The sequence below is a fragment of the Rhincodon typus genome, chromosome 10, assembly GCF_021869965.1.
Source record: "Rhincodon typus isolate 14 chromosome 10, sRhiTyp1.1, whole genome shotgun sequence".
Lineage (NCBI taxonomy): Eukaryota > Metazoa > Chordata > Chondrichthyes > Orectolobiformes > Rhincodontidae > Rhincodon > Rhincodon typus.
In genome coordinates, this window is record NC_063341.1 from 12,940,686 (window position 1) to 13,001,776 (window position 61,091).

The window sequence follows — 61,091 nt, forward strand, 5'->3', positions numbered from 1 at the left end:
TGGCTAATTGATACTCAGATCAGTCACAGACAATAAAATTTATTGTATTATTATTAAGTACCACTAAATAGATAAACTGGGTTTGAAGAAAGTTCAACCAGACTAAAAACAACAATAACTTCTAGAAAACTGAAGACAAAACAGAATGCTAGAACACTCAACTAGTCAGTCAATCAGCAAATATGGAGAAAAGTCATTGATGTTTCACGTAAATAGTGTAGTCTATTCCATGGTATCCATTAATGCAATCTGACCTGCATTTTCAGTTCATTACAAACAGCTGGCTATAGAACGAAAACAACAAAAAAAGGACAGCTTCTGCCTAGAGGCAGGCTACAGGATGAATGTGCATCAGTGAAGAAGCATTGAACTAAAAATTCAAATGTTTCTTGGCTTCCTGTTCTTACAATCTGTCTGAAAAGCCAACTTGGAACAATATTTTGACCAAGAATTGGGGAAACAGTTTAAAGCCTCAAACTAAAAATTTAAAGTCAGTCACGAGGGAGCCAATGGATGCCATTTAAGTGATGGAAGAGAATTCAACATTATCCTAACAGTATAATTATATATGAAGGATAATTCCACAAGTTAAAATAATTTACATAGGTTATGGTACCTATGTTAAGGCTACTTGTTTCATAATCAATAGGTTATGTCCTACTGACCTACCTGCCATGCCAGAGTAATGATCATGTTTTCCCAAAATTCCTTTTATCTGCTTGTGACATAGCTTAAAACAAGGAAAAGGTATGCTCATGCCCTAGGATTCTGACAGCTTGAAGACTAATTTACCAACTACTTTACATACTTCTACACCCATATAAACTGGAGAACGGGGATATCACTTGCCAAAAAAAAAGTCAAGGTGGTTCAAAATTCGTTAAATAAATTAATGACAATGGTATATCACAAATTTCTTTCCCAGCTTCATTCTACACTTGGAGTAATATTGATCATCCCAGTGAGTTGTTTTGGACATTTACTGAAGGCCTAAAATTTCTCTAGATTATCTGTCGATGGAACATGTCACACATTCTTTTACTTTACTTATGCCCTTGAAATATTCTCAAGATATTAAAAAGCACTTAACACTTCACATCTGAAGTAACAGAAAAGCTGCAGCTTTTCCCCAATGTGACTCTTTCCTCCTCTAATCAGACAAACTCGTGTAAAAATGTGACTATCCTCCTATATCTGAAAATACCTGTAATCTTGCCAAAGGTCATCCTCCACTGCTACTTGAAAGGGTTAAATGAAGCTTACTTTTATTTCATTTGTTATTTTGTATTTGCCCAGAAAGTGAAATCCTTTTAAAAATCACTTTGCTCGTGCCTTTGCAGTTGATTTTTCAAAATTGTATATCTGGAAGTTGGACATGATTGGTATTGAATCCTAGGCCATATCAAATTTAATGTTGGCCTTCACCTCTTGCAAATATTCAATTTCAGACACACCAAGTGGGCCATTATTCCCTTTCAGAATTTCCAGCCAGTAAGATCATGACAGTTAGCTCCATATTCCACGATATCCTTATCTCAAAAAAACCTTGGAATATTTCAGTTGACATCCAGTTCCTTACGTGTGGAAAATGAAGCATATTACTTCAGTCCTTCCTAATTTCACTTGTAAATGATTTAGCTCTATTTTTAAATTTATGTTCTGTTATTCTGGACTTCCCGCAGAGGAAATAGTTTCTACGTAAATACCCTAATGAAATCCTTCAAATTACAGATTGAAACCATCCCTCAACAACAAACTCAAGGGAATACAAATCAGTTTTATCAACATGTGCACACATGTTACCCCTCAAGGCCCTGGTATCATTCTGACGAATCTACGCTGCATATGCCTTGACTCAGTGGTAACACTCTTAGCCAAGTCAGAAAGTAGTGATCAAACTCAGTGCCAAGACTTCTTGCACAATCCAGGTTACCCTACAGTCATGAGGAAAAAAAAAAGTGCAGTGCCAAAGATGCAGTCTTTCAGGCAGTAAAACAACCTTTACTTGTCCTCAGTTGGGTATGAGAGAAAAATGCCAACTGAAGACAAGGAGGGAGAAATCTCCTTGCATATTATCACTCAACCACTGGTCACGAAGGCAAAGTTAATGACTACCAGATAGCTGTTAATGGGATGCTGTGTGCAGAACTGGTTGTTGCTTTGTCCAATATCAAGACTAAAACAAATAAATTTTGGAATACTTATTGGCTGTAAAATATTTTAGGAAGACTTGGCATCCTTAAAAAATTATGAAATCTTTCCTATGTTTGGCCCCCAAAACCAAATGCTGCTCTCCAGGTGCTTAAGGTCAAGATTTCATACAATTTAACTGCTCTCCCTTGATTCAGGAAAAAAATGTTCGCCTGCTTAATTGTTTCTAACTGTGCATTAGCAGATTCCATTCCCATTATCCCTTTCTTATTAATTCAAGCTACAGGTCTGTACATGTTTTAGTACAGTTTTGGAAATCTCTTACCTGATTGTTTTGCTAGATAACTTCCCCACCACACTTCCATCCAGTGCCAATCACTTCTCCCACTTCCCTATTTATTCTATTCATCTGGGACGATCATGGAGTCAGAGTTAAATGAATTGCATTGCAGTCCTAAGTGCTACAACAGTCTGCAGTTTGAATACTTCCAGCATTCTTCTTCCTTGTATCATTAAGGCTTAGCACTTGCCAGAACAGAGGGAACAAATCTGTATACTGCCTTTCAGCAGCTCAGGTAATCCCATTGCACTCTGTAGCCAATGTACCTTTAAACCGCAGTCACCATTGTAATGCAGGAAATATGGCTGCCATTTCATGCACATTAAGATTTCAGACACGGCAATGAAATAACCAGATAATAAGCCAAAATGTACAGTAGAAGGCATCTAATGTTATTTGCCCCCAAATAAATTTCCCCTTGTCCGTTTAAAATGTTTGCTTGGCAAGGTGCTGAAAGCACAGATGACAATGGCACTATCTGGGACCAGTGTGAACGAGGCAAGTAAGGGTCTACATTCGTCTATCAACCAAACAGGGATTGCAAAGCTAAACTCAAACAAGAAGGAGTGAATTCAACATCAAAGTGGGTGCAGAATCAAGGATGGGGCAAAATTCTGCAACTTTAATAAGCTCTCCACGAATTGAAACTGATGGGTATGAGCTCCACATTTGCTAACTTTCAGTGCCAGAGGTTGCTTACAGTAACACAAGTGCAGATGCTGGAGTCAGAGATAACAGCACGGAGCTGGAGGAACATAGCAGGCCAAGCAGAAGAGCAGGAAAGTTGATGTTTTGGGTCAGAACCCTTCTTCAGAAGAAATTTCTTCTGAAGAAGGGTTCCGACCCAAAACATCAACTTTCCTGTTCCTCCAGCTCCACACTGTAAAATTGTATTTAGACAGTATGTACCAGACAAATGGAGCAACTTCAAACATTCCACAGACTTAAAAAGACAGCCAGGCAGACAGACACTACTTTTAGGAAGCTAGCAGTGGAGCAATTGCTTGAGCAACAAATGATGATCATCCGCAGTTAACTGTGCGCCTGCCTTAGAATTTGCTGTAAAAAAATAATAGCAAGGCAATGTCAATCCACTTTAGAGATGTTGGCTGAGGAAAAAAAACTTGCTCAAAGCATCAGTCACAATATTTCTCCCCTTAGGTGAATCAAGTTCCTTTAGCAAACATCCCTAATGTACATAAATATTAATGTTTGAGTAATATTTGTTATTGAACATTTATGAATTTATTCTGTATTAGCCCTTTTTTCAGAGAAGTTACAAAAACACCAAATTTAATGATCTCTTTTTGCACAAAGTGGAAAAAAATAGGTTTCAAAGGCAAAATTAAAGTCCTTAAGGAAACCCATCAAGTACTGACCCAGATTCCTCAACTGCTCTTCATATGAGCAGCCTTTCATTCCCAGGATCATTGTGAAATTCCTCTAGATCCCCCACCAACACCAGCATATCTTTCCTTAGATATGAAGCCCAAAACTGCTCAATATTCCAAACGTGTTATTTCAAGCCTCTGTAGTATGTTTATGCTTGTGGATTCAAGCACTCTGAAATGAATGCCAATATTACATCTGCATTCCTAAATGCCAACTAAACCTGCCATTTTCCAATCCTCAAGGACCCCACCTGACTCTAATCATTCCTGAAAGATCATCACCAACACCTTCACAATCTCCTCAGCTATCTCTTTCAGAACCCTGGTGTAGTCCATCCAGCCCAAGTGATTACGACCTTTCAGTTTCCCAGCACCTTCTGTTTGGTGACACATTCACCACTGCCCCCTGATCTGGTACATTCCACCTGTTACCACAGTGGAAGATACCCAGCAAAGTACAATTCAGTTCCTCCACCATTTCTCTGTTCTCCGTTACTACTTCTCCAGCCTCATTTTCAAGTGTCCAATCCAGCCTCTTTCTTACATACATATTTGTATTTCTGAAAAAAAAAAACTCTTCCAGTCTTCTATTATATTACTGGCTAGCTTACTCATTTCATCTTCCCTCATCAAATCCAGAGTTATCTGCTCCCTAGTGGATGCTAACAAAAGCTGCTCCGAAAACAAAAAAAAACCATCTCACAGACATTCTACAAATTCTATCCACTACCAACCTGATTTTCCCAGTCCACCTAAATATTGACATCCCCCATGATTATTGAAAAAAAACAAAAATTTTCTCACCTACTTTACTAATAGACCTGTTCAGAGATGTTATTACACACAACTGGAGCAAGTGGGAGTTGAATCCAGGACCCCAGTCTAGGGGTGGGAGCATTACTACTGCACCACAAGAGGGCCTACTGCAAGTGCCTCTCGATGTCCTGATTTATTATCTTCATCCTTACAACCGTGAGGAGGCACGTATTCAACTCCCTTCAGGGTCTCTTTTTTGATCTTTGCAGTTCCTCAACTCTACCCACACGGATTCTACGCCTTCCGATTCTAATCGCTTCTTGCAATCAATTTAATTTCATTTCTTACTAAGAAGACAACCCTTCCCGCTGCCTGTACTTTCAATCAGATGCATATCCTTGGATATTTAGTTCCCAGCGCTGGTCCCCTTGCAGCCACGTCTCTATGATAGAGACAAAATCCTACACATCGATCTATGCTACAAACTCATTTACCTTGTTTTTTTTAAAATACTGCATTCATTTCAGTACTACACGCTCAGTCCTGCGTTGACTGTCCTCTTTCTCATCATTGTCCCCTTATCTGCTGCGCCTGAAATTAGATTCCTGACCCCTTCCATACTATTACTGGGTATGGAAACTTTAACTGCGGCAGAGCTCTCCTACCCCACACCACTCACTTCCATCATTTTACATGTAACTGAACCCACCTCTCCACAATTTAAGTTAAATCCCTATCCACAGCCCTAGTCACAAATGGCAAGGACTCTGGTGCCAGCATGATTCAGGTGGAGTCTGTCATATCAAAACAGCTCCCTCCTTCCCCAGTACTGGTGCCAGTGACCCACTGATTTGAATCTGTTTCTTCCTCGCTCACCTTTGAGTGACACGTTTACTTCTTTAAACTTGCTGACCCCATGCCAATTTGCTCAGGGTTCAGGTAGTAACCCAGAGCTCATGACATTTTCAGCTCTATTCTCTAACTGAGCCCCAAGCGGCTCAGATTGCCTCAGCAGAATCTCTTTCTGCCTATATTGTTGGTACCTGTCTGGTCACCACAGTTAGATCTTTCTCCTCCCACTCGAAGTTCCTCTGCAGACAGGCAATACAGAAGTGTCTATTCCCCTGACTTTACTATCCCTGATTGTAACTACAGCCCATACTGTAGACTTTAAAGGTTCTCATTACAAGTCTGAAGAGCCATCTGTTGAAACAGCCTGGCACTCTACTTGCAGAATTTTGACTAATTTAAATTAAGCAATTATTTAGGCAAAAAGAACAATACGAAAGTCCAGGCCTTGCTAAACAATTAGTCATTTGTTTTATCTAGCCAACAAATTGGCTGACACTACAGATGATCTCTGTCAGCCTGCAAGGTAGAAACAGAGGAGGGAGGTGACCTTAACTGTCATTGGGCACATTGGCCTTGGAACAGAAATTGTTACCAGATCTCTAACCACTCTCCAGAAATACAGTCAGCATTGTTGCAGGTATAGGTAGGCAATACACCTCTGCTGTCATTCCTCCAAGAAATACCTTCTGTGATTATTACTGGCTTGCAAATCCTACAACAGGCACCAGTTGAACGTTTGAAAGCAGCTTTCGTAATTCACAACAGAAGTGTTTCTTTTGGGAATCCCTTTACGGCAAACGATAAGCACACTCACTGGCTTAAAAAGGAGGGCAAGTGACACAACCATACTTCTTAGAGCTAGGAAGAAAATTACGAAAATAGACCATTTCAAAGACAGGAGGCTACAAGATATTAAGATTAATACAAGAGCAAAACACATACAACAAACAAGTATAACAAACAACTGAATAATCAGAATGGAAACTACTGTACAACTTTGGTGATCCAACAGCGACCAGAAAAACATTAAATCTTCGAAATGATTCAAGCACGGAGTGGAAGTAACTGCAGCTTGGCCAGTACAGCGGGTTCAAAGAAACAACAACAGTGACCCAAATTCAAGAATTTGAACGAGTACTTCCACGCAGAACAGTAGAAGCCAAGATATGATCTTTGATTTTTCCCTGTTTAAAGAAAAAGCAGCCAAGTCGGTAGTCCTCGAACTACATTAGCTTCCTTGATCTGAAACTTCAGTCTCCCAGCTACACAGCAAAACAAATCCTAGTTTCAGATAAGATACATCCAGAAAGGGGAATACCGCCGGGCAGGGAGCTGGGCCTACAGCCGATAGCACTCAAAAGTCAAGCCTTGGTGGCTGCTGATGGAGGGAGGGAGAAAAGAAAGGTAGTGGAGAAGGCAGTAGCTGGGACGGACACTCACCAATATAACACCGAGAGAATCAGACATACAAACAAAACGTGCCGCTGGTTCATCTTCTCACAGCAATTAACATCCTCGTGTTTTTTTTTCCCCCTCCGCCTCCTCCTCCTCCCCCCTCCAAACCGGCTGCCAGGTGTGGAAAGCTTCACTCCGATCTCAGGCCGCTCCCCGCGGGGAGTCCGGAAGGTTTCTCTTCCCCCGCCACACTCTCTCGCTCACACACATCAGGCCCGGTCCGTTCATCACACGGGTTTCTGATTTTCCCCCCCACCCCTACCTTCCCGCAATAGCGGGAATAACTACACCGCTAACGCCGCCACTTCGTCTTCTCCCTTCACCACCTCCTGGAACAACCGTTTGTCTCAGCTGGTACTGTCGAGTTGGAGCCTCTTTAAACCACGCCCCCCGACCCCCTCGGTCCGCTCCACCAGTGACGTACAGACGGCGTGCGCCCGTGAAGGAGGGGAGGAGGCGGGGAGAAGCCAATCACCCCGCCCCAAAAGCCCCCCCAAAAAAAAACCCGCCCACGTGACGCCACAAAACAGAAAGCCTGTTTCATCCGCTAACCATGCTCTCTATTACGTCATGCGCGCCCTGGCCCCAACGCCCTCATCTGACGGTTGCCGGAATGCACTATGGGAGCTGTAGTTTTCTCATTTACGGTCCGCCCGGCCGTTGGCCGATTGGGACTACGAGTAACAGAAAACCTTGCGATTTGGGGGGCGGCGGGTAGCTGCTAAAACCTTGAAGAGCTAAACCAATAAATTTAAAAGACGGACTTTGCCTACAATCCATATTTAATTTAGTAATAATAACGAATGTTTTTTTTAAAGCCAACGATTAATGTTTAATGAATTCCAAGTGACGAGTTTTTAATTCCTCACCCCGAATGGCGAGGCCGGGCAGGCGGTTGGTGTGACGCAGTACGCGCGGCTGGGGTTGCGCGACGTGATTGGGCCGTGGGCGGGGGCCAAAGGTCTGGTCGCGAGCTCTTGGGCCGGTAGCCGCCTTTGATCCGATCCGTTTCCCTCCCGCTGTTCTTCCAGACAGCCATGGGCCTCCTCTTCTCCTTTTTGTTACTGCTGTCCTTTTTGTCTGACTTGGTGCAAGTTTCCCTCAGTTTCCCCCAGTCCTTTGACAGCGATTTCACTTTCACTCTGCCGGCGGGGCGGAAGGAATGTTTCTACCAAACCATGAAGAAAGATGCCACCCTGGAAATTGAGTATCAGGTCGGCCACGGGCACAGAGGAGTTTATGGAGGGGGTTTTCTTTCATATTACATCTATTTTTCTGTCTCGCTTATGTCCGATGGAAAGAAACGGGCAGGATTTGATTGGACCGGCATAAGCTTCCCTCCCTGGCAGCGCGGTGTGTGTACCCGCCCCCGTCGGCCTGTAGTGTGCTTCAGGAAGGAGGTTCAAGCAGGTTGTGAGATCGAAGAGAGGAAAAATTGGTTACCTGAGGATTGGAGGATTTGCTGCTGAGATGTGGGCACATTGGCAGGATCTTCTGGGGAGGGGGACAGGATGCATGATTGGAGGGTGCTGGCGCGGTGTGAGGGTGGCATGCTGGTGAGATGACACCGTGGGGTTGAAAGATATAGTGATGTGGCGTTAGGGTTAGGTTGGGATGAATTAAAGAGTCATACAACACGTACGGAAACTGACCCTTTGGACCAACTAGTCCACGCCAACAATGTTCCCAAACTAAACTAGCCCCACCCCTCCGCCTGCGTTTGGCCCATACCCGTCCAAACCTTTCCTATTCATGTATCCAAATGTCTTTTAAATGTAATAACTGTACCTGTATCCACCACTTCCTCTGGCAGTCATTCCACAGACTATCCACTTTGTGTAATCGATGCCTTATGAAGAGACTGGGTCTCTATTCTCTACAGTTAGAAAGAAGGTGAAGGATCTCGTTGTAACTTGATCACTCAGGTGAATGCTGAATGTGTTTTCCCTAGTTTAGGGGAACAAAGCCTTAATAGAACTGAAATGTGGAAGAATTTCTCACCTAGAGGTGATGAATCTTTTGAATTCTACACCCCAGAATGATGTGGAAGTCCCAACCAGAAATGAATAGATTTCTGGATACTACAGTAATGCCATCAAGGGAATATGGGGATAATGTGGGAAAGTGACATTGAGGTGAATGACTAGTCATTGATCTCATTGAATGATGGACCAGGCTTAAAAGTCTGAATGGCCTACTCCTGTTCATGTCTTTATATTAAGTTCCAGTCTAGAGGAAATTAGAAATTACCCAACTGCAAAACTAAACCCCTCATGTCATTCCACATATACTTGTTGTCTGCCCCCTTGACGCACTGAATATCGCTCTCCAGGTGCTGCTGGGAGATCCCACTGCACACAAACCATGGGAATGTGGGAGCTAAATAAATATTTCGCAAAGGAACTAAATAAATATTTTGCATCATTCTTCATGCTAGAGAACACTAACAGCATTCCAAAAATTCTAAATAATAAGAGAGCTGGAGAGAGGAAAAAATGAGCACAATAACTGTCACTAATGAAAAGCTACTAGGGAAACTAATGGACTAAAGGCCAGTAACTCCCCTGGACGTGATGGGTTGCATTGTAAAGTTTTAAAGATAGTAACCGCAAAGATAATGGATGCACTTGTAGTAACCTTCAAAGAATCCTTAGATTTGGGAAAATTCCCAGAAGTTTGGCAATTTTCCAATGTAGTACCCTTATTCAAAAAGGGACGGAGAAAAAAACAGGCACCTATAGGCCAGTTTGCCTCATGTCTGCCACTGGGAGAACGTTAGTCTATTATTAAGCATGTAATATAAGGCATTTAGAAAGACATAGTATGTTCAAGCAGGTTCACATGATTGATCTTGGATATGGAGGGATTTTCTTAGGGGAGAGGTCATGTAGATTATGCTTGTACACATTGGCATTTAGAAGAATGAGAGGACACCTGATTAAAGGTAGACGCAAAGAGGTTGTTTCCCCTTGAGAGTCTAGGACCAGAGGTCATAATCTCAGCGGCCGGTGTCACCAATTTAAGACAGAGATAAAAAATATTTTTTTCTTTCACAGATGATAATGAATCTGTGGAATTCTTTACCACGGTGACTGTTGAGGCCGGGTTGTTAAGTATATTCGAGGCTGAGACAGATTTTTAATCTGTAAGAGAATGGAGAGCCAATGGATGTTAACTACCTGGACTTCAAGAAGGCCTTTGAAAAGGCGCTGTGCAGGAGGCTGCTGAGTAAGACAAGGGCAAGGTGGTAGCATGGATAGAAGATTGGTTCTCTGGCAGAAAGCAGAGAGTGGGGTTAAAAAGGTTTTCTCAGGATGGTAGCCAGTGACAAGTAGTGTTCCACAAGGATCAGTGCTGGGACTGCAGCTTTTCACTTCATACATTAATGATCTAGATGAAGGAACTGAGGCCATTCTGGCTAGGTTTGCAGATGATACAAAGATAGGTAGAGGGACAGGTAGTATTGAGGATGCGGGGAGACTGCAGAAAGATTTGGACAGGTTAGGAGAGTGGGCAAAGAAGTAGCAGATGAAGTACAACATGGGAAACTGTGAGGTCGTGCATTTTGATAAGAGGAATAGAGGTATGGATTATTTACTAAATGGGGAGAAAATTCAGAAGTCTGAAGTGCAAAGAGACTTGGGAGTTCTAGTCCAGCATTTTGTCAAGGTAAACTTGCAGGTTGAGTCAGTTGTTAGGAAGGCAAATGGAACTTTGGCATTTATTTTGAGAGGACTTGAATATAAAGGCTCTGGTCAGGTCACATTTGGAGTATTGTGCGCCGTTTTGGGCCCCATATCTCAGGAAAGATGTACTGGCCCTGGAGCATTTTCAGAAGAAGTTCGTGAGAATGGTCCCAGGAATGAAAAGCTTAACGTATGAGGAATGTTTGAGGGCTCTGGGTCTATACTCGATGGAGATAAGAAGGATGAGGGGGGGATCTAATTGAAACTTACAGAATACTGAATGGCCTGGACAAAGTGGATATTGGGAAGATGCTTCCATTGGTAGGAGAGACTAGGACCCGAGGGCACAGCCTTGGAGTAAAGGGAAGACCTTTTAAAACAGAGATAAGGAGAATCTTCTTTAGCCAGAGAGTGGTGAATCTATGGAATTCAGTGCCACAGAAGGCTGTGGGGGCCAGGTCATTGAGTATATTTAAGATGGAGATAGATAGGTTCTTGATTGTCAAGGGGATCAGGGGTTACAGGGAGAAAGCGGGAGAATGGAGTTGAGAAACTTATCAGCCACGATTGAATGTCAGAACAGACTCGATGGGTTGAATGGCCTAATTTCTGCTCCTGTGTCTTATGGTCTTATGGAGAGTCTTGGAGCTATGCCAGCAAAGTGAAGTTCAGGATTTTCAGGATTTCATTGAATGGCAGAGCAGACTCAGTGGCCTGCTCCTACATCTTATAGTCTTAATGCTGCCATTTATTTTTGCTTTCTGAGCCTCTATTTTCACCTCCCCCCCCACCCCCACTTTAATTAGTTTAAAGCTTTCTGTATGGCCCCAGTTATTTCAATTTGCCAGTTCACTGCATCCAGCACACTTTCAAATAAAGCCCATCTGACTAGAACAGCTCTCTTCTACTGAGTACTGGTGCTACTGCACATTAAGTAAAATTCATTCTACATACAACAATCTTTGACCAAATATCCTGAAATTCTTTTAATCCTTAGAGGTTCTGCTTTTTATTTTAACTCTTAACTGTTCAAATTCTTCCAATTTTACCTCCTTTCCATTCCTATCCTATTGTTAATATCAATGTGTATGATGACACCTGGATCCCTGTCCTCCCACTCCAACTTCCTGTCAGCCCTAAGGAGATATTCTTGACGCTGGCACTGGGCAGGCAACCTAGCCGTGAGGACTTGCATTCATGGCCCTGGAGAACATTATTTGTTTCTCTAATTATATTGTTTCCTATCACTACCATGTTCTGATTTCCACCCCGCCAAATTGAATGTGCCATTTTCATTTCAATTATCCTCCCTGTTGTCCCCACTCATTCACACAGCTTGCAAGGACTTCGTAACTATTAAACAATTGTAGAGGTTGAGGCTTGTTGACAGCTACCCATATCCCATATCAGCCTTGCGTGCAGTCACACTTTGTTCCAGATCACAAGCCAAATTTGAATTACCTAGCCTGAGGGATATGATCAATTCATGGAGCAAGATGTACAAGTAACACCCCTGACTCAGTATTCATCCTATTTGCCAATCAACTGCTTTCCCTGCGCTCCCATCATGTTGTGGGTTGTGGTTTGTGATATCAATCTGCCATTGGTCTTGCTGCAGGTTGGCCTTCGTGTCCACGTCTTTCATCCCCTCCCGCTCATTTGTCAATCTGGAGACTTTACTTCCTGCAGTAAACCTTACTTAAGTCTATTCTTTCCCCCTCGACAATGAATTCCCACTTTGAACCGAATTCCCACTTTGAACCAAATTCCCACATATCCTCATTGAGCCGTTGTCTCCCTCTCACTTTGAACTCGATTCTCAGAAGTACTCCCTTATCCCTTGTCTCACCCAGGAGGAAATTTCATGGTCATCCATTCAGTACGAAATGTCAAGTAAGCTGTCTGAAGTAGCAGCAATGGATGTTGAGCCAAGTGGTGGTGAAGTAGAGCTGAGTGTTATCAGCGTGCATGTGTAAATGTAGCCTCATGTTTTTGGATTATGTCACCAAGGGCAACATCTAGATGAGATTTAGGAAGATTGGGTGAGGGGCAATAAGGGTAGACTCATAGAGACACTAGAGGTAGCGGTGCACAAGCAGCAAGAAAAGCCACGACAGAAGATTTTCTGTATCCAGTGAGAAAGAACAGAATCATGAGGTCATGTGAAGACCATGTCCTGTCAACCGCCAGCAACATGAAAGTGTCTCTTTATACATTTGAGCAACAACCCATGGATATCCTCCAGTCAAGTATAGTTAACCACAGTTGATGTACACAGGATAGCCTCAGTAATGATTATCATGAAAGCTCTTGTGAAATTAAATATTATCTGAGGTATGATGTTCAGTTTTCTGACTTGTGAAATCTTTTCTGTTGTGGTCTTATTGGGTACGTGGCACTGTAAAATGAAATGAAAGTATGAGTACAATGAATCCAAGAACCCTGGAGTCTGTAAAATTCATTTGTGCGTGCAAAAAATGCTTTTACAGAGACTGTAAAAACAATTCACAGGAAAAGAGTGCTTAATTGTGTGAGCAAAGTGTTTTCTTTTTCATAGCATTGACAGCTTTGCCTTTCTTGATTAAACCTATTAGTGTCATCCCAATGTCTAATTCAGAAAAATCCATTCAAATGCTCTTTCATTTGAAAGGCACAATTAAAAATATATCCAAATCTCTCAAAAAAACTTATCAAATTAAAGAATAAAACAGTTGTTGGCATCAATTGCATATTCCAGTTGCTGTGATACCCATTGAATGTGAAAGACCTCCAGCTTACAGTCACCTGAAAGCAACTAAAGCCATACACCTCTGCCCCAATGTGCAACTCTTCCCTTGGCCTTTGTCTAAGATTAATCTGTGGCCAGTTTGTTGGCAAGGTGCTCTTACTTCAGATGTGATTACAGTTGACTGGTTCACTGTGACCTAGCACCATGAATCCAAAGTAAACTTGAGTGGCCCAGTAGTTCAAAGGGTTTCCAGTACCGAACTTTGAGATTTAGCATATAGTGACTCACAGTCCACAACATTTTATAAGCCTGCATATGTGGCAGGTGGATTTTAAAAGTGCCCCGCCCAGTAACACATGCATCAACGTTTAATTTAGATGTATTACAATACAATACCTTGGAGCCTTTCAAAGATTCATTTATTAAATATAACTTCAATTTGAATTAACACCCTTGATGATGTTCCTTTCTACCCTTTCAAATGCAACTGAGATAATTTCAATAAAGCTATTACTAACTAGCTGTTTTTTTTTCTTCCCGGCATTTCCCCAGGGCAAAGGCTACTTCTGTTTCAGGTGTACACCAGCCACTTTGCATTATTTTAGAATGTAAATGTCAGGAGCTTCAAACCTGAATAAATTGCAAAATTACTTGTCAATCAAGAACTTGTTCTGTATACTTCAATTCAACTGCAAGTTTACATGCCCATTTACTTTGCAAATATAATCTGCCTTATTGTCAGTGTTCCTTCCTTTGTGCCCAAGTTTATTAAAGTTTGAAGTTAACCCTTTGAAAATAATTGTTATCATTTCTCCTACCAGAATTTGAGAGGAAGGAAAAGTCAGCTTTGTCCTTGGAATTTAATCTGAATCTAATCACTCTGCCACAAATGCAAAATGTTACTATTTCTTCCAATTCTTTTTAAATCCCCTTTTTAATGATTTATTTATTTAGGGTATGTTTTGACCACTAGACTTTGGGGGAAGATGTTGGAAGGGGAAAGTTTGAATTGTTTTAAACCAATGCATATCACATTGGTGGGCAAACTGATCTGTGGCATTAATTTAACTTCAAAACTGATCCAGTTTCAAGATATTGTCAGTTATACCTGTCCATACTATGTCCTTTTTTTAGTGCAATGTTCTTTTCACTTGTTTCTCTGCACTCTGCAATACTTAGTTTTTGATACATGCACACTTGGCATCAAATTAGTTTTCATACTTAATTGCATATAGATATCATAGGGAGGCCTTGTCCTGCAGCGGGTGGTGTCCCTGTTTCTGAGCCAGAAGTTCCAGGTTAACTCCAACTCCATGACTTAATGACCAAGGAAGGTGCATTCTTAACATAGCCGAAGACACAATATCCACTTGAAAATCCATCCAACATATGGCATTGGCAGATGGTACAGCAAGAGAGATTCCTGATCGGTCATGTGATGAAAGAAAAAGGACCTTCTGCCATCACTATGGCAGGCTTAAAAATGCATTGTTCACTAATCTGTTAAATTTGAAACAAAAGATATTTGCAACCATCGCTGTTGATCAATGTGATTTTAATTATTTGTCTGCAAATTTGCATTAATCAAATGATAGATTGGTGAATATACTGGCAAAAAGTAGTTTTTGCTTTTAATATGATCCATAGACTAAAGTGGAATTTTAGTGATTGCCCATTTTGAAAGGCTGAACAAAGATAAACATTGTTTAGTAATATATGATTCAGACACATACACATATGAGCAAGCATAGTAGAACCCTGAGGAAAAGTCCATTGATTTTTGTCATCTGCATTCTAGGTGATTGACGGGGCAGGATTAGATGTGGATTTCTACATTGCATCACCGAATGGAAATATTCTGTATTTTGATCAGAGGAAATCTGATGGAGTACACAGGTAAGTGAGAATGGCAGAAGTTCTACGTGGAGTTACTTCTTGTCAGATGAGTCTAGGTCCAGACGTGTTTCGTTGTTCATTTCAGGTTAAACTTTAAACTGCTTAGCTGATTACTAGTTACATGTCACAGAACCTTTGTCCATTATGGCATAATAGAGGTGCACAATCGAGCATAACTGTTTAAATGTGCAGTATTAACAGAATCTTATTACAGATATGTTCTTTTTATGTTTTTATTTTCTATTAAAAAAATGTTGGCAAGTATATAAATATTTGCTAATAATAAATCATGCTTTTATATACTGCTGACTTCAGAAAAGTGCTGAGGCCAAGGCCATTCAGATGAAATCGATAATATAGTGGACCATATGTCACTGGTGACAGTTACACAATTGAGGTTGTAATGCACTAAGTCATGAGCAGATCTCGTGTTCTGCAGTCTGATCTGTTTTTACCACTGGTCGCTCCTATATTGCAGTCTTCAGCTCATGACTTGTCAGCATGAAGAAAGACCTGGATGTATTTCTCTGGACGATCTGAAGCACATCCAGATCTATTACTACATCACTGGCATTGACACCAGATGGTCACAGTATGTTAGTTCTCAGCCTGTATTAGTTCATAAATGAATTGCTAGATATAAAACTATGTCACTTCTGTAACGTAGACTTCAGCTAATACCCTGGCAGCAGGTGGTAGAGCCTTTAAATGTTTGAATTTAGACAGTCCAGAACATTTAGATCTATTAATATATGACTGGTACTGTCACCAAATGGTCACAGTAGATTGTTTCCAATAGTCAGTATATATGCAAGCGAATAGTTGGATATAAAATTAAAATATTTGAAGTCTTTTTTTTGAGAGGAAAAAGTTGCACACTTGTTCAGAATTATGAGTTCCTTCAAGTGCAAATCAATATTTACTTGTAATACAAAAGCAAAATACTGCATATGCTGGAAATCTGAAACAAAAACAACAAATCCTGGGAAACTGCAAAATTGGCACATCTCTCGGGAGATAAACAGTGTTGACATTTTAGGTCTGGCTAACCTACCAAGTGTTTCCAGCATTGTGTTTATTTCATTACTTGGCTGACTGGTGAGGATGAAGAAGTTATCCCTCTGTCTTTTTAGCTGAGGTGGCCGAAAATTCTGCTGTTGAAGTGAGGTATTGTTAGGAAGGAAGAAAGCCAAAGCCCAGAATTTTGAGCTGAGGTATGGGGTCTGGGGTCTGGAAAAGATTACAGGGACATACTTGAGTGGAGCCACTGTGAATGCAAGACAAGATTTTTAAACCAAATGTTGGGTTTATCGTCAGAACCTTACATTTGATTACAAAGCTAGTCACCCCTTGGATGTATTACAATAAGTTTTCTCAGGTTTGACTTTAAATATTTTAATAGCACACATTACAAGAAATTATGGCTGGCAATACTGGGCATATTGACTGCTGCCATTTGTTTCATTACTCAAAACTTTTAAGGCAAATAACTCGTAGTCATTCAGAAATATCTTAAACAGTGAAGTCTGTATACTGTATTTATATAATCATAGTAAAAGGAGAAATATTTAAAAGGGATCTGAGGGGCAACTTTTTCACACACAGGTGGTGCATATATAGAACGAGCTGCCAGAGGAAGTGATAAAAATGGGTACAGTTACAACTTTAAAAGTCATTTGCACAGGTACATGAATTGGAAATGTTTACAGGGATATGGGCCAAACACAGGCAAATGGACTCGTTCAGTTCAGCAAACCCAGTTGACATGGAGAATTTCTGTGCTGTATACCTCTGTACTAACTTAATTGATGAGAATTGTTCAGGCTTTAAATGATCAAATTCTGACTTAAATTTCACTCTGCATTCCAAAGTAGGCCCTCTCCTATATAATTAAAATAGGGTACAAATGCATTGATGCAGCAACAGTGTATTTTGAAATGTTGGGTATGACAGAAACTTCTACCTCGTTTGTCATTCACATTGCATTCATTTTTGATGAACACATTAAGAATTTGAATATTTAAAACAAAATAAAAAATTTTCTTTCACTTTTAGCATTGAAACTGAGAATGGAGACTACATGTTTTGCTTTGACAACTCATTTAGCTCTATCTCAGAGAAGATAGTCTTCTTTGAGCTTATTCTGGACAATATGGAACCTGAGGGTGATCCAAACAGCTGGAAGGATTTACTACAAGGAGGGGAATTGCTCGATATGAAACTGGAAGATATTCTAGTAGGTGACTGGTTAGCCCCTGATTTTATGCTGTGATTACTCTTATATGAAGTATAAAGAACGTTATGTAGATTGAACATAAATAGAAACTAACTACAATCGTAACTGCCTGTAAGCTCCCCATTTATCTGCTGTTGGTCCAGGGCTGAGAAGTTATTACCATTTGTTGGAATGCTGACTTTTGAATCGCGGAATTCCATCTTTTTGATGTTTATTCGACCTTCCTTGGTCTAGGGGAATTGTTGCTCAGCCCTCCTCCCTCTTTAATCTGCCGCCTCTCTGATTCGCATTGTATGATTAGGAGATTCAAGCATTCCTATCTCGTTGGAAGGTGTCTTGCTCACCCCACCTTTTATCTAGCAACAGCTGCTCCCACGTGCAGCTTGCAGAGCACCTTCCTGCACTCTGCCATTTTCTTGCTGCCAACTCCACTGAGAAAGTCATTGACACAGATAGCTGGATCTCTTCACACAACCCAAGGCTCAGTTACCAATGGAGCCACTCAACCCCAATCTCAGCCTGCTGCTCAGTTTCAGGCTTTGGCCCCAGGCAGAGGGGGTGGGAGGGTGTGGGGGTAGAAAAGTTCTGGCAGGACATGGTCTCAGCGACATCCCACTCTTGGCAGCACTTGCCTCTTGTTGCCATTTCAGGTTCAACTATTCTAAATCCTGATGCTTTCCGAGTGCCTGGTAATGGAAAAGACAATGCTCCTTGGTTCTTCTGGTTCAGAGTGCCTGAGGTCCAAGCTTCCATCCACTGGGGAGATGGCTTACTGTTTACTGGAAGTGTGCATCTAAATGCTGTCAGCTAAAGAGAAGCCATAGCTTCCAAGGTGACATAAACAGCAGCTGCAACAGGAAGCCACATACGGGGAATATGAAGAATTTGTTTTAGGAGGTGGAAGAGTGGAAAAGTAGGAAGGGCTGAATAGTGGGGAGTGGAAATGGGGATGGGGATGGGGAAGGGTTGAGGGGATAGTGAAGGCACGAATGAGAGGCCTGAATGGGAACTGAGAGCATCAAGTGAAAAAGGTGGTTTGGGAATAGAAGCAAGTGGGTAAGTTTGGGAAGGAGCATTGGGAGTGGGGCTAGTGAGTGAGTGTGTGGGGGAAAGGAATTTGCAGTGACTTGTGAGTGGGGAAGGGTGCATGTGACTGGTGGGGGAAGAGGAGATCTTCCTGTTTGAGATGAAGAGATTGAGACCTCAGCTGAAACCTATGACTGCATAAAATAACACTTTTAAAGTACTTGGTATCAACATGAAAATCTGTATTTTCAATATATATTATTTATTACATGTTGATACTCAAACTTTATTGGCATGCTGTAGGATTCTTTATTGCCGTTTTGTGTTTGGTGACAAGCGTTTCTAAAATATGTTTGTTCATGGAATGTGGACATCACTGGCAAGGCCAACATTTGTTGCCTATCTCTAATTACCCTTGAGAAGTTGGTGCTGAGATAGAATGGAATTATATTGGAAAATTGTTTGTGAAGCACTGCTGTTGTCCTTGCATGTACATAACCCAGCAAGGTCATGTTCTGTTGTTAATGTGGACTTCATCCTGTACAGCATGCATTAACTGCACTGAATACTGCGGTCACTTTGGTTGTCTTTGTACAGATATATTGGTCCAGTCTTGACAGTACTAAAGGTAAACATAAAGTCTAATCATTCCAGTATTTGAAGTGGCTTGGAAACATTTGCATTTCATTACAGATCATAAAAATTGTTGTAATTACATGCTTCCTTTTGCCAAAAAAAATTGCAGACCATTTGCCTTCAGTTGACCTCAACACGGTGTTGCTGATTTGGGTTAACATGCTGACTGCATAGTATTCAACATCCCTGTCTGAGAAACGATTAGAATTGCTTAAATCTAATAGGAAGACCTCAATCTCAAATCATAGAGCTGACCGCAAGAATTATTATGCAGATGAATGCAATAATGTGTGAAGAATAAGGGAGTAAATTTTAGGGTCATTGCCACAGTGAGGTATCTTTCCTGTCTTTTGCGTGGATTCGGAACCAACGTCAGTCCAGATAAAGTTATAAGGTGCTGTCTGATTTTGGAAATAATTGTTACAAGTCATGGAAAAAATGGTAGTGATATTCTTGTGCTAATTTCCCTTGCTGCCCTATTTGACCTACAGCCACTGACTTTGGCTGCTACACGTGTGCAGCAAAACAAACAAGAAGGATTGTGACCGTAACTAGGGAGAGGTAACAGTTTAGAATGAGCATTTTAACATGAATTAATTTAGATGTTTTATGGTTGTTTTGAAAATAATGATATAGTCAAAATGAGTGTAAATATTAAAAGTTATTTGGATGTCCATTTTGCATATTTCTTCTCTTACTCTTGTCCACTTAAAACGGGGCATAGTGTGAATTTGATAAAGGAAACAAGTGGTGAGTTCAATCTTTACTTTCCATTTCGATTGCTCTTCTAAACTTACCACATTTTCTGGAGAATTTCTACCCCTAACTCTTACGGTATACAGAGATGTTTGTGCTTCTTTGCTTATAACTCTTTCCCCAATGCTGCCTCCTCCATCTGCAAACAATCCTGCTTAGTTTTCCATTCATGTTAAATAATAAAACAATGATTGTTTTAGCAAATAAACTATTTTTTTTGAGCAGGTAATGAAGCCTTACTCTGTGTATCAGTGAACATATAAGATATATTTGTGACCAGACCCATCAAACAGTTATAAATCTTTAAAGCAAAATCAAATAGAAGGAACTGGTATATTAATGTAAAAAGACAGATTACTTTAAGACATGATAGATGAGGAGGAGTGGTACAGAGTCAACAGTGCAAAATTCCTAAGAACTGAATCTGTCAAGATAGTAACAAAATAATGTAAACTAAACCTAACTCTCAGGTATTCTTAAGCTACAAGTTGTTAAGGACTAATTAGAAATTATATAATTATAAGGGCTAAGTTGTATAACATGTATAGGATCAATTATATCCCAGTAACATGCTCACATTTAAGTCGGAAAGCACCGTTTAACATACAACTCCAGTAACTCTATGTTTGAGTATGTTTTCATTAACTTGTTGAAATTACTGCTTTGGTTAATGCGCTGACACAGGATTCAGCTCCACAGACCGTGCCTGATGGTTCCACTTTCAAGTCCTGGTCTGGGAATAGAAAATGGGAGGAGAATACCACCAGGGAGGCATGGAAAGCTAATGTGTGTCCTTACTTAGATCACCTAACATTTTAACTAGGCAAATTCCCCCCAGACTCTTCGGACTAGTCTGTCAGCCATGCAGATGCAAGTGATTTGCTTACTAACCCTGTTCTTGGTGTTGTGTGACTGGAATCAGTAATACAGTAATAGATTAAATTCTGATTCCCATTGCAATGGTGGTGAACCTGAAGAAAACCCCATTTAAAAATACGCTTAAGGCAAATATTGTATCAATGTCTATGTTCTACTTAAATCAATAAACAAAACGGTATTTATAAAATTAGGAAGTAGAAGTTGTGTGAACCTTGCTTGCATTTCTAACTTTATTCCAGACTGTGATGAAATTGTGATAATGTTCAAAGTCTATTTATTTCCTGCACTTCTGTTGAGGGAAGAAAAGAGAGTGCTGCTACTGGCGTCTTCAATTGAGGGCAATAATCATCCACGTGGAAGTATTAGCTGGAGAATTAGGTCATCCTGCTTTTTTTGAGAGCAAAGATCTGTGATTTAATGGAATTAAATAAAATTTTAATGGTGTGAAAAATTAAAGATAATTTAACTTTTCACCTAGAGTTTTATTTTCAGAATTAAATTATGATCCTCAGGAGGAGAATTTGCTGTGTCACACTTATAACACTGTTTAACTCATTATGTAGCCTTTCTGTTCAAACTCGGTGTTTTGAAATATTTTACATTTTGTGTTTTTATTCAGGAATCTATAAACAGCGTGAAAGGCAGACTTAGTAAAAGCAACCAGATTCAGGGGCTGCTTCGAGCTTTTGAGGCACGGGATCGAAATCTACAAGAAGGAAATTACGATCGGGTAAATTTCTGGTCAGTGGTGAACCTGGCCGTGATGCTCATTGTGTCAGGTCTCCAGGTATACATGTTGAAAAATTTATTCAATGACAAGAGAAGAAGCCGTACGTAGCACCTAAGAATTGATTGTTATACCACAGCACAAGACGGTGCCTGGAAGGCCACAACATTTATTTTCATTGGTGTATGCAGGAATTTCCTTTTCTTTTTAAATACAGTATAGTTCAACAGGGAACTAAGTAACAGTGTGGTCAAAATAGAGAAGCATAATTGTAATAATTTGGGAGAGTGAATGGATATGTCTGAACTTTCAATACTGAGTGGTCCAAACTAAGAACTTAAAGCTTTAAAATCATCGTCAAACAAACTGGTGATCTGACACACAAATAACAGGAGTAACACTGGGATCCTCAGTGTCGATAAGCTGCTTTGGTTGGAGGTACTTTATGAAACTAATTTTCCAAGTTTTGTTCTCACTTCTGGAATTAGTACATGACTGGGAAACATACTTTGGATGTCTGAATTTCTCTAGTCAAGGATAATGGTGATCTTTAAAGTATGACGCCCTGTTAGATAAGAGTAACTGTGAATTGTACCTGAGTGTTTCACGCTGCACAGCACAGTTCCAGTGTCAAAGTAATAAGTAATTGACTGGGGCTAAAGTTTAACACATTCAGATCAATAAGTCTGCCTTTCGTTTTTAAAAATTGATTTGATTGATACTAAAGATGTTTACAGTCGAGAAATTATGTAAAATGTTATAGCGAATGTTAGGCGCTGTAAAAAGGACAGCATGTTCTGAGCAGAAACTGTGACTCCGCATTCTGCAACCATTTTAATTTTAAACATGATCCAGTCTTCTATCAGTCAATGGAACAGTTAAATGGAAACCTTAAAGCCAAAATATAAGGAGACAAGCAGCTTATGAACTGTATTACTTTTAAAGACTTGGTAACACTGTAAATATTTTCTGGTCCAAAGTACTTCACCGAGCTCTCTGTAGCGATCTTACCTCGTTTGGTTAGAGGATAACTTCTTAATCTATCACTGTTATGAGACCGAGAAAACGGTTGATATTATAGCCTTAACCCATCAGAAATATTTTAGATTAACTGAGGCTTTGACTTAAGGAACAATATTGCTGAGACAGAATTGTTGTAATTTCATAAATTTAGTGTGTGTATACATAACATTGGAAGCAATATTATTTGTAAAATCTTCATTGTTGTTTCTTTGAAAACATTATTTAGAAAAGACCTATTTAATTTCAGTGCGTTTTGAAGAATTCAATGAACACTTTCATTTATGCCCCATAGTTTTATAACAAAACTAAACTTGGACAAGCCTGTGTGGCTGTTAAGTTTCGCGAATTTGAAATGTCCTTTAAAGTCACTTTTCAATTGATTAATTGTTTCTGTCTTAATTAGAAGAACAAGCAATATGCAACTCTCTTGCCATTTTACTTTTGACCAGGGTACTGGGTTATTTTAGGCTCCATTTGGAAAAACAAGATCCACCAGCAAGTTTAGTGGAGGCATTGAAATTTGGCTTTTTCCCCCACTATTATTTTTGTTAATCATATTTTCTTAATCCATCATAATTGTAGATACAAATGGCTGTAGATCTATAATACTGTCAGTGTCATAAGCATGGGAAATTCTCATGCTGTGGAATACAGCAGGTCATGGAAGACCCAATCTTTAATTATACAGGCACCACGAATACGCTGCAATATTTCCGATGATTACCCATTTAAATTAACGAGTAACTGTTGAAAACCTTACAAAAGCTGTTGAGCTATCATCTCTCATTAAAGTATTCTCCTTTAGAGCTGCTACTGTATGTCCTGAAGGCCAAATAGCAACTAAGAGCCAGAAAGAAACATGGTTTGAATCAGACCATCTGGTGACTATTTTTAGAAATGTGACTAAAGAAAGGAACATAATGTCTGTTTGCTGGTACTAAGTGTGAGGAAAAATATTTTTATCAGTGTCTTTGATAACTGCCTGTCCTTGTGTCAACAAAAGGGTTGGGTAAGATGATCATGTTAATAAAAACAAAGTTATAGTAATAGTTCCAAAGATGCATATAATCTTGGTTTTAGCCTGAAGTTTTATATTGTGCTAAGCCCTACAATTTTATTCTGATTGGACTCTACCGTCCATGTGTCTACTTTAGATACAAAAGGCCACTTAACCTCATTAGCCATCAGTGAAAGTTGGTCAGCTTGGCAGTAAAATTTCAAGGTGTCATCTTTTCAAATAGTTATCCTTTTTAAAACTAGGTAGGATCCTCTGATCCTTGGGTACAGAATCTGTCAATGATTATGCAGAAACAAAAAGGGCTTTACATATAACCAAATCTATTAGACTGTTGGATTTATTCCAGAGACTGAAACTTTTAGGAAGTGCCTCCATGTTTTTTTAAACAACCTGGACATGATGTGAACAGCAATCAGAGAAAGAGTTGATACTTAGCACAGTTCACAACGAGACATAATTGTAATGGATTCCTGTTATACAGTAGGTAAAGAAGGGCAAAAACACAAATAGAATCAAGCTCACAAAAATAGGAATTGATCAACAAAATCTGCATAGTAACATGCAGTAAAATTGTTAAAATGTTGAAATGGTACATCTGATAGTGATTTTCCTTATCTGAAATGTGATTGCCAAGTACTATGACTTGTGGTTTGTAAATTTGCTGCTAAGTCCGTTAGTATTATAGATTTTGATCAGTTCACAGTTTGAATTATTAGCTGAACACATGATTCTTGAAATTTTCTTGCATTTCAAGCACATTTTGCACCAGTAATATTTTGAAAACTAGAACCGAAGTGGGTGAACATTGTGCAGTTTTTGTCCACAATTAATATTTGTAACTGTGTAACTTCATACACTCTCGGGTATGATTATAGATTATTCTTGTGTCTATCTGCATAATGCAAAATGTTTGTTATTCCAATGTAAACATGCATTCAGATGAGTTTCAAATACTGTAGATGGCTGAAGCATTGCAAGTTAGACTGAGCCAACAAAGCGAACTGCATTGTTCCGTTGTCTTGAACAAATCTTAGAAATAGTAAATCTTCCATAGAACAAAACGTACCATTCAAAGTGTTGATTCAAACAATGGAAATAAAGCAATCTTAATCATGTTCCATTTTGTTCTCTTAATTTGTCTGTTATTTAAAGGATAAACTTTCGGAGTTGAAAATAATTTTTTTCCAATTTTGGATAGGATCAGATTAATTTTAAAAGAATTTCAAAGCTAGGAATAAATCCATTTAAACTGAGAAGCCTGGTTACCTTACAGTTGTTTCTGTCATTTGCTGCCACATCTTGTTGGTCCACTAAAAGGACAGTGAGATATTTGCTCTCTTCCTTGTCATTAAGATTGAGACTGACCAATCAGTTGCCTCCGCTACCTTCTTCCCTTCCCTTGGATTACTGTGTCATTCTTATTGTAGTATTTCCCCTTTGACCTAGCTGTAAAGTTGCATCTTCCTCTCATTCCAATCTTTTCTCTTGCCGTCTCTGAGCCTGTTTTCTCCCAAAGGTGAATGTCCCTCACTCCTATTCCTACAAAACTACTGAGCAATCACCTTTCCTGTTTCCCCATCTTGCCAATATTAATTGTTCACGTTCTCTTTTTCAAAACTACTCTAATTCTCATTATCAAAGAAAACAAGTTTTGATCCCCCCCGACTCCCTGTTCTTAAAAACGACTGCTCCATCTTCAACCTCCCTTTTCTCTCCAAAGACTGTGGACATGTTTTCAATGCCCAACTGTTCTCATCTTCTCGCAGAGCTCCAGGTTTGAATCCTTAGAGCCAGATTTATTCTGACTGTCCATGTGCCTACTTTAGATACAAATGGGTGGATAATCCCATTAGCCATCAGTCAAAGCTAGTCATCTTGGCAGTAAATTTCAAGGGGTCATCTTTTCAAATAGTTACCCTTTTTAAAACTAGGTAGGATCCTCTGATCCTTGGGTACAGAATTTATCTGTCATTGATTGTACAGAAACAAGAAGGGCTTTAAATATAACCAAATCTATTAGACTGTTGGATTTATTCCAGAGGCTGAAATCTTTAGAAAGTGCCTCCATGTTTTTTTTACAATCTGTACTTGGTGTGAACAGCAATCAGACAAAGAGTTAATACTTAGCACAGTTCACAGCTAGATATAATTGCAATGCAATCCTGTTATACAGTAGATCAAGAAGGGCAAAAACTTAAATATAATACAGCCCAAAATGGCTTTTATCAAAATAACAAATGACATCCATTGTGACTGACTATCGCCTTTTGACTTTCTGAACTGGTCAGCAACCTTTGAAAATGCACCACGCCCTTCTCTTCAAACATTTGCTCTCCATTATCCCATTCAGTGAGCCTGCATTTGCCTCCTTCCATTCTCTAGTTGCATCTAGTATCTGCTATGGACCTCCATAAAACACAGCGTTAGTTTTCACACAAAGTGAAAACAGCAGAGTCTACCTCCCCACTATCTTTTTTTTTTAACTCCACCAATGTCTGTAAATGATCAGACTGCTTATACTGGATCTAGTACTGGATAAGCAGCAATTTCTAATTAAGAATTTGGGGAAAGACTGAGTTGTTATCTTCGTTCCTTCCTCTCTAGCCACCCACTTCAACCCTATCAATGACACGGTGATGCAGTGGTCCTGGGCAAGCTTTTCTGAGATAGTACTAGACAGTTTGCAAACTTGGTGCCTCTGACCCAGAAATGAGCTTCCTACTACTACTAACAGCACTTATTTCTACCTGACTTCTGGTTAAGCAACATCCAAATTATAAAGTTTTCATCCTTTTTTTTGGAATACTAACTTGGTCTTCTTCTTACCTGACCTCAAGCCCTCCAGAACATCTGCACTCAGTTAATGCTGAATTCTTGAAGGCCATCGAAGTTAGATGTTGCACCATTATTAGCTATGACCTATATTCTGGAAATCCCTCTCTTTTTTTAAACCTATTTTCTAATCAATCTGCTCAGGAATGTTATTACACAGTTCTGGAGCAGGTGGGACTTGAACTCAGGCTTCCTGGTTCTTGGGTAGGGGTAATACGACTGCACAACAACAGCCCCTCACAAATCCCTCTCTGAACCTCAGTAGCTCAATACCTTTCCTCTTTTAAAGGGCTCCTTGAAATTTATTTCTGCAATCAAGTTTGTACCTATTTACCTTAATATCTTTGTGATTTGCTTTATTTTGAATGTGTAAAGGAAATGGAATGTTTTAATAGATTAAAGGTGCTATATAAATAAAAGTTGTTGATAGAGCTGTTTGACTATATCTGCTCTTCATTATTTTCTTCATATTTATATTGGGGATCAATCTAAGAATGCAACTTCATTCATCTGTGACCTTAACAAATGGCTGAATAAATTTCCATGGGGAAGGAGGCGCACAGGATTCAGCTAATGATCCTTGTTTGTTATTTTTAGCTTGGTACTTTATGTTCGAGTATTAATTTTAACCTTGCTATCTGGTACCTTTTGCTTCATGGTAATACAAGATACTGTACAACTTTGAATTGGATCCAGTCTTGCTCCTCCTTTGAAGCAAGGGTGACTGTGTTTGTCATCTAGAGTGTTCACTTTGGGTTCTAGTGAGTATGGATGTCACTACTTATAACCAATTTGCAACTGGAAGCTTCTGCTGCAACTAGGCCACAATAATGCAGATGATTGAACTCTGAATTAGTTATTGGTCAGGATTTCCTCGTGCATTTTCCCTCTATCATTGATATCAGCTTGCTATCAAAGGAGGTGAGTTCCTTATTTTGATAGTGGTGCAGAGATCCCAGTCACATTTTTCAAACTCAACATATAGACAGCTAACCAAAGCTTTGATTGTCCTTTGACCATTATGAGAATGCACAAACTCAAGCCCTCCATGGAAGATTTGCTTCAGTAAGAAAGCAACAGGCATTCTAGCTGCATGATCAGCCCAACTCAGTTGGATGGAAACTAGAGCAGGGAACAGATTGGCAGAAACCACACTGGGAGCAATGATCCTGCACTGCTTGGGTTTTTAGCACCTGGCTCTCCAATTTTCCTTTGGCCCTCTTGGAGAGTTTGCAAATTTAGCCAGGGTTTGTTTAAATAGACAGAACTCAAGCACTGCTACCTGTGCACATACAATTTGAGGTCTTGGGGCAGAATCCAACATATCATTGAGCCAGCACATCTGAAAGTTCAAATCATAAACAAACTATGAGCAACTACATTGTAACCTCCACCAGATTTCATTCATACAAACATTCTTGTAATGAAATACTCTGGATACATGTCCTTTTGAAACATGAAGTTTCACCATTGTGAATACTTTGTTTAATTTTTCAGCTAAAAAGAACCATCTATTTCCTGCCAGTTAGTATCAGTATAAAAAAAATTATTGAGAAGCAAATGGTTGACGTATGATCAACCTATAGGGGAGGTTCGATTTGATTTCTGATCTGGTTAAAGTAGAAAAGGGACCTGCCTTCTCACTCTACCCTTGAGAATGGAAGGCGATAGCAAAACACTCTCAACAAAACCTGCCAAGACAGCATTTCAAGAAACTTTGGGTAAAGGACTTCTGGCTGGGTGAACATTCAAATATGGCAAAATAAACACCCTGGGTGTTAACGATATCGGGATAGGTTTTGATTCCAGACAGTAGGTTGAGTCAGCCTTACACTGTCGCATGGAAGCTTGGACTATTTTGGTGCCAGTTGCATCCATATGATTTTAGCAGTGCCAGGTAGGTCACCCACTGGAGTCCAGGATCTCTGGCAGGTCTGTTGTCCATTTAAAAATCAGCTCATCCCAACCAAATGCCACTGTAAAGTTGTACACGATCTCAGGCAATAGTATCATTCTCTGATTTATGTTCAAAATGGTGCTCAGTTACGAGTGGTGTACCACAAGGATTTGTTCTGGGTCCTCTTCTATTTGTGATTTTTGTAAATGATTTGCAGGTAGGAGTGGAAGGGTGGATTAGTAAGTTCGCGGACAATACAAAGGTGGGTCGAGTTGTGGATAGTGCAGAGGGCTGGTCTTGGTTACAAAGGGACATTGATAGGATGCAAGAGCTGGGCTGAGAAGTGGCAGATGGACTTGAACCCTGAAAAGTGTGAGGTGATTCATTTTGGAAGGACAAATTTGAAAGCATAATACAGGGTTAACGGAAAGATTCTTGGCGGTGTGGAGGAGCAGACGGTTCATGTCCATAGTTCCCTGAAAGCTGCTACCCAGGTGGATAGAGTTGTTAAGAAGGCGTATGGTGTGTTAGCTTTCATTAATAGAGGGATTGAGTTCAAGAGCCGTGAAGTTATGCTCCAGCTATACAAAACCCTGGTTCAGCCACGTCTGGAGTATTGTGTCCAGTTCTAGTCGCCTCATTTACAGGAAAGATGTGGAAGCGTTGGAAAAGGTGCAGAGGAGATTTACCAGAATGTTGCCTGGAATGGAGAGAAGGTCTTACGAGGAAAGGTTGAGAGAGCTAGGGCTTTTCTCTTGAGAATGACGAAGAATCATCTCACCATCGATTATGGTGGGCACTGCTCAGTTAAATTGCACACGTTTCCCCTGTTGGTTGCTGCCCTCACAACAGGCACAAACATCATTCCCTGAAAATTCAGGCCAGTATGCCGACTCCTCCTCATTTCAGAGTGCAGCCATTTCCCTGCAAATGATGCAGAACTTGCTGCTTTTCCAGTTCCGAATGAGCACTGTGCATTCCCTCCATCTGTTCATTCCCTGCATCTGTTCAACCCTCTCAAGCATACATGGCAAAGGAGTGAACTGTCAAACTTCCAGGCGCTAGGCAAGATGAGAGTTGCAAAGGACAGAAATAACCAGGGCAAGGAATATGGATGAGGTTAAAAACCATCCTCGGTGTTTTTTGCTCTAAATATTTTTTCCCCATTTAAAACTTGTTGCCCGACTTGAGATTATCCTCTCAAGTCTGTGATGCTGGCTCCTTTATGAAACCATCATTGCATCTGCTCAAGATGAAATCTCACCTCTGGGTTCCAGCACGCTCGGACATAACCTTAGCATAATTAGACATTATGTATGCCTCCTGCTTAGTGAAGGCAGCCCTCCTGAACCTATTTCGAGACACATTAAGATAGTGGTGTCAGAAATTACTCAGAAAAATGACATGATTTCATACCCCTATACACACGCACCCACACCATGCACCATCTTCATTCTCTTCAGGAAGCGTTTGAAACTGTTTGAGAAGGTGCAGAGGAAATTTCCAGAATGGTGCCAGGGACGAACGATTTTTGCTACAAAGTTAAGTTGAGGTGCACACCTCCAGCAAAGGTAGATAGATGAAAGCTCGCCCAGTTAGTTGATGGCATGAGAAACACACTATTTTAGGCAAAAGGTGAGGTGAAGAATTCCTCTGCATAGCAGGTGATTCGACATGAAACCCACAGCCGGATGAGAGGTGGTATAACAGGAGATGATGGTTGCACTAAACGGGAATAAACATGCAGGATTACGGGATAGTTGGAGAAATGCAACTGACTGAATGCAGCCGAATGGCCACCTTCTGTGCTGCATTCAGTCTGACTCCAGATCAATGGGCTGCAAATTATGGGGTGTGCAGTGGGCACTGCCAGGATTCCTGGCAGACCCAGGAAGAAGGATCCAGGGATTCCATGGGAAGGTCATTCTGAAAACTCTAGACTGGGGTGGGAGATCATGGCAAAGGAGTGAACTGTCAAACTTCCAGGCGCTAGGCAAGATGAGAGTTGCAAAGAACAGAAATAATCAGGGCAAGGAATATGGATGAGGTTAAAAGCCATCCTCGGTGTTTTTTGCTCTAGAGAGGGATAGTGGAGTGGGTTTCACACCATGGGGGTGGTTGCTGTCTTCTCAGGCAGCCCCTTCCATGATAGTACCCCACTCTTTCCTCCTTTAAACAGTTCGAAAGAAAGGATTACTCACTCCTGTCCAGCTGTCCATGCCAATCGTGTCATGGTGCGGGCAGTGTAATATTGGTCCTTTTAATCAACTCTTAATTATTTTACACAAGGTGGATGGGCTGCTGATATCAGTGTCTACCAAGTGGGCTGCATGATGGCTCAGTGGGCAGCATTGCTGCCTCACAGCACCAAGGACCTAGGTTCGATCCTGCCTTGGTGACTGTGTGGAGTTTCCTCTGGGTGCTCCGGTTTCCTCCCACAGTCCAAAGATGTGCAGGTTGGGGGGATTAGCCATGTTAAGTGTGGGGTCAGAGGAATTCGGTGGGGGACAGGATCTAGGTGGGATGCACTTCAGAGGGTCAGTGCACACTCGATTTAGCCAGTCGGCCTCTTTCCACACTGTCGGGATTCTGTATCATCAGGGCGAGCTTGGCAGTGGGTGGCATAAACACCCATCTTCCCTATAATGGCACGAAGTGTGGGGCATGTAATATCCAGGCCAGCAACTGGTTCACATTCTCTGCAACTTCACAGAATCCCTACAGTGTGGTAGTAGGCCATTCAGCCCATCAAGTCCACACTGACTGTTGAAAGAGCATCCCACCCAGCTCCAATCCATAACCCTGCATTTCCCCATTGTTAATCATAGAATACCTACAGTGTGGGAACAGGCCCTTCGGCCCAACAAGTCCACGCCGACCCTCAGAGAATCTCACCCAGACCTACTCCCCAGCACACCTAATCTACACATCCCTGAGCATTACGGGCAATTTAGCACGGTCAATCCACCCTAACCTGCACATCTTTGGACTGTGGGAGGAAACTGGAGCACCCGGAGGAAACCCACGCAGACTTGGGGAGAATGTGCAAGCTCCAGACAGACAGTCGGCCGAGGGTGGAATCGAACCCGGGTCCCTGGTGCTGTGCGGCAGCAGTGCTAACCGCTTTAGCTGCCATGCCACCCCTAAACAAGTACGTACATACATGTTGTGAGAATGAGAAAATGCTGCAAAGTTCACTTCAATCAAAGTATGGCTGAGCATCTGAACCAACCACTTTTAGTAGTTTTACAATGCCAAAAGCATCCTCACTGCACACAAATCTCTTCTCAAAGTTGTAATTTAATTTCTCTGACACTAGGTGGCAGTCAACTTCAAGATTTCCAAACTTGAATCTCAAAGCAGAATACTGCAGGTGCTGGAAATCCAGCATAAAAGCACAGAATGCTGGAAACATCCAACAGATCAAGCTCGCCCCCTTCACCATTCCCATTTTTTTCTGAAGAAGGGTCCAGACCCGAAACGTCAGCTTTTCCGGCTCCTCTGATGCTGCCTGGCCTGCTGTGTTCATCCAGCTCCACACTTCGTTATCTCACCATTCCCTTTAGTCCTGTTTTACTAATTCTTCTGCCATTCAATCTCTTGTAGACGATTCTCCCCCACCCCTTTTTCCTATTGCCTATGAATGGTATGACCCCTGGTGAAGGGGCAAGTGATGCACATAAATAACAAATAACTGGGACAAAGAAACAACTGTTTGAAGGAGGTGGTGGTGGAGACAGGTAGAACAGACTGAATCTGTAATGTAGAGTTCAATTACTCCTATTAACTTCTAAGGACTGGCATGTTTGTTTGCAGTAACCAAAGTTTAGGTGATCTTTAATTCCTAAGCTCCAGCTATCTTGATTGCAAGCCTGTGACTTGATTAATGTGATCTAACTGTGCTATTGTTAAGATGATACTCTAGAATTATAAAGTCAGGAAACAAACCCTTCGGTCCAACTAGTGTTTGCCTGGATAATCCCAAATTAAACTAGTCCCACCTGCCTGCGCTTGGCCCAAATCCCTCCAAACATTTCTTATTCACGCACTTATCTAAATGCATTTTAAACGTTGTAACTGTACTTGCATCCACCACTTCCTCTGGCAGTTCATTTCACACACAATCTTTCACCTCTCACCTTAAAAATATGCCCCTAGTATTGAAACCGTCTATGCTAGGGAACAGACACCTACGATTCACCTCATCTATGCCCCTCATGATTTTACAAACCGCTATAAAGTCACCCTTCAACCTCCTACACTCCAGTGAAAAAGTCCCGGCCTATCCAGCCTCTCGTTATAACTCAAGCCCTCCATTCTTGTCAACATCCTGGTAAATCTCTTCTGAACCCTCTCCAGCTTAATAATATCCTTCCTATATGGGAATAGATATTAAATTGATTTAGTTAAAGTTATTGTTTAAATGTAACGAATGTGCCACATGCACTGGTTGCTTGGAATCACAAGATGTTGGCGGAGTTGTGATTGTGGTCTTGTTAGTTGGGTTAGGGCTAGACAACATAGAACTAGCTGTGTAAGACCATTGAAAAAGCTGCCAAATGATAACTGGCCAATTGTTAAGCCTCATGAAGGCAGCTTCGGCCAATCGAGAGCTGATCCTGTGGGTAACAAACATTGAGTGGGATATAAGGAAATGTGACCCAACATGGTAGCTAGCTGGCTGAGGATCAACTGCTGACAGAGCAGAAGGACAGAACTGATCATTCTCTGTTCTGCCTTTCAACAAGCCCAGGCAAATTTGTACATGTGGATGCTTGAGTACATGTCTTATCAAGTATAAGCTTTTTGAGTGACAAATAAACGTGCTATACACAAACAATAATTTGTGTCAAGTTGTAGATACGCAGAGTAAACCTCCTAACCAAGAAGAGAAAAATAATAACTCACAAAATATGTTATTGTAGTAGCCTGTACACTTCTGTCATCCCCCTATCACAGAGCTACTTTTTCTCCCTTTCCCCACCCATCCCTTGCTCCAAACCTATTATGTCTCTATTTTCCAATTCTAATAAGATGTCATGAACCTGAAATATTATCTCTAGTTTTCTCACTCCGTAGACAGTGCCAAATCTACTGAGTTATTCTTCCTGCATTGTTTGTTATTTTTTCTCCTAAATTCAACTTGTGTTCCTGATTGCCTCTACTCAATAATGAATTAAAAATATTTCTTGATACAATATGTCTGCATTTAAAGTCAATTTCAGTTAACATTGTTTCACTTTAATGTCATGAATAACATTATATTCATTTAACGTTGAGAGGTTTAGCTTAACGCTGTTTGCCAGACTTTGTGTTCAGTGGCTTGCCTGCTTTCAAGACCATCTCTCCATACTTTTGCTCGCCCTCACATTTTCCCTGGCCTTCCTCCTGTTTCTGCCCCTGCCCTTAGTCCCTCTTCCCAGATACACCAATCCCTGCCCCCAATTCCCTCTCTCGGTTCTTACCTTTAAAGTCTCCACTGTCCATCTCTGTCCTGGCTCCCATTTTCATCTTGCACTGAAATCCTTGGTGCCATCTCATGGCAGAAGTTGATCAGTATGGATATTTACCCACAATGTGTAATTACATTTATATTATATTTCTTCTATAATTTCAAATGTATTTTGTTTCAAAGCTTATTTTGTTCATTTTTGTAGGCATTTATGAATTTACACTATTTCAACATAGTATAATTTTATAGCTCTTTTCTGCTGAGAAAGGCCCTGAAACACCTAACTATACAGTGCTACTTTAATATTTTATGATTTATTTTGCAGTTTATTTCAGATAATTACACACATATAGCATCGCAATTCAACCTGTACTTTGCTTCATCTGAGCAAAACATGTCTGCAGGAACCCATAACTGGCTTTAACATTGATTCCAATGAGAAACAGAGAGTGACAGGGGAGATGAGAGTGACAGTCCTTGACATCAAGATTACATTCGACCAGGTGTGGCATCAAGGAGCCCTAGCAAAACTGGAATCAATGGGTATCAGGGGGCAAACTCTCCGGTGGTTGGAGTCATGCCTGACACATACAAAGATGGTGGTGGTTGTTGGAGGTCAATCATCTCAGCTCCAGTGCATCTCTGTAGGAGTTCCTCAGGGTAGTGTCCTTGGCCCAACCATCTTTGGCTGCTTCATCAATGACCTTCCCTCCACCATAAGGTCAAAATTCGGGATGTTCATCGATGATTGCACCATTTGCGATTCCTCAGATACTGAAGCAGTCCATATTCAAATGCAACAAGATCTGGACAATACCCAGGCCTGGGCCGACAAGTGGCAAGTAATATTCTTGTCATGCAAATGGCAGGCAATGACCATCTCCAATATAATATGATCTAACCACTGTCCCTTGACATTCAATGGTGTTACCATCAGTGAATCCCCCACTCTCAACATCCTGGGGATTGTTATTGACCAGAAACTTAACTGGACTCACCATATAAACACAGTGGCTACAAGAGCAGGTAACAGGCTAGGAATACAGCAGCATATAACTCACCTTCTGACTCCCGAAAGCTTATCCACCATCTACAAGGCACAAGTCAGGAGTGTAATGGAGTACTCCCCACTTGCCTGGATGGGTGCACCCCCAACAACACTCAAGAAACTTGCCACCATCCAGGACAAAGCACTACATCCTCAAACATGAGGCTGGCACGGTGGCACAGCGGTTAGCACTGCTGCCTCACAGCGCCAGGGACCCGGGTTCAATTCTACCCTCGGGGGACTGTCTGTGTGGAGTTTGCACATTCTCCCCGTGTCTTCATGGGTTTCCTCTGGGTGCTCTGGTTTCCTCCCACAGTCCAAAGATTGCAGGTTAGGTGGATTGGCCTTGCTAAATTGTCTGTAGTGTTCAGGGACATGTAGATTTAGGTGGGTTATAGGGTGATGGGTCTGGGTGGGATGCTCTGAGGTTTGGTGTGGACTTGTTGGGCCGAAGGGCCTGTTTCCACACTGTAGGGATTCTATGATTTCACTCCCTCCACATCTGACTCTCAGTAGCAGCAGTGTGTACTGCGTACAACATACACTGCAGATCCTTGGACGCACCTTCTAAACCCAGGCTCACTGCAGGACAAGTGCAGCAGATACATGGGAACACTACACACCTGCAAGTTCCTGTCCAAGCCACTCATCATCTTGACTTGGAAATATATCGCTGTTCCTTCAGTGTCACTGGATCAAAATCCTGGAATTCCCTAGCCAAGGGCATTATGTGGACTGCAGTAGTTCAAAAAGGCACCTCACCACCACCTTCTCAAGGACAAGTGGGGATGAGCAATAAATGCTGGCCCAGCCAGAGACACCCACATCCTATGAGTGAATTAAAAAAGAACCCTTGCTTCATCCAGACATGCTTCACCCAGACATGCTTCACTTGAAGTTGTGATTCCTAGGAATGCAGCCACAACTTTAAATATGGACATAGTATACACAAATGTACATTCATACATTTTTAAGAACTGCTTTACTAACATACAGTTGGCATTTTGTTTCCAAATCTTGCCTTGGGCTCTTGCTTGTAGTCATGTACTTGCCCAGGAATTCAGAATGCTTTGCGACCAGTTTTGTCACTGCTGTCTACGGGTGTGATTCAGCAACAAAAGGGTAATTCACCAATTATACAGTTGTAGCATGGAGTCAAAGCCAATGTTTATTCGGAAATCCCATGTGTACAGCCCATACACACAATGTAAGAAGCAGTCACCATAGTTCTGCACTGTCCTTGCAGACTGACAGCTGGCAAATGGTTCAACCTAAGGGTCACCGTGCCTCAGGAGAGGGGCAGGGTTGAAGAGGTGTGAAATTCTTGGTGAACTCAGCTGGTGTGGGAATTAAACCTATGCTGTTGACATCACTCTGCATTGCAAACCAGCCAACTGAGCTAACCCAAACCCATCATGGTACAAATAGATAAAGTAAAAGGTGAGAATGGTAAATCTTTGGAGTTCCCTGCCACTGAAGGCAGTAGAAGCTCAGTCATTAAGTATATTCAAGAGAGACCGGTAGATTTTTAGACAATAAAGACATCAAGGGATAGGGGGGAAAATAGATATTAAGATAGAACGGAGGGTTTGAGTTATAAGGAGAGGCTGGGTAGGCTGGGACATTTTCCACTGGAGCATAGGAGGTCGAGGGATATAGATAGGGTTAATGGCAGATGTCTTTTCCCTAGGGTGGGGGATTTCAATATTAGGGGGCATATATTTAAGGAAAGAGGAGAAAGATTTAAAAAAGACATGAGGAACAATTTTTTTTTACAGAGTGGTTTGTGTGTAGAATGAGCTTCCAGTTACAACATTTAAAATACATTTATATTAGTACATGAATAAGAGATCTTTGGAGGGATATGGGACAAGTGCAGGCTGGTGGGACTAGATTAATTTGGGAACATGGTCAGCATGGACTGGTTGGATCGAAGGGTCTGTTTCCATGCTGTATGACTCTCTGACTCTAGAAGATCAGCCATGATCTTGTTGAATGGCAGAGCAGACTTAATGGGCAGAATTACCTATAACTATTACCCATTATCTTATTACTCCTATGTAACCACTAGCATCAAAAATAATGAGCAAACACAGTCATTTAAAAGTAACACTGCTTCATGAAAGTCTTCCTGAAATTTAAAAAGAAACTCACATTTTATTAGCAAAACAAGCAACGATAATGTGAAGAAAAACTTTTTTTTAACCAGCAAGTGGTAAGGATTTGGAATGAACAGCCGGAGAATCTGGTGGCGCCAGATTCATTCAAGCAACTTAAAGGGAATTAGATCATTATCTTAAAAGGAAGAATGTGCTGGGCTTCTGGTCGGATCTCAGTAGAGATGAGTAATATTTTAATTGTCTTTGGAAACCTGAAAACCCAGACATTAACTGAAAGAAAGAAACCATAGGTTCACTGTTCAAAACAAAAGAATTTGACTCCACAAAAATGAAACATGAATACTAATAATTACTCTGAGTGGAATTATCCCTTCCCTGTTGTGGCAAGAGTAATAGTGACAAAATTGAATGAGAATAAAAAAAGATCAGGTCTTAATGTTGACAAATAATATCCTAAATATCTTTCCAGCCTCAAGTGATTCCAGAGTGGTCTCCTGGCCTGATGAGCGTGGACTGAGTTGGAAGGACTGTTGGTTCTGAAGGTTTTATTTCTCTATTCTCTAATTTATTCCAATGATCTGTAATGCCTGACTTTTTATTTCTTTATTTTTCTAATTTTTTCCCCTTATAATTTGTACTAAAGAGTCTGAACCTAGATACATTGTACCTAACATGGCGCCTTAATTGTAAACATTTCACTGTAGTCATTTGAGTACATGTGACAATAAAGTTAATTCAATTCAGTTCAAATTTGCCCTCAAGCCTTAAATGGTACTTTCAGAATCTTACAATTACACAGCACCACCTATATTGTTCCCATGCATTTGCATCTCGTTAAAACTCCACCTCATGCTATATATACCCGACTTTGAGTTCTCCATGGAGAAACTAGGTGGCATAAATTCCCGATAGGGGAAACAGAAAGGGTACCTGCAGCTTGAATCTCTATTCAGCCCATCATATGACTCCTTCTTCTGCTCACCATCCCTGCATGCTTCATGGTCATGGTCCTCCTAGACACTGCATCTGGTAATTCTGCATTGAGAAACCACCCATATCTCCGCATCATCACACTTGCTCTCAGGTCAAATCAGACACCCTCTCTGCCCTTCACCTAGGTGCTGAGAAACACCTATGGGTATGCATGTTTCTGCCAGCTCACTTTATGATCAGGGGTTGCCATGCATCTCATACATGGGCAGCAAAGTGGCTCAGTGGTTAGCACTGCTGCTTCACAGCACCAGGGACCTGGGTTTGATTCCAGCCTTGGGCAACTGCCTGTGTGGAGTCTGCACATTCTCCCCAGGTCTCTGTGGGTTTCCTCCCACAGTCCAAAGATGTGCAGGTTAGGTGGTTTAGCCATGGGAAATGCAGGGATAGGTAGGTAGGTAGGTGGATGTGAGTGCTCTTTAGAGGGTCAGTGTGGACATCTTGGGCTGAATGGCCTGCTTCCACACTGTAGGGATTCCATGATTTACACAGGATGCTCATGACATATCTACATGCATCTTATAGCTCTTAGCTTGTTTTCTTAGCATTCCCTCAGTACAGCACTTATATGTGCGTTTCCAGCCTCTGTCTGCTTTCACATGGAATTCTTAGCACACACACTGACTCTAACACGGAGTTACAGGCTACCAGCTTCTACAGTTTAGCTTGCTCTTTAGCACAGATGGTGAGACAGGCAGTTTGTAGTCGCCGGGAGCACTAAGGAATGTGCGTTTCACTCAGAATGGGGTGCAGATGTCACTGTCGTACATCATTTTAGATCAACATCGGAGTTTCAGCACATGTGAGCAGCTTACACAGCCATATGTGCTTCAAGTAAACAGCAACGCATGCACTTCAAAGCTGACGAGTCTTTAGTGGGCTGAAGGGAAACTGCAGCCAAACAGGAGGCATCGCCAAGGGGCTTGTCCAATGACATAACAGGGGGCTGAGCATTGTCAGTTTGCCAAGTGCAACTAGCAGAAGGATTACAGCTCCATCCGTAAGGGAGCTGCTGATACATCGCTGTTGGAGTGGGTGATCTTGACCACCAAGGGAGAGATGAGAATGATGGAAGTGGATGCAACAGCAGTTCGTGGTCTCTCATGAGCAGGAGAGATGGCTCCAGTGATTGACTAGGAAGCACAGAGGGGCACGAGGTGTAGTAGTTTGAGAGGATGAGAGCAATTGAGAGGACACACTGCAAACAATACTGAATTCATCAGCTTTTGGTGATGTGTGTGCAATGGCAGAGTCAGGCAGAGTATTGGATTCGGTGTCTGAGGCAGCAGAGGGAGAGGATGCTGGTGCTCACCCACCCTGGAGCAGAGAAGAAGTTCTTGTGGCCTTGCTGGGCTGCCCTTGCCAGAACACAGCACTGGCCTACACTTCAATTTCTGTCCAGGCCGTCCTTGTTCTGCCGGTGTGATCTCCTTCAGTGCCCTCCTGATCACCAGCCTGTCCTCGAGAACCTCCAGAGCCCGTCCTCGAGAACCTCCAGAGCCCGTCCTGGAAGCAATGAGACAGCGCCCCTTTCTACAGTCAGGATTGAGCCTCTCACTTAGACAGGCTCCTGATTTGCAGCATCTGAAGAGGTGCGGAGTTGGAATTTAAATATGGCATCAGGTTTACAGAAACCAGAAGAGCCCGGCACCTTGCCTGCCACACCACTCCACGAGAAATTCACCCTGTGGCATGAGGAGAACCATACAGCATGAAACTCACTGATCACCACACTTTAACTTTAACTGGAACTGGGAACATTCATCACATTATCTCATACACTCCGTTATTTTAAAGAAATTAAGCAAACAGTTAGTTATACTCGAAGCTGAACTTCTTAACTCAAAATTGCTAATGTGCCCACCCTCATAAATACAGGTCAGATACTTATCAGAATTGGAATTTAAAAATTGACATTTTACACTGAGTACTGTTCCAATGATACACATAAATATTGAGATTCATTGGGCCTTCTGCTTACTCCCATGAAGGTTGTCTCTCTTCAACACTCCTCCAACTATCCCATGGTTTTAGGTACCTAGCTCAACACAGATGTTGCTAACATCTTAAGCCTAGGTCAGAACTCTTCTGGATCTAATGGTTCTTAACACTAGAGTTTTGCATGCCGGAACTCTCTCACACACACACTCTCTCTTCTCAGCTTGGCTGTCCCAGAAGTCCAACTCACTGTTCATAGAATCCTTCAGTTATTGAAGGGTTTTAGCCCTTTAGTCCATGCACAAAACAACAACAGAATTTAGCTTGATAGAGATATCCCTGTAGCAGTTTGTAATGAACAATACAGTCCAAGAATTGTTATTGTGCAGGAGGCCACTCAGCCCATTGTGCCTGCACTGGTTCTATTACCTAGCACTGATCTCTTGCCATTTCCCCTGTATCTTTGCACACCATTTTATCCAAATGATCATCCAATGCCTAGTTTAATGCCTCAACTGAACCTCCTCTACCACATTTCCAGGCAGTATATTCCAGACCCTAAGTTTTTTTTCTCACATTCCCTTTGTTTTGTTTACACGTCACTTTAAATCTATGCCTTCTCATTCTTGTTCCTTTTACAAGGGGAACGGCTTAGCCCACTCTGTCCAGCCCGCTCAATATCTTGAAACCCTCTACTAAGTCTCCCCTCTGCCTTCTTCTCTCCAAGCAGAACAGTCCCAACTTCTTAAGTCTATATTCCTGGCCTCCCTACTCTCTATCTTTGTCATCTCCTTCAGACCTATAAATGCCCAATATCTCTGCACTTGTCCATTTCTGGCTCCCTGTGTATCTCCAGTTTAAAGCACTCGAACTCATTGGCAGCAAGCCCCTCAAGTACCAAATTCACCCCCTAAATCTCTCTGTTACAACAGCAGAGGAGTGCATTATCTTGTTTTGGTTCTGTAGGTTGCAACACAAATGTAATTATTTTATACAGTTCCCAATGTGGCCTGGTCAAATGCTTTCTTTATATTAGATTTCGAACAAAAAGAACTAATAACCGGGTTTCTTTAATAATCAGAAAATTGATTTCTTACAAAACAAAACTAATTCCAGGAAGATTCACAAGATTGGTTGACACAGTTTGCAATGTGAGATTACAAAGTTTGATCCCTCGAGATGAAACATACAAATCAAACCAGGCGAAGGAAGATAAAACCAAATTTCTCTCTGCAAGAGTGTCAACTTTAGAAAATATTTGGCCAATAAATCTTAGTTCCTGAAGGCAAACAAAGGCTGTCCACTGACATTCTGATACACAAAATGTCACTGAAGACATACAGTTGTCGCTGGTGACCTTTGAAGGGCAGTCATTCAGGAAATAGTGACAAATTCTTTCAGCAACTTTTCATGCATGAACAGCTGGGCCAGGGCTTTTGGTATCGCCTTGGGCCTATAACAAGAGCACTTTTCAGAAATAGGAGAGCTGAGCTGGGAAGCTTCTTTCTTTTAGCTGCCTTCTCCCCTGCTGAGAATCCAAACAATCTCCAAGCAGGATTAGGACTCTCCCAGTCAATGGGAAGTGAGATCAGATAAACAAAGTCAGCAATTAAACTGGAGTCACGTGCTTTTCACGATCTGCAATTGCCCTTTAAATGAAAAACCCTATCTAGGTATTCACAGTCCTTCAAACTCAAATTCGCAAATTACTAAATATGAAACCTTCATAACAACACTTCTTCTGAAGAACGGTCCCAACCCGAAACATCAACTTTCCTACTCTTCTGATGCTGCCTGGCCTGCTGTGTTCCTCCAGCTCCACACTGTGTTATCTCTGACTCCAGCATCAGCAGTTCTTACTAACTCCTTAAAACCTACCCCTTTAACCAAGCTATTGGTGATCTATCTTAATATTTTCCTCTGTGGCACTGTGACACAACACTAACGACAATGAGGAAATTACTCTCAGTGTTTATTCCTAGATTAGCCTTGCAACATAATCTAAGCTAAAGTTCTTCATTCCAAGTTTCTTGGTTGTGTCTGATGATTTAAACTGATAATGTGAACAAACGGATGGGATCAGATAGTTTTCAAAGGAAACATTTAATCCTCTCACTGGCAAAGGCCAGGTGTCAAAATTCACCGGTTCCGGCATCAAATTCAATGCACGAGTGAATCTTATGACAGCGCAGCACTGACATTCTAGAAAGGGATGACAGAGTGTGAGGAAATTCCACATTAATGACAAAAGGAAACATGCAGAGGGCATTTATCATTAAGTGCAACAATTACGCGTCAATTCAAAGGGAATTTATCCATTGAAGCATTCGTCTGCACTTACCATTCCTAGTGTGTAGGTCTGTTACGTGTAAAACCTGATCTGACTTCTGGCAGTACATTATAGCACTGCTAGTATGGCTGCACACATTTTAAATCAATCAGATGCTCGTGGAGATTTTAAATCCCAATTAGGATGAAGGAATTAGTGGCGCATTTCATGAGAGTTTTATGATTCCCAGAGGGAGATTCAAACACATTTCACAATCAGCTGATGTGTGTGGATGGAAATAGTCATTCAGCCTAAGACGGGGAATAAATAGACTGTGAATGAGTGTATTCCTGTTCCTATCTTTGGTACACGTCCGGTCTATGTCATTCAATTTCAGATAGAGAGGCACTCTACGCAGTGCCACTGGCCTCAGCTCGCTTCCAGTTCCTGGATTGACACAATTTGTATAGCTGGGCCTGTCCTAGAAACAGGTGCACTCTTCCAAATTGCTGCATTTCACCACCCCGCCTCCCCCAGTTAAGTCAGCTTAATCCATTTTTGTAAAACGGGTTGATTTCGCAATAAAGAATGCATTGGCTGGATTTTGTGGGATTAAATTCCAAGCTGAAGAAATATGGTTTCCCTGTTTATTAAAACAGAGCTGGGTTTTGAAGACAGGGATGTTCCTTTGTAAGCATAACCCCCGATTCTATTATCTCCATTAACTTGAGGATGTGTGTTCAGCCAGACATATCTACACGGCAAAATATATCAATGTGGTCAACTACTCACTAAAAGGTTGAGAAAATGAGATGGATGCAATTTTGAAAGTCATCAAATTCATTATTGCCAGTTTGTTTTTGGCCTAAGCTCATATGTTTTCTGTTAATGTGGATATTTTATGATAAGCCAGGCACTTCAGGTTATGTAAAATGGAATGAACAGCCATTAGAAGCCATTCCTAATACATTTGTGTTTAACATATTTGAAACGACTAGAGTCTTGGACCCAATGGAAGAGGATTTTAGCTGGATCAAGTAATGATAATTTTTCAAAACTTGAAGAACTGCAGATGGTGTAACTCAGAAACAAAAACAAAAATTGCTGGAAAAGCTCAGTAGATCTGGCAGCATCTGTAGAGAGAAATCAGAGTTAACTTTCCTCAGAACTGGAATGATAATTTTTCTATCCCTCATTTCGGTTTGAAGATTTTTACCTATATTTTGCCACTGCCTGATGTTCCTTCATTGAAATTGTGCCACTAATATTCTGAAGGGAAGACTCTACTAATCCCATTGGCATGAATTGGAACAGATATTTTGGTTCATTGAATGGGTAATAGAGCATTGACAGTGGGTTTTGACCCTAGTTATATACAAGTTCCCAAAGATAAGTCAGCCTCAGCTGTCATCAAGACTGGTGACCGTTTCTAATATCTGAGATTATACTAGGAAGTAAATGGAATGAAGGCTCCTTGTAATGTAGCTTACAGTCTGATTTGTAAAGTTCACGTTTCCAGCAACAATTATCCATACAAATCAACTTTTGATCTCATTCTGTCTTTTGGAATCAAGGCAAAGGAAGCTTTTTCTGTGCATGGAAGAAAGGACAGTTCAGCACAACACCTCTGTCACAAATCTTGTGGTAACTAATTCAAGAGTGACACTTTAAAAGCTGCTATATTATTTACACGATAATGGAGTATGATATAGCAAGGGGGAGAAAGACAGCACTCTCGATCCCTGTCTAGGATTAGGAAACGGCTTTTTTCTTCATGAACGAACAGAAGGAACTGTAGCCCTGTCTTTATTAGTTTGCATTTACATTGTAATCTAAATTCCTTACATAGTGAATTAAATAAATCAGCTATCCTAACAACTCAGCAAGTTTATCCAGTTACTAACAGAATCAGACAGGCCAGAAAGATCCTGGGTTCAACCTCTTTTTGCGCTGAGTTAGGTGACTGAAGTCAAGAATTTGTAAGCATTTCATTAGTGAGTTGAGTGCCTCTTGGTTAGAAAGGGAAATCACAGGATTCTCATTCCTTAAATTAATGAACAACATCTGAAGTGTGTATCTGTGTGGGCCACTGGATGATGAGATACAGATCAAGCACAACTATAATGCCTTTTGAGAGTCAACAGTCTATTCAACAAGTCTTGTAAATGAACAACAGTCTCCTGGGAAAGAACCTAATAAATAGGGTTGGTTAACTGAGATGGCTGGTTTGCAATGCAGAGTGATGTCAACAGTGTGGGTATTGACTGAGGTCACCATGCAAGCCCCTGACTTCTGAACCCCTCACCCCTGGCCTGAGATGTGGTAACCTCAGCACAAATGTGCCACCAATCATCTCTCTCCAGCTAGAGTGTGGACTATGGTAACTTCCACCTTTTTGCACGTGGAACTATTTCCCAGTAAGGAAATGATGTTTTCAAGGGAGGGGAGAAAATTAGGGGAGAAATACTCGCATGTAAAAAAAGATGAAGTAAACTGAATATATCCCAGAATATGTAATCACCTAATATAATGATATAATGATATAATGAATATAATGATCTGCCAAAGAATTTTCACAAGGTTTCCAAACCCTGACGATTGACAAGCCAAATTATGTTGCCTATTTCTGGGGGGCCTAGTATCAAATATCAACCATTGCAAAGTTAAAAGTCTCACAATAAATTAGCATCAATTTCTCCACCGTGACCCTGGTTCATGAAGTGATGGCCTTTTCTTTATACCCAAGGTCACTGTTCCCGATGGTAACAGTGCTTTTGGAAAGTTCTCTGGGTGAGGAAAGCAATCCATGAAGTTTCCCCACTGTCGCAGATTTCAAGTGTCTCCGCCGTTTAGAGAGGAGATGAAGTGGTGTTGAACGGGTGTCTCTCTCACATAAGCATCAAAAGGCAATTTGTTGAACAACCGCTATGGACACTCATTCCTCGGTTTGGCTTGGACCTCCAGCTTAAAATTTCTATAAAATTAAAATTCAAAAGCTTTAACAGAAGTTAAATTTTCCTATTTGTTTAAAATTCCTATACAATGTGCTTAACAGTCACTTAGGTTAATTTAAATTTAACCACTGTCTCTTTCCCCCATGTACATTGAATTGAACATGTTATTAAATGGAAGCAGAAATGATAGCATAAAATAACACAGAAGAGCTAAGCATGGAAATGTAGGAGTAGGTAATTTAACCTTTGAAGCCTGTTTCACCTTTCAACTAAATCCTCGTTGATCTGTACCTTAACATCCATATGACTGAAACAATAATTTTATTTTGTTTTGGGGGTATTGTGAATTTTTACTCACTGTATTATTCCCAGTAACTGTAGGCTAGTCAGTTTAACCTGGGTGGTGAGAAAGCTTTCAGAAATTATAAACTGAGGAAACATCAACAGTCATATGGAAAAGCCAACACAGAGAAAGGAAGACTTGTGTTTAAATAAGTTTTTGATGGGACAAAAGAGGGTTGATGGGGGTAATGCAGTTGATTTGGTGTATCCAGACTTCCAAAAAAAATGAAGGGACATGGAATAGATTTATCAGCAAAAGATAAAACCCATAAATTAATGGGACAGTGGCAGCACAGATATGGTATTGACTGAATGACAAGAAGCATGAACAAGAAGGTGAACCAATGCATTTTGGATTTGAGGAAGGTATACATTAAGGTTCCACTATGGTCAGTATTAGAACCCACTGCTTTCTTTATCCAAATTAATGACTTAGATTTGGGTGGGAATGGTCTAAGTTCAAAATTCCTAGATGACACAAAACTCGAAAATATTGAAAACTGAAAGAAAGACAGTGATCAATGTCAAACAGGCATCAAAGAATGGACAATCATGTGATGGATGAATCTTAATGAGAGAAGTGCAAAGTGCTCCACTTTGCTGGGAATAATGAAGTCAGTCGATATAAAATAAAGGGTTCAATTGTAAAAGGGATGCAGGAGAACTGAATGGCCGACTTCTGCTCCTATATCTTATGGTTCATATGAGCACAAATAGTTGAAGATGTAGCGCAGGTTCAAAAAGAGCTAACAAGGCAGACAGGAATTATAAATAGAGGCATAAGATAAGCAAGGAAGTTACAATGAAGCTTATAAAACACTACATTGGGTTCAGCTACATAGTGTCCATTTCTGGGGATTGCACTTTAGCAACAATCTGAAGACATTATAGGGGTTGTAGAAAGGATTTAAGAGAATGGTTTCCAGAGATGAGCAACTCCAGTATGTGGATAGATTGGAAAGGCAAGGTTGGTCTCCCTGGAGAAGAGAAGATTTAGAGGAGCTTTGAAAGAGGTGTTCAAAATCATGACTAGTCTGGACAAAATCGTTCGGGACAAAACGCTTCCATTAGTGGAAGGTTCAAAAATCAGCCAACACTGATCAAGGGTGATTGACAAAAGTACCAATGGCAACTCAGGAAGCTAGCTGTACTCAGGAAGTGTTTTCAATCTGGAACGTACAAATAATCTGGTGGAGGCAGATTCAATTGTCACTTTCAAATGGGAACTGGAAACATGGAAGATAAAAAAGATTGCAGGGGAATGAATGGAGATGTGAGACCAGCTGAATTGCTCTTGCAAACTGCCAGCACTGGCAATACAGTCTCCTTATGTGTTCTACCTATTCTATGATTCTCTGTTAGGAATACAAGCTGCCTAGAGCCACAGTGATGAAGGAGGGATAATAGTTCCTTTCATTTTCTCTCCTTTCTGCTGCAAGATCCTTGCTCAGTTCTGATTCTAGAAACTGAGCAGAATGGAACTCGAACTTGCACCAACCCAATTCCATCATGCAACCCATTCACACATACTATCGTGCTCAGAAGCTATGGATGTGCTCCTATTGAATTGGTTACTAACGGCACAGAAGGAATAGACATTTGTAGTTTGTAACAAAAGAGGTGCATTTAAAATATAAAGCATTAAAATCAGGGTTACTGATTGCCAATGATAAACTGCACTTTTACTAGATGCTATTCTGTGATTGAGTTACCGAACTCTTATCATATTCAAAGCTATAAACCAATAGGTCCAATTATTTGTTCTTTTGTCTGTGTTGACAATTTTTTATCTCTTGCTTTTTCAAATTGGTAGTAAAGAAATAAATAAACAAGCAGTATAAGCAGCAAGTGGTAGAGAGAGCTAAGTGATCCCACAACCAACGGATCAGACCTAAGCTCTGCAGTCCTGCCACATCCAGCCGCGAATGGTGATGGACGATTAAACAACTCACTGCAGGAGGAGGCTCCACAAATATCCCCATCCTTACTGATGGAAGAGTCCTGCACATCAGTACAAAGATAAGACTGAAGCATTGACAACAATCTTCAGCCAGAAGTGCTGACTGCATGATTCATCTCAGCCTCTTCCAATGATCCCCAGCATCACAGATACAAGTTTTCAGCCAATTCAATTCACTCCACCAAGCAATGATACTGAAGGCACTAGATAGTGCAAAGTCTATGGTCTAGGACAACATTCTGGCGGTAGTAGTGAAGACTTGTTTCCCAGAACATGCCGCTCCCCTAGCCAACCTGTTCCAGTACAGTTACAACACTGGGATCTATCCGACAATGTGTAAAATTGCCCAAGTATATCCTGTACACAAAAAGTAGGACAAATGCAACTTGGCCAATTACTGCCCCATCAGTTCACTCTTGATCATTACTAAACTAATGGACGCTGTTATCAGTAGTGTTATCAAGCTGCACCTGCTTAGGAACAACCTGCTCACTAATGCCCAGTTTGGGTTCTGCCAGGGCATCTCAGCTCCTGACCTCATTACGGCCTTGGTTCAGACAGACAAAAAGAACTGAATTCCATACATGAGTGAGAGTGCCAGCTTTTGACATCAAGGCCACATTTGATCAAGTGTAGCATCAAGGAGCCATAGCAAAACTAGAATCAATGGGTATCAGGGTAAACTCGCCATTGGTTCGAGTCATACCTGGCCCATAGGAAGCTGGTTGTGGTTGTTGGAGGTCAGTCATCTCAACTTCCAGGGTATCTCAACAGGAGTTCCTCAGGGTAGTGTCCTAGGCCCATCAACTGCTTCATCAGTGGCCTTCCCTCCATCATCATGAGGGCCAAATTTTTTTTTTTTACACAGAGGGTGGTTCGCGTGTGGAATAAACTTCCTGAGGAAGTGGTGGATGTGGGCACAGTTACAACGTTTAAAAGACATTTGGATATGGACATGAATAGGAAAGGTTTGGAGGGATATGGGCTGGGAGCAGGGGTGTGACTAGTTTAGTCTGGGATTATGTTCAGCATGGACTGGTTGGACTGAAAGGTCTGCTTCCATGCTCTATGACTCTAAGAGGCAAGATGCACCAAGATGGAACCAGGCATTTAGTAGACTGAACAAAGTCGTGAAGGGGCTTAGGTTTTGCTAGCACGTGCAATAGAAAATTATCATCAAAGACCACAAGTGGATTGTGTTACAGGAAGCAATACATCTCCCAGCAATGCACAAAATGTAACTGATTTTAAAATACGATACTGTGTTTTACAACCTTGCCTCCAAACATGTTTTGTTAGAAATGCAAAACAAAGAGTCAACTGTTTCATCCTGCACTCCCTTGAGCTGCAGGCTGAAATTTGTAAATACTGACAACAACAATGCAAATGACACAGACTGCAGATGTCCCCTTTAACTGCACCACAAAGCTTAAGGAAAAGTTAGGCACCAGTCAAGTTGGAAAGAGGATCTTCTGAGGCAGAGGGAATGCAAACAACAGCAAAGTTGTGGAAATGTCATGCACCCAAGGATTTGTTGCTGTGCCTTGAATCTCAGATAAAGATTCGCAGTGTGCTTCAGGATCACACAATGGCTGGTATTATAAACTGGACCAATATTCAAGAAGATTGGACTTTAACAGAAGGGGTTAATTTTAACATGAGTTCTCATGAAAGATTGGTAGAAGCAGGCTCAATTGGATTTGTCAGAACAGAATTATATACATTCTTGGGACTGATACCTCTTTTAAACTGCAGGCACAGACACAATGGGCCAATTTAGCCTTTTCTTGTTCTGTATTTCTTCATGGGATGAGGGAATTGCTGACTAGGTTAGCATGCTTTGCCTGTGTCCAACTGCCTTTGAGAAGGTGCTGGCGAGCTGCCTTGTTGAACCGCTGCAATCTATGGGACACCCACAATGCTGTTAGGGAGTTCCAGAATTTTGACCCAGTGACAGTGAAGGAGTGGCAATGTGGTTCCAAATCAGAACGATGTGTCACTTGGACAGGAACACACAGGCGATGGTGTTCCCATGCACTTGCTGCCCTTGTACTTCCACATGGTCGAGGCTGCGGGATAATAAGGAACTGTTGAAGGAGCTTTTGTGAGTTACTGTAGTGCGTTCTGCAGATGGTACACACTGCAGTGACTGTGCGTCAGTGGTGAAGGGAGTCAGTGTTGAAAATGCAGAATGAAGTGCCAATCAGGAAGGCTGCTTTGTGATGAACTTTTTCAGGGTTGTTGGAACTACACCCATTCAGTCAAGTATTCTATCACACTCTTAAGTTATGCCTTGTAGATAGTGGACAGGCACAAGGGAGACAGCAGATGAGTTACATGGCAGAGAATTCCTAGCATCTGACCTGTATTCATATATTTGGTCCCATTCACGTTCTGGTTTCAAGGTAACCCCCAAGACATTGATAGTAGGGCATTCAACAACAATGATGCTACTGAACAGCAAACGGAGATTCTCTCCTGTTGTAGATGGTCATTGCCAGGCACTGGTATAGTGCAAATGTTACTTGCTACTTATCAGTTCAGGCTTGGCTAAGGATCTGAGAAGTTGGGAATGGTGCTGAACATTGTGTAATCATGAACATCCTCACTTCTGAACTTATGATGGAGGGAAGGTTATTAATGAAGCAGATGAAGATGGTTGAATCGATTGCACTGTTATGTGATGTCTCATGGTCAATGTGTCAGTACACCCTTAAGAGATATGCTCATGATATCATCATTATATCAAAGAATGTCATTAGAGCATATAGAGATTCTCATACTCTATCTTACCCTAAGATCACTTGAAGCCTGACACACTAACTGGAAGCATGCTCGTCTGTTATAAGCTACAACCTTAATGTTAGCACAGCCACTTACGTGCTTGTGAATGTAATATTTGAATATAATAACGAGTTGTAATAAATGTCTGTTGGATTCAATACAATGATATATACATACCTAGTTTCTAGGGATAACATAAACAAGGCTGCATTACGTAAAAACATCCTGCTCAGATCAGACACTACTCTGAGGAACTCCTGCAGTGATAGCCTGGGGCTGAAGTGACTGACTCCAACTATCACAACTGCCTTCCTTTGTGTTCGATAGGACAGAGTGGGAAAGTGGGGGGAAAGTGTATGTGTTTAGTCATGCTCCCCTGTCATTGTGTGTGAGAGACAGACTTGATGGGCAAGATGATATATTTCAACAAAACGGGCCTCTGCTTGTTAAGTCTTAGGAATCAATAATAATTCAACATTAAAATGGGTTAGACAATGAACACAATGGCTATCTCTGATGCAGTCAATGATGTAAGCCAGAAAATGTGATGGACTTCAACTAAAATCAGTATCATCGAGCCAGGAATGCTACAGTAGGGACAAAGGGAGAAATATATCGTGTTTATGTTCCATTGTTTTCACTCGTTTATACAAAGCTGTTGCACTTTCCAATCTGTGCCAAACTGAGCTGGCAAAAACAAATAACTTTTCTTGTCAACATATTAAAAATTAGGCTGGGTCACAAGATGATATTGACAGTGTTAGGTGGCAATAGGGTGAGGATTCCCAATCCACCCCCAGACTGGTAACTGCAGGATCAAAGGAAACATGAGGAACAGAAATGCAGAACTGTGACCTCCTGAGAATTTCATTCATAGCTGGAGATTAAAAGAAAGATAAAAAGCATCTTCTCTTAAGTCGTATCGCAAGTTCAAGCCAGTGAAATATCAGGAGGAAGTAAATGAAGTAGCCAATGATTGGACTCAGTGGTGAAATACAGAGGTAAAACTTGCAGTGAAACAACAAAAGAAGTCTTATCATAATGCTGTGAGATTCAGAGGGATCTAAGTCTCCCAGTACATGAATTGTAAAAGCTTAGTATGCAGGTACAGCAAGTAATTAGGAAAGCTAATAGAATGTTTTCATTTATCGCAAGGGGAATGGAATGCAAAAGTAGGGACTTTATGCTTCAGTTATCATGGGAAGGCCACATCAGAAGTTCTGTGTACACTACTGATCTCTTTATTTAAGGAAGGACTTAAATGTGTCGGAGGCAGTTCAAAATAGGTTTATTAGACTAATACCTGGAATGGGTAAGTTGTCTTATGAGGAAAGGTTGGAAAGGCTTAAGAAGTGTATCCAGCGGAGTTTAGGTGACTTGATTTAAACATATGAGACCTGGGAGGTGGGGGTTACTGGGGTGTGACAGGTTGGGTGTAAAGAGGATATCTCCTCTTGTGAGAGAAACTAGAACTAGAAGTCATGAAGAGGTCTCTAAAGTAACACACCCATTGAAAATAAGAGGTCACCCATTTAAGACAGAGATGATGAGAATCAGAGCATTGCATGGCTTTGAAACTCTCTTCCTCGAAAGATGACGGAAACAAAGTCTTGGAATTTTTTTTTAGGATAGAGGTGGAGAGCTTCTTAGTAAATGGGTCAGGGGGAGATGAGTGAAACGTTATTGGGGTAGACAGGAATGTAGAGCTGAGATTACAGTCAGATCAACCATGAACTTGTGTGACAGAGTAGGCCAGGGGGACAAAATGGCTTACTCCCTCCCTTTGTTGAGTACATTCATATGAGACACAAGGCTGGAACACGACGAGACACCCCCTAACTGAGTGAAAGCATCTTACCCAAGGCCACTTCTCGCCCCAGCTCAGCTAGAAGGTAGTGAACAGACAATTGAGAAGAAAATTGCCCTTTGACCTCTGCCCCCCCCCATCCAGCTACTGATTAGCAAAAGGCCGCAGTCAAATCTTCCAGCAGAGCGCTGCGGCAGATCAAAGACAGAACCAACCACTCACTCTTTAAGGACGCTCAATTGATGCAACTTTTCCAGCCAGGCCCACAACCCAAGCACAATGACAAAAATAAATGGCCTACATGTGCCTATGACAGCAAGCATCTCAGCCTCAGGTACACATCCGAAGAGGATATAATTTATAACAACAACAGAGCATAAGCCAGCTGGGAAAGTGTGGGCTCACCAACTATTTAGATTGTTATTCCTCCCATATAGCAGTATCATGTAACTAACCTGGCAAAATTCCTCTGCACTGGGTAATGCTCGGTCCATCGACAGGATAGAGGGGCTTCAGTCTGGTGGTCAAGAAAATTTGAGGAGGTTAACCATAAAGTCTCATACATGTCTGCAGCAAATGGGTCTGCTGTAACTGAATTGCTTTTATATTGCGTTTCTACAGTATTTCACTTTATAGACACTTTTCTGGGGGGCGTTTGTGAATGTTCAGCAGGTAGCGTACCTACCCCAAGCCTGCAGCTCCAGGTTCAAGTTCTACTTCAGAACCATGCATAAAAATGTTTGTGATGTGGTTCAATAGGTCACAATAATAAGCCTGCTAATCCTTCCAACACTTTCCTCTGTGAGACATTCTTTGCCTAAATCTGAAGTAGGTTTTAGGCCTTGCTTGATCTCTAGGCAGCATATGGCAGTGCTCATTAACAGCAGGATATCAATTCCAAACACTGTAGAACTTAATGGACTGGAAGCACTGACTACGATCACCGTCACTATCAATCCCGACTTCTCTGTTCTCCAACACCCCCATCCGATCTCTCAATGGCCCCAGCCTTAACTTTTGGCCCATCCTCATCTCTCAAAAGCACCCTCACTCCACAAAGAGATCTCCCAAAGACCACAAGCTTCCAATCTGACCCGCAACAGTATCTCTGAGATCTGTGATCTTCTTACACGAAACCTACTGAGCCCGGGTCACAGAGTGTGAAACTTACCTCCTCTAGATCCCCACGATCCAACCTAATAGTGACCTGGAGACTGCAGCACTAACCTGCACCACACTGTCCATCCCACACCGTCTACATTCTGTTGCTGTCCAAGGGCCAGGCTGCTCAGAACTCTGCTTTTTGAGTTCAGGCTGTTATCCCCCAGCGACTGAGCAACCCACGGAGTGACAAACCTGCACGTATCCTATTTTAGATTCAAAGGGCTCATTGCAATCCCGCGCTACTTGTCATTTTGCAATCCTGTCGAGTTTCAAAGTGCTGGAAAGGTGGGAGGAAACTGTTGGGAAGAAAGAGCAGATCTCTGAACCAGTATCTACCTGAACGAGCTCTGATCTGCTGAGCAAACAGAGGCTGATGGAAAATAAAACAAAAACAGACATTGCTGGAGAAGCTCAGCAGGTCCAGCAGCATCTGTGAAGAAAAAAAATCATGTTAACGTTTCAGAGATAACGGACCCGAAACGTTAATTCTGATTTTTCTTTTCTTCAGAGATGCTGCCAGACCTGCTGAGCCTCTCCAGCAATTTCTGTCTTAGTTCCTGATTTACAGCATCCGCAGTTCTTTCGCTTTTCAGTTGGCTGATGGAAAGTCTCAGCTCACTTACGTTTTAAAAAAAGTGTCCTTGGGAATGCCATGAATCAGGAGTCAACAATAGTACATTTCACACCCTCACTTCAAAAAAGATATGCATTTTCTCTGTACACTGTTGCACCTCAGGATGTCACAATGCACAGCCAGTGAAAAGGTTTCAGACGTATGTGATTTTTGGAAATACAGCAAACAATTTGCACACAGTAGGATCCCATAAACAACGAATCAGTAGGTGAGGAGGGACTTGTTTTGCTGTACCTGGCTTTAAGCAGCTGACCTGTCTCCAAATGGCGACAACGAAGAGGCTTCTGGACACTCTGCAGCTTCTTAATGTGCTCTATTTCACTTAGGATTTCAAACTTCCACTCTTCTCCAGGGGAAAAGCAAAGCTTCAACACAGACACACAAAAAATGGACACTTAGTCAATAGAAAGAGAATGGGAAAAAAAGTTAATCATTATCCAGGAGTACAGTTCCAGCAATAGCATAGCGTCCCAACTCCAATGATCACAGATTTGAACTCCTGACTCCCCAGGTATATTTGCCACATTTTAGAAGAGATGGGGAAAGAGACTGTAGCCCACCTCCTTGAGGAACGTGCACCTTCACAAAGCGAGTCTGGAAAGTGATGGTCACCGAGATAAACATCAACTGTTGCTGGAGATCCATCAATTCAGTCAAAGGACACACTCTGGTTTGCCTGAAGCTCTCTGGTCTTCAGTACAAAGAGCTGCACTGAGCAGCATAGTGGCCCAGTGGTCAGCACTGCTGCCTCACTGCACCAGGGACCCAGGTTCGATTCCAGCTTTGGGTGACTAACTGTGTGGCATTTACATGTTCTACTTGTGTTGGAGTGCTCCGGTTTCGTCCCACAGCCCAAAGATGTGCAGGTTAAGTGGATTGGCCATGATAAAACTGCCCAGAGTGACCAGGGATTTGCAGTCTAGGTGGGTTAACTATGGTAATTGTGGAGTTACGGCGATAGAATGGGATGGTCTTCAGAGGATCATTGCAGACACAGTTGGCTGAATGACTGCTACCTGCTTTGTAGGGATCCCACGAAGAGTTGTTCATGACCATTTGCACTATAGCACATTCCAGAGTTGTGGACTATGTGCTGAGGGATGCACAAGGGCTTGGGACGGCAATCACAAAGGCTCAACAGATAAGCACCACTGTCCATGACTCCTCTGGCCATAGAACATCATAAAAACCCATTGGTCTGTATAATTAACATGAAATCAATAAATTGTAAATATTAACTATATGGCAAGTTATTGTTAGTGCAGTGAGGCACCTCAGAGTGCCGCACACTGTATTAAAACAGTGTTAAGCATTTTGTGCAACATCAACTTCGAACTGTTAACCAATGTGTTTTTCTACATTCTATGAATGAGTTAAATTTTTGTAAAAAAAGATTATCATCCTGTCCGCCAGGTGGCAATGATCTACTCAAAGAAGGGATATTTGTTTAAAAAAATGTAAATTGTTGCGCCATGTTACAAGATCCTGGTTGAATGATCCACACATGTTAATGATCAGCGTTTTTATGCCAGAAGTCAAAATCTTGAGAACACAGTTATCATGCTCGTTATTTGCTGTCGAAAATCAAAATGAACCCATTCCCTCTTATTTTGAGGCTTCCTGCAGGAAGCCGGCTGCTAATGAAATCCAGGAATTCTCACAAGGAGAGGGCCTGGGGTGTTTTCCGCATTCGTGCCCAGCTATGCCTGGGTGTAAACTAGTTAACAGGCAGAGTTGCTTTGAGCACAAGTGAGTCGTTTGTGTAACTACCATTCATTGAAGCAGAGATAGTAGGAACTGCAGATGCTGGAGAATCTGAGATAACAAGGTGTAGAGCTGGATGAACACAGCAGGCCAAGCAGCATCAGAGGAGCAGGAAGGCTGGTGTTTCGGGCCTAGACCCTTCTTCAGAAATGGGGGAGGGGAAGGGGGTTCTGAAATAAATAGGGAGAGAGTGGGAGGCGGATAGAAGATGGATAGAGAAGAAGAAAGGTGGAGAGGAGACAGACAGGTCAAAGAGGCGGCGATGGAGCCGTAAAGGTGAGTGTAGGTGGGGAAGTAGGGAGGAGATAGGTCAGTCCAGGGAGGACGGACAGGTCAAGGGTGAGGTTAATAGGTAGGAGATGGGGGTTGGGCTTGAGGTGGGAGGAGGGGATAGGTGGGAGGAAGGACAGGTTAGGGAGGCGGGGACGAGCTGGGCTGGTTTTGGGATGCGGTAGCGGGAGTGGAGATTTTGAAGCTTGTGAAGTCACATTGATACCATTGGGCTGCAGGGTTCCCAAGCAGAATATGAGTTGCTGTTCCTGCAACCTTCGGGTAGCATCGTTGTGGCACTGCAGGAGGCCCAGGATGGACATGACGTCTGCAGAATGGGAGGGGGAGTTGAAATCGTTCGCGACTGGGAGGTGCAGTTGTTTGTTGCGAACTGAGCGTAGGTGTTCTGCAAAGCGGTCCCCAAGCCTCCGCTTGGTTTCCCGATGTAGACGAGGCCACAACGGGAACAGCGGATGCAGTATACCACATTAGCAGATGTGCAGGTGAATTGCAGGATTCATTGAAGCAGCTTTGTTCTATAAATCACAACCACTGTCACCCACCCTTACTGTCTGAATGGGAAGGTGATGGGTTGGAGAGTGGTCACAGAGAGCCAGCATCCCAGCCAGTCTATTGGTTAAGAACATGAGATGGCCACCTCTCCCACCAATCAGAAACATCCCTCTAATGACCAACAAGTGGGCAGCTCTGACTCATGTCTCCTGTATTGACCCCGTGTGGCTATTAATAGCTGGGGGATTCATTCAGGAAAGGATTCTGTGAACTGGAATTTCTTCCAGGAATTGTCCCTAGATAATGTATGAACATTCACATTAAGTCAGCCATTTGGCCCTTGATCCAGCTCCCCATTCAATAAGATTGTGGCTGATGTGATTTTGGGATCAAATCCACTTTGGTGCCTATCTCTGATAACCTTTGACAAGTCAAAGGAGTAACATCAACAACATGCCCAAATCTCTTTTATTTGCATCGATCAAACCGTTTCTCTAAATGAGTCCCTGACCACAAAACACACCCTGAGTCTCAAATGGGAGTCTCCCCAAGCTACTGCTCTGTGGGTCTAGCCAGACTGCAATCCACAGTAAACAAAGGCATACCCCAGCTTTCCACTACAGTTTTTGGGCATTGGTCTAACCATTTGTTCTCACTGAGATTTGCTCTGTATTTTCTATTTCTTTAGAACCATTTCTGTGGTATCAGAATAAGTTACCTTAAGGAAGAAAAAACTTCTGCTTGCAGATTCTCAAACCTGCTGTGAAAGAATGTTAGTTATTGTATTTGGAGACTCTAAAACATAGGTATGGGGAAATACAGAAACTAGGAGCAGTAGTAGGCCATTCAGCCCTTCTAGCCTGCTCTGCCATTCAATATGATCATGGCTGATCATCCAACACAATACCTGTTCTTGCTTTCTGCCCATATCCTTTGATCCCATTATCCCTAAGAACTACATCTAACACTTCCTTGAAAACATTCAATGTTTTGGCATCAAATGTTTTTGATGGCAGAGAATTCCACAGGCTCATTACTCTCCGAGTGAAGAAATTTCTCCTCATTTCAGTCCTAAATGGTCTACCCGTACCTTTAGATTTAGAACCCCTGTTTTTGGTCATTGGGAACATTCTTTCTGCATTTATCCAGTCAAATCTTATTAGAATTTTATAGGTTTCTGTGCGATCTCACCTCCTTTTTCTAAACTCCAGCAAATGTAGTGCTAACTAATCCAGTTTCTCTTCAATCAAGAAATGATTGGTGTCGATTCAACGTCTACCTGGACACTTGATTCTAATCTTATATGTCAGTGGGTATCTAGTTTAAGATCAGGTGTAATCAAACAAAATCAGGAAGATTTGGGGGATGTTTTATCTACAATGAGAGAATAGAAGAGATATTGGCAATATTTTCACATCTAACTAGTCACAAACAGAAAGCTCCAAGCCCAGGCGTTCCTCTTAACTATTTGCTACATCTTGAATCCATAGATTCATAGAGTCATACAGCGCAAAAAAGGCCCTTCAGACTATCGAGTCCACACTAACACAACTACCACTAAAAGTGCGCTAATCCCAGTTTGCTGCACTTCACTCAATTTCCTGAATGTTATGAGTTTTGAAGTGCTCATCCAAATATTTTTTAAAGGTTGTAAGGTTTCCAGTCTCCGCCACCTTCTCAAACAGTGCATTCCAGATTCCGACCACCTGCTGAGTGAAAAAGTACTTTTTTCCCAAATCCCCTCTGAATCTCCTGCCCCTTACCCTAAAACTATGTCCTCTCATGATTAACCCCTCAACCAAGGAGAAGAGCTGCTTTCAATGCAGCCTGTTCATACCTCTCATAGTCTTATACACCTCAGTCATGTCCTGTCTCAGTCTTCCCTGCTCTACAGTAAACAATCCAAGCCTATCTAGTCTCTTCTTAAAGCTCAGCTTTTCCATCCCAGGCAACATCCTGGTGAACCTCCTTTGTATTCTCTCTAGTCCAACATCCAATTCCAGCAGGAGGAAAGTTAAATGACAATCAAGAGAAGGAGGAAGGAGAAAATTAAGAGAACAAATAAATTAGATAAAAAGGGGACACAAAGATGAAATAATAGAGGAGAAACAAAGAATGCTCAATAAATCTTGCGAGTTGGTCAAATGAAGCACTTTCAATTTTGTTTTTAACCTTGGAATACTAGCAGAGATAGTGACGTTAGATCTGCCCAGTCAGTGTGCAGAGCTCCTCAGACAGACAGCAATGTACGGCATACATAACACGGAAATGTAAAACAGGCTTCCACAGCAATATTCTAATCTTGGTAATCACAACACACAGGGGCACATAAGAGATAGGAACAGGACTAGATCATATAGCCCAATGAGTATACTTCAACATTCAATACAATCACTGATGATCTTGGATTGCAACTCTGCTTGGAGTTAATAAACGATTTGATTACTTAATCAACAATGAAGCACCCACAATCCCCTAGAATACACAATTCTTTGGGTAAAGAGGTTTTGCCTCATCTCAGTTCTAAATTATTGGCCCCTCATCCTGAGATTGTGCCCCTCTGCTTGAAATTTCCTTACCAGCAGAAACAACTTAACATCTGTCCTATCAAGCCCCATCAGAATCTTTTACGTCTCAATGAGCTCGCTTCTCATTCTTCTAAATTCCAGAGAATATAGGTCCAAGGTACCCAGCCTCTCATCAAAGTACAATCCCCCTCGTCCAAGGCATCAATTCAGTGAATAATCACTGTACCAGCTCCCAGGTAAGTATATCCTTCCTTACAAATGCAAAGCAAAACTGTCTTCCAGGTGTGGCCTCACCAACACCCTGTACAATTGTAACAAGTCTCCTCTAATCTGCTTGCAAATATAGACCGAGATGCTATTTGGCTTCCTAGTACTGTGGTAAAACAATAAACTAAGGAAAACAAACAAAATAAGAACATCTAAGAGTACGGAAGTGCAGCAAAGCTGACAAGCTCAACAATAGGCTGTGCTGCAGCTAACAGAGCACTAATGTAATAGCCTTCAAAATCAGTCAACAACAACACCCAATAAAGCCCTCAAGTGTATTTGAGAATGAACATACAGAAGAGTTTGACTGTTGAGCCACCCAGTCATAATAAAACCTGAATGATTCACTCTTTCCAAGGAGAAATGTAACGACTCACCATGTGATGAAGATGAGATACAGTGCTCTGCTTGGAAGGAGAACTAACCAAGTGGTTTATTTTCAATTGCATAGCCTTAGGTAGGTTGGAGCTAACCCTGGCATGGTTGATCTGAGAATTCATTCTGCCTGATGATGGGTTAGAAGGCCAACTGCAGGGCACAAACAACAAAGGAAAAGTTAACGAGAAAAGAAGTAATGCAGAAGTGAAGGCAAATTACAAATTCAACAGAAATATAAGCAGTGTGCAAGATGGCCTGGCAGTACAACAAACAGAACTGTTCCACACCACACAGAGTTCCCCAGACATTTTCCAATCACAGCCGTGCCATTGGGCAAGGTGCCAACTGGGTACAAGGTAACTCCTGCAAACACAGGAGGGAGGGAAGGTTAACTTATGCCAGCTTGAAGCATGGGGACAGGACATTTTTCTGCTCTTTCAGTTGGGGAAGTATGTAATGCAAGAGATATAAAAAGGGAAAGAAAGCAATTTATAAAATGAGAAGGCAAAGAAAAAGTCCACTCATTTACATCTGTGTCTCTGTTACATAAAATGCCCCCTCAGAGCTGCAGACCCAGTCCAGTATATAAATATGCATGAGGTGTTCCTTAGTTAATCATGGCTTGTCTTGTAGCTGCCAAAGAGCTTGTTCAGTAAAGATCAAATTTACCATTATTTAACAACTACGTTTTTCTTAAAAAAAATCATTTTCAAACATTATTACTAAATTGTAGAGGTAAGTTTTTTTCAGCTAGGCAGAATTTGTTTCGCTGCAAAAATGAAACCAATAAATTCTTAAAGGCATTGCTTAAACTCAGTTTTAAAAAAAACACAAAAAAGCATCCAAGTTAAAGTTTCATATTCTGAAAAGTGCCCTTGGATTTCAGAAGAATCATTGCTTAATAAACGAACTATGGAGTTAGGATTTTCTGTACTGGAACTTGAGTTTGTTTAGTTCTGTCCAAGAGATTGTCTTGGGACATCAGTCTCAGTGAGTATCTGTTCGATCTAATGTCTATTCCTACATTGGTATGTCCTTAGGTCTGTGACACTGTGTCAATGGTCTCAGTGTCTCACACTTACATGTCCTATGTGCTAGAAAACAATTGATCAGGGCAGCTCGGGGTGACAACCATCTAAAATACCATCAAAATTCACAAGCGCACACTGAACGTCCTTGAAACATGTCACAATGAAAGCCCGGAAAGCTGACTTTACATGAAGTCAATAATATGTTACTGAAGCAAGACGAGGGAACCAGCTGGAAAAGAACAATAAACTCTAGCTTTTCACCACCAGGAATTAAGTACAGACCCGGATGCGATCAATGTCTGGTGGTTACAATCGATTTAGTGGTAATGGGCCTAAACCAGACAACAGAGGTTGCCTGGTGGAAGAAATGGGAAAAATGTCACTTTGCTCCTGTATGGGGTTAGGACAGAGTCAGAAGCTTTTCATCATGTGAAGAAATGGTGACAAGAATGGTCAGATTTGCGTTGACTGCAGGGTGACACAAGTGGACAATTTCTGTTTGAGGATATTCCGCACACAGTAAATCAGCACAACCATTCACAGACAACAAGGTGCAGGGCTGGATGAACACAGCAGGCCAAGCAGCATCATAG

The 61,091-nt window shown here is 41.5% G+C and overlaps 1 protein-coding gene across 2 annotated transcripts; it reads left to right on the forward strand.

The window, feature by feature from the left end:
- The first annotated feature begins 7,857 nt into the window (after window positions 1-7,857).
- On the forward strand, window positions 7,858-37,655 carry tmed5 (transmembrane p24 trafficking protein 5). Of its 2 annotated transcripts, XM_048601905.1 has the most exons (5): window positions 7,859-8,159; window positions 15,158-15,255; window positions 17,311-17,491; window positions 21,408-21,518; window positions 37,375-37,655. In XM_048601905.1, the coding sequence occupies exons 1-5, from the start codon at window positions 7,983-7,985 to the stop codon at window positions 37,420-37,422; spliced, it is 615 nt and encodes a 204-aa protein (XP_048457862.1). In that variant the 5' UTR covers window positions 7,859-7,982; the 3' UTR covers window positions 37,423-37,655. The 2 variants fall into 2 exon arrangements, with proteins under 2 accessions (XP_020385910.1, XP_048457862.1); XM_020530321.2 differs by lacking the exon at window positions 37,375-37,655 and having other exon boundaries at window positions 7,858-8,159; window positions 21,408-24,674.
- The last annotated feature ends 23,436 nt before the right edge of the window (window positions 37,656-61,091 follow it).

Excerpts from the sequence above, each read along its gene's own strand:
- tmed5 (XM_020530321.2), top strand. The coding sequence starts at position 7,983 with ATGGGCCTCCTCTTCTCCTTTTTGTTACTGCTGTCCTTTTTGTCTGAC. Across the intron at positions 8,160-15,157 it reads CCCTGGAAATTGAGTATCAG|GTGATTGACGGGGCAGGATT; the intron begins GTCGGCCACGGG and ends TCTGCATTCTAG. Across the intron at positions 15,256-17,310 it reads AAATCTGATGGAGTACACAG|CATTGAAACTGAGAATGGAG; the intron begins GTAAGTGAGAAT and ends TTTCACTTTTAG.